This window comes from Argopecten irradians, chromosome 14, assembly GCF_041381155.1.
Source record: "Argopecten irradians isolate NY chromosome 14, Ai_NY, whole genome shotgun sequence".
Classification (NCBI taxonomy): Eukaryota; Metazoa; Mollusca; class Bivalvia; order Pectinida; family Pectinidae; genus Argopecten; species Argopecten irradians.
Window position 1 is genome coordinate 287,972 of NC_091147.1, and position 72,089 is coordinate 360,060.

The window sequence follows — 72,089 nt, forward strand, 5'->3', positions numbered from 1 at the left end:
CATGTTTTGGCGGTTATGTTTTTGATTCTCCCATGGGCACATCGCATGGTATTTGGTCCGAATCAGAAATGGAAAAGAGTTATACATGGCGGGAATTGGTCACAGTTGAACGGGTAATGTTATTGATGTTGCATTTATTTTGCAGCAAAAATATCACGTGGTAAACGGACAATCAGAATGTCGTATCTATTGTTAACAAGGGTAGTGTGATTTCTATTTTTGATACATGTGTACTAACCTTTATATCAATAGATATTCATTGGTTCCCTAGGATTATGCCAACGAAGAACAGGAAGGACCCTATTACCCAAGAACTGTTGGATTCAGTGTATTGTGCCAATTATAAGGATAACGACTTATTTTCACAGCGTACTATTTGTTTTTGTTTGTTAGTCTATGCTGGTTTTTTGTGCGTTTCGGAATTATTGTAATTACGTATGTGTGATCTTGATTTTCATGATGGATACTTGATAGTGTCAATTCGACAGAGTAAAACTGATATATATAGGCACTAAGGACGGGAATCATGTCGTTATAGTCAAGATGTACTCTAAATTATGTCCCGTGTGTAATTTGGAGAGGTACATATTTTTTGCGGGGTTAATTTCAGGCACTGATCAGTACATACTTCGATCCATTACGAAGACCCCAAGTAATGACGAAAAGCCATTGTCGTATACCCGCATGCGAATTATTTTTACAGGACTTTACTAATTTTGTACAAGATATTTCTAAGTAAGGGCTACACAAATTGCGGGCTGGCGGTGCGACAAGCACGGCAAATTTAAAAGTGTCGGACAGGATTTTTAAGTAACACGGGAGGTGGAAATCCGAAAACGCAAAGGATAGGTATGTTCCAAATTCGGTACAAGAAAGACTTTTGGTTTCTAGAAACCTCGGTATATCAAATGCGGACCCTTTCTTTGGGTTCAGTAAGTAAGTTAGTAAGGGTCCGTTTGGAATTGTAGGAGAACTCTTATTTCTTTCGTTTGACAACGGAATTAGAACGAAATTAAGTTCTCCTATCGTATGACGAGCCGCCAGGTGGCGTCGTGAGCATGGTCGGAAAGTGCAGGTGACCGACGTCTATCTGTGTACATCTATTTTGGTGGCGGTGAATTTTTAATTATAAAGTTTCTGTTGGTTCAATAAGCGATACAATCGTGGTAAACAATTACGTTATGCATACAATTACATTTTTAAAGAATTATTAATGCATTTGGAGATTTAGTTTAATCTAAGGTAACGCTGATCATAAATAGCCTTTTTTCGTTTTTGAATGACAGTGTATACATATGTTATACATGTACGAGATTTATACTGTGTCTCGATTAATTACTATTGTCAGCGATAAGAAGATGTTGGATATTCGACTACGTGAGTAAAACAATTTTTGAAAAATAAACATTATCCGTTGTCTATCATAGAAAACGGGTTTAAATGAGCAAAACAGAAAGGTCTAATTCTTGTAAATAATGATATATCTCACAACAGAGATGTTGACATTATACCTTTTGTGACTACATACAATTCAAATCATTGTAATATGTTTCCGGTTGTCAAACATTATGAAACTTATATGAATAACAGTGACAAGATGATAAATGTGTTTGAAAAATCCAAAATAATTAATTGTAAACGGCAACCAAAAAAACTTGAAACGCTTACAGTGCAAATCCAAATTTGACATGGAAACTGTAGAAGAAAATAAAGAAGTGACAAAAATGTAACAAACCGAGATTGTGGTACCTGTAATATTATAGTAGAATGTGATAAGTATAAGTTCGCTAATGGATCTCATATAGAAATAAGATCGAGTCTAACATGTAATTCCAAAAATGTTAATTATGCTTTGATTTGTCTAACTTGTAAAGAATTTTATATAGGACAGACAGGATGTGAATTAAGATCACGTATGACTGTCCACAGACAACAAATAAGTACAAATCATTTGCGTTTTCTTATGGTCAGTAAGCATATTCACCATTGTTCAAAAAATGAATTCCTGATCCTTCCTTTTTTATAAATTAAACACCGATGAAGTGATGGCCAGAGAACAGAAAGAAGATTTTTGTTAATAAAAGTACCAAAACCCAGTTTAAATGCACGAAGTATAACAGTATTTAATGTTCAATTCAAATCAAATCGGTTAAGATCGATTTTGAGTTAGAGATAATATGTAACTGTGTTGAGGTATTGTTCATGTCATATATTGTTATATACATATATATATACGGGACAAGGAAGTAATTCCAACCGTGTGGACAAAACAAAATTGTCAAATTTTCGAGGCGATCTGCCCCTTTATCAAGACATACAAAACGAACACGATTACATAATAGGATACGAACAGTAATGCGGGGCAAAGCAGACAGATATTATACAAATATTTCATCGGTTACTGTGCTCTAGTTCATAATATTTAACCCGAGGTGGTGGTTACCACCGAGGGGTAAATATTATGAACTAAAGCACAGTAACCCATGGAATATTTGTTTTATTACATAATCACCAGTTTTTTTTCAGTTGAATATTGTTATAAAACGAATACGACAATCACTTAACAAAATCATCAGCACCGTACCGTACGGAAAAGCTTCAAGTCATATTGAATATTGACGTATAACCACCGACGTCACGTTGTAACTCCCGTTTTAATGTCTTATTGTCTTCTTTAACATTATTATAACTGCATGCAGCCTTTTAATCTAATGCATTCGCCGTGTCCGTCCTATACTCGATACACGTCTACATGTCGTGCCTGATTCGAGATCTATAAAGATAGCGCGAAAAATTGAGCATGAACCTTTGTGACGTCATGATAACGTAACTCACTGTTTTCTACAAAACTAGACAACAACAGCGAGGTGTTCCTAAAGCCGTGTAATATAACATCGCGAACCGTGCAATATAACGTGTCCATGGAAGCGTGCAATATAACTTCGAACTGTGCAATATAACAAGGTTTTATTGAACAGTCGGGATAATAGTTGAAAATATTGTATTTCCTCATATATAGATTAGTGTAAACCAATTATGTAATAATAAAGTATATAGCACAATGGAGCGCAATTAACCCTTCGGCAAGTGGCAGCCAAAGCCGGATATATCTATATAAAAAAATATATAAGTAAAAAAGAACAATGTCCATGTGATGGTTTCCATATACTTAAAATGAAACACAACTATATAAAACAGTTTTTTCCTCCCTAGCGCTTTCTCGGCTCATGCCGGTCTTCAGGGGTGTGAATTCTTTTATTTGTACCATGTCATGACGTAATCTTACTATGACGTCATTGTACTATGACGTCATGTTTTACAAATAAAAGAATTCAAAGCCCTGAAGACAGGCATGAGCCGAGAAAGCGCTAGGAAGGAAAAAACTGTTTTATAGTTGTATTTTCTTTTTATGTAAATATATATATATATATATTGTGTGTGTAACGTATCGGAGTCCGATCTCAGTCTGTCACACTGTAGATCCCAACAGCTATAACAGTTCCCACCAACTAACACAAACTAACAAAGAGCCCGTTTGCCATTAGACCGTATTGCTGACATGCATGAAAACATACCTAGGTTTGAAGAACCGGTGTTGTCCCTCATGTCATCTGAAATTTAAAGCGATACATTACGTACTTATATATTACATAAAATTGTATTTGACATCCCTACTGCGTGATTTTTTTATTGTAATTAGTATTTGACGGTATTCTAACCGCCGTTTACATCGATTATTACGAGTTGTATCCTAGAAAGCTTTAAAATATGCTAAAAGAGTTTGAATATGTGATTTTCTCAACAAAGTATTGGAATTTTCAATATTCAACGACCGTCTTGGACGCCATCTTGAAAATATCAAAATGCTCATGGTGAAGTCCACATCTACCGGGATCTCATTATAAATAACATGAATATGTAATAATCACCTGGTTCCTTCAAATTTTCTTCGTCCGACGTGCCAACTGAAAACGAGTAAGTATTTTGTGTACATTAAGTCATGTTAGTGTATAATATGTTACGCCAGATCCAGTATGCTCGGCTTATGGTCAAATATTAGATGTTTGCTGTAATACTTCTAAATCAGTACTAAATTGTTCTGACTCCAACCACAGAAATACCGCTTTCTTAATACAATGATAACGGTATTAAAATATTTCCCTTGCTCAAATATATGCTTATTTTACCTCTATAGCTCATCTTTATCAAACCAATCATGTAGATTCATATTGTGAAGATATCCACAACAAGATGTAAGGAAACCTATACATGAACGGCGATTTGATAAACCCACCATCTGATAATGGTAGACTATAAACATATAGACTGGACGATTATTATCAAAAAGCCAATTAATTCGAAAATATGCTTACAATCGCAAATCCCCAACGGAACACTCATTAATCCATCTAACAATGACGTCAAAATAAGAACAGTAACATGTATATATTTTGTGATAGAGTAATTATGAATATAGATATCATTGGAAAGAAACCAACAAACCGCTTCATCAAACATAAATGTGTGTAGTTGTCTGCTTGTAATAAACAGCTATAACAGAATAGACTATAGAAGAATCCATTGGCATACTTCCGGAAAATACGGATTTTTTATTTCTTAACACTGGCAGTCTTACTTTATTCTGAAAAACAAATGTTTGTTTTCTTCAATAGATAGACAGATTCAAATTATGATATTTTTCATTATTCCTTTTCTCTCTCTTACCTTGCCATTTGAAAGCATACACCATTCGCTGGTGATCTCTTATCTGGCCTTTTGTAATTATTTGTGTGCTAGCGAAGTAGCTTAATCACTGTAATCATGATACCGGAAAGTTATGGTTATGTGTCAGCCAAGACAATTTTCATATTGGAAAGAGACTGACGCAACCTCAACGTGAGGACTGGCTAACGCACCAGGAACTTTATATACTATCCATCGGAGAGAAGATTGAGGCAACCCACGTCTGTGTACTACAACGAACTGGAAAAATGTGGAAGGTGCGTGTGAACAATATGACAGATCGACGAATCTGCTGACTACATATAATAATAATACTAAATATACCATAATGTCTATAATGTTTGTTATTACAATTCTATCCCTTGTGTCACAATTCGTGAGTATTATCAATCTCAATTTCTCTCGGTACATCGACTTTATTACACAGTTGTGCATGGTCAGAACTCTCTTGATTTGCCCATCATCAGCTGAAAGGGGTACATTTGAGACACGAATTCTGCTTGTGTACTCTGGATTATTATCGGCACGTCTGCGGTTGGTGGACAGTTATTGGACTAGCTTTTTGGAAATCATCAATTATTGTTATCAAAATCTCACAGACTAAATGACTGTAAATGTGAGTTCAGACATACGTATGCTACGTCTCCAGGGCAAATGTGTGGATGCGAGTTGTCAGCGACGTAATGTTCGGGTATTTAGACAAGTTCCTAGATAATATATAAGGTTATGTTGTACCGACATTTATGTCTATTCTGACAAACATGTGTACATAAGCACACAGTCATCAGGTATTTAATATTTATAAGGTCTAACAGAGATAGGCATGCAGTCTGCACCGCTCCCTCGTGGAGTGCGGTCCCACTTTGGGTCCATGATGCCAGGTACGTTATGATTCTACACATTGCATGCCGACTACAATATTGGAAGTCCAGTCATCATTCAAAAATACATCAACTCACTCATCAACGGACAACAATTTACCAACTCTACAGAGCTGTCAACTACGACATCAACCAACTATAAAATATCCAAGGAAAAAAGTTACTAGTTGGCTTCCAGACTATGATAGATGGTCTTGCGCCATTTTAGTCTACCATCTTGAATTGAGTATACATATATTAATAAATTCCATACTTATCATACTTAGACATTTTATTTTATATCAAAAGCGCATTTTTAAATTACCCCCTCCCCCTTTTTTAATCGATTTTATAATAATTGACGTTATTTTAACCGCCATCTTAGGTTTTATTTATTTTCACGAATCTTCCTATATTACCAGTTGTATTCTATAAAGCTTTAACATGAGATAAAAAAAAGTTTCAATGTTGCTTTCAAATGTTCTCCTACCTAGATCTTATTATGTCCTCTGTTTCATCTTTTGCTGCATAACATCTCTGACTTTCATTCCTTAGATATACCATAGGGTGCTGCCGATGCCATTCTAATTTCCTCCTCTTTGTTGCCGATTCAGAAACATTTTGTTTTATCACACGCCATTTTGTTTACTTTTAGTACGCAACAATGCGCATTCGCGAAACGTCGACAACCCTATCAATTACAGCTTTATTTGCATACCATCCAGTCAGTCTGACATCGTAATAAATCACAGATTTCTTTCAATTTTGTATCCAAGACACATTTGCTCGATCTCATACGCATAAGGATATTAAACTCAGGTATTTTTAAAATGTTTTTTTCATTTTTTTCTTCCGTGTATCGGGTTTTACAAAAAAAGTATTTTTAGGTGGGGCGAAACCTACCTTTAAGATTGAGTCTTCAAAATTTAAACTTTAAAACGTGTTTCCAAGATGGTGGCTGTTGAAATTATTTGTGATTTCAAAGCAACTAGACAAAAATACAACACTAACTGAGGAGTATATCAGGATATCATTACAGTCCGGTTTCAGCTAAATTGCACCGGCTTAGCTTGAAAAGAAGTTCAAAATATATTGGTTTTTAAAGATGGGGGCCGTGTTGCTCATCTTTGATTTGGAATCGACCCGAAAATAAACAATACTTCGCCTATGTCAGGATCGTTTCAGGCAAGTTTCAGCTAAATTTCAGTAGCGGAATTGACAGTGTTGGTCAATGTGGCCTCTGGGATTTAGTATCAAAATTAATATCAACTCGACAAAGAATAACAACACCTGATTGAGACAATGTCAGTATCATTTCAAGCAAAATCTGAATTTGTGTAACATGATAATAAGTTTCAAAATGTTCGGCGGACAGCGGATAACGAGGGATGATTAAATAAAAGACATAATGCACAAATCGTATACTTTTCCACTATCGAATGGCATGTGAATCGTAACGAGCTTAACATACCTTTGCTATTATTTACGAATTTAGGCGCAATTTTACTCAAACTGTTTTTACCTGAAAGAGAAAAAAAAAGAAAAATCATTGTTTGAATTAAAAATATGTCTTTCTTTCTTAAATGGTATACGTAAATGAATGGTGGTAACCGAGACATTGCTACACATGTGTTTTGACTTATTGCAGTCGTCTAAAATATGCTACATGGGAATATGTTGAGATTGTGTATGTAAGAATGACATGTTCATGTTCTGATTTCTTGTGATCTCTTTTACAAAGATAATACTGTTCTTTCAGAATTGCTTTATACCTCTAACCTGATTACATTACACTGACAACTCCTTTTTTAATGTGCTTGCGCGGAACCTTATACAATGTATAATGTGTATTATACTTATCTTACACTGGGGGATATTACAAAACGCGGACTGCCTTTGCAAAGTTGTATAAATCTTGCTATGAACACTAAAAAAATATGTTATTCATAAGGAGCTTAACATACCCTTTTCTTAAGATTTTAATGTCATAAGTCTCAACAATAAAACTATATTTCTTAAATAATAATAAAGTGAGGTAAATGGGATATTATTACATTTGTCTATTTTAAGAAACTATACTGGACTTAAGATTAAATGGATAAGTAAAGCTCTGAGGTCACAATATAATAAATGGATCAATCTGCTTGAAAAGCGATCATGTAATATTAGACATATTTATGATTTAAGGTCTGCTTTTTTAAATACAATAGAAACAAGATTTTTTAAAGCTTGGAATAAAGATACATTAGTAAATGAATCACAATTAATGTATGTAATATTAAAATGTCCTATATGTCATAATAGTTTGCTTCAAATAGTTAGTATAACAAAGTTCTGTACAGAATGGTATGTATGCAAAAGGGGTAAGAAATGTGTATGACCTTATGAAAGAAAATGGCACTTGGATTTCTCAGAATTTAAGAGCACTTCTCAGATAATTTCTTATTATTCAAGTGACTTTGTCGATCGATTCAACATTAAAATACGACTAAAAACCTTATATTTCTATCCTTCATATCCACATATGCCAGTTATATTATTCCGTAGTGGTTTTCAATACATCAGATATCATTTTGAGTTTATTTGATCTTGCAGATGTAGGACTCTTTCCAATCAACTTTATTGTATTTTATTCAAAATACTAAATATTTTTGATGTCACGAAACATAACTGTATTTAAAACATTTACATTAGAAATACACAAACTACTTTAAATATACAGGAACTTATTTTGACATGGCATGACTTCCAATAACGTTTAACGTTTAAAACCACCTATATTAAAGTTATATGTGTCGTAACTAGGCGAAATTTTTGACATTTTATGTTTTCTTCTTAAATCTATCAAAAACTTTAAGGTTTAATGGATGCAGATATGAAAATCATTCAAATCGACCGACAAACATGTATGATGGCTTATAAACATTAGTTGCAAAACAGACATTATGCACTGTAAAATTCTTGTTTTTTTTTTTTATTTCGTATATGTGTTTAGATGGAAACATACCTGTAGATTTCACTTTACGAATACTAATAACATTATCAAAATGTGAAATGAAATTATAGACTACAACGTAGTTATGCTCTGACTGTATGTACTCATTTTACTGCATTATACAGTTGTAAATGTGAATGTAAATGTAGTACTGCCAAAAATCATTTCCAGCTCTTATTTGTACTTATAAAATTAAAACATGTGCATCGAAAGTATTGTAATTCTCAAAATGTTAGTAACTTTTGATGATAAATAACATTTTAAAAGCTCTTTGTAACAAAATTGGTTGATAATTTGTATGTAACACTTAGTTATAATAAAAGTACACTTTATAGAGTTCATATAGGAAAGTAAAACCAGTGATAGATTGATAGGTATAAATCAGGGATTGTCAGTAGTAGGTGTAGGCTAGCGCGCTATCACGTAGGCTGTCATATTGAGAGACGATATCCAAGATATGCAGTGTGGATCCTAACTTGCAGTTTATCAAAGCGGTCAGTGGTAAGGCCATTGTGATAGGTCAGTAAAGCATAATGTTTTGGTTAGATGGGATTAGATATTTTAGGCAGCACGTGCCTTTTTAATATATGCACAAAGGAACGTGAGAGAAGTTGTTAGGTTATTAAATATACTGACTGAAGATTAAGGTCTTAGGAGGGAGAGTTTGGGGAGACGGTTTCCAGAATGTAGGGGATAAGACAACGTCACCGGGACGTGTGGTATTTATTTTGGTGCTGTGACCAGGATAAGAACGGGGTAGATAATTATGAAGATAAACTGTGAGCTAAAATTTATTTTGGATTTTTTGGAATTAACTTTTGGACTTTTGTAGTTCTTGGACTATACATGTATTTACTGGAAAGTGCGATATCGTTGCCCTGTATCTAGAAGGCTGTAAACACACTCGTAAAAATGACGTTATGTTCGACGTCATATTTTCACGACGGCTTCCAAAAGCTCATGACGTCATTTTTAAGTGTTGCGACGTCATTTTACAAGATATGACGTCAAAAAAGGTATCATTCTTTAGGGGACATATCACGCTACCGAATAGTAATGAATAAAATTACAAAATGCAATGTCGTTTTTTGAAGCACTGTCATCGGCTCAAACTCGGCTTTTTGGGCAATGAACGTAGATGTTCATTCGGCCCAATATCGGCTCTTTGGCACAGAAGTGGTTTTAGGGGGAGAGTTTGGGGAGACGGTCTCCAGAATTTAGGGGATAAGACAACGTCCTCGGAACGGGGAATTTCCCGAGGAAGCCAAAGAGAGAGAGAGAGTCTAGAAGATGTAAGGGACAAGGCAAGATCCCCGGAACGGGGTTTTCCCCGAGGGAGTCGGTAAACGAATGTAAACACAACGCGAAGTACAAAATAAACTATAACTAAATACCATGTGTATATGTTGATTCGTAAGTATAAAGGATACCGCACATATAAATTTACTATAAAGAAATATGTTTCTCCTCTACAATATATATAATTAATATGTATGTATATGAACCTGAACTCGGAATATAAGAAATATAAGCATACTAAACTAGATGAATAAGTGTTTTTATCTTGCAACTGCCGCGCATATTAACTGCAGACGGATAAACTTGGCGTGCTTTATCCGTCAATACGAAATGCTTTATCTGTCAATACCATCACATGAATTTGTTCCACATCCGACGAAACTTTTTTTAACCTTCCAGTGAATGAAACGTCATTCGTCCGCTAAAACGTTACGTCATATTCATTACATTACACTGACAACTCCTTTTTTAATGTGCTTGCGCGGAACCTTATACAATGTATAATGTGTATTATACTTATCTTACACTGGGGGATATTACAAAACGCGGACTGCCTTTGCAAAGTTGTATAAATCTTGCTATGAACACTAAAAAAAATATGTTATTCATAAGGAGCTTAACATACCCTTTTCTTAAGATTTTAATGTCATAAGTCTCAACAATAAAACTATATTTCTTAAATAATAATAAAGTGAGGTAAATGGGATATTATTACATTTGTCTATTTTAAGAACTATACTGGACTTAAGATTAAATGGATAAGTAAAGCTCTGAGGTCACAATATAATAAATGGATCAATCTGCTTGAAAAGCGATCATGTAATATTAGACATGTTTATGATTTAAGGTCTGCTTTTTTATATACAATAGAAACAAGATTTTTTAAAGCTTGGAATAAAGATACATTAGTAAATGAATCACAATTAATGTATGTAATATTAAAATGTCCTATATGTCATAATAGTTTGCTTCAAATAGTTAGTATAACAAAGTTCTGTACAGAATGGTATGTATGCAAAAGGGGTAAGAAATGTGTATGACCTTATGAAAGAAAATGGCACTTGGATTTCTCAGAATTTAAGAGCACTTCTCAGATAATTTCTTATTATTCAAGTGACTTTGTCGATCGATTCAACATTAAAATACGACTAAAAAACCTTATATTTCTATCCTTCATATCCACAAATGCCAGTTATATTATTCCGTAGTGGTTTTCAATACATCAGATATCATTTTGAGTTTATTTGATCTTGCAGATGTAGGACTCTTTCCAATCAACTTTATTGTATTTTATTCAAAATACTAAATATTTTTGATGTCACGAAACATAACTGTATTTAAAACATTTACATTAGAAATACACAAACTACTTTAAATATACAGGAACTTATTTTGACATGGCATGACTTCCAATAACGTTTAACGTTTAAAACCACCTATATTAAAGTTATATGTGTCGTAACTAGGCGAAATTTTTGACATTTTATGTTTTCTTCTTAAATCTATCAAAAACTTTAAGGTTTAATGGATGCAGATATGAAAATCATTCAAATCGACCGACAAACATGTATGATGGCTTATAAACATTAGTTGCAAAACAGACATTATGCACTGTAAAATTCTTGTTTTTTTTTTTTTTTTATTTCGTATATGTGTTTAGATGGAAACATACCTGTAGATTTCACTTTACGAATACTAATAACATTATCAAAATGTGAAATGAAATTATAGACTACAACGTAGTTATGCTCTGACTGTATGTACTCATTTTACTGCATTATACAGTTGTAAATGTGAATATAAATGTAGTACTGCCAAAAATCATTTCCAGCTCTTATTTGTACTTATAAAATTAAAACATGTGCATCGAAAGTATTGTAATTCTCAAAATGTTAGTAACTTTTGATGATAAATAACATTTTAAAAGCTCTTTGTAACAAAATTGGTTGATAATTTGTATGTAACACTTAGTTATAATAAAAGTACACTTCATATAGGAAAGTAAAACCAGTGATAGATTGATAGGTATAAATCAGGGATTGTCAGTAGTAGGTGTAGGCTAGCGCGCTATCACGTAGGCTGTCATATTGAGAGACGATATCCAAGATATGCAGTGTGGATCCTAACTTGCAGTTTATCAAAGCGGTCAGTGGTAAGGCCATTGTGATAGGTCAGTAAAGCATAATGTTTTGGTTAGATGGGATTAGATATTTTAGGCAGCACGTGCCTTTTTAATATATGCACAAAGGAACGTGAGAGAAGTTGTTAGGTTATTAAATATACTGACTGAAGATTAAGGTCTTAGGAGGGAGAGTTTGGGGAGACGGTTTCCAGAATGTAGGGGATAAGACAACGTCACCGGGACGTGTGGTATTTATTTTGGTGCTGTGACCAGGATAAGAACGGGGTAGATAATTATGAAGATAAACTGTGAGCTAAAATTTATTTTGGATTTTTTGGAATTAACTTTTGGACTTTTGTAGTTCTTGGACTATACATGTATTTACTGGAAAGTGCGATATCGTTGCCCTGTATCTAGAAGGCTGTAACACACTCGTAAGAATGACGTTATGTTCGACGTCATATTTTCACGACGGCTTCCAAAAGCTCATGACGTCATTTTTAAGTGTTGCGACGTCATTTTACAAGATATGACGTCAAAAAAGGTATCATTCTTTAGGGGACATATCACGCTACCGAATAGTAATGAATAAAATTACAAAATGCAATGTCGTTTTTTGAAGCACTGTCATCGGCTCAAACTCGGCTTTTTGGGCAATGAACGTAGATGTTCATTCGGCCCAATATCGGCTCTTTGGCACAGAAGTGGTTTTAGGGGGGAGAGTTTGGGGAGACGGTCTCCAGAATGTAGGGGATAAGACAACGTCCTCGGAACGGGGAATTTCCCGAGGAAGCCAGAGAGAGAGAGAGAGAGAGAGTCTAGAAGATGTAAGGGACAAGGCAAGATCCCCGGAACGGGGTTTTCCCCGAGGGAGTCGGTAAACGAATGTAAACACAACGCGAAGTACAAAATAAACTATAACTAAATACCATGTGTATATGTTGATTCGTAAGTATAAAGGATACCGCACATATAAATTTACTATAAAGAAATATGTTTCTCCTCTACAATATATATAATTAATATGTATGTATATGAACCTGAACTCGGAATATAAGAAATATAAGCATACTAAACTAGATGAATAAGTGTTTTTATCTTGCAACTGCCGCGCATATTAACTGCAGACGGATAAACTTGGCGTGCTTTATCCGTCAATACGAAATGCTTTATCTGTCAATACCATCACATGAATTTGTTCCACATCCGACGAAACTTTTTTTAACCTTCCAGTGAATGAAACGTCATTCGTCCGCTAAAACGTAACGTCATATTCACCGGAATGACGTCATACTGTCGTATGGCTGCGTCGTCTATTTTTTACTGGGGGCAAAGGTATGTATTTAAAATTAGATGGGCAATTAAATATTTTTTCTAGTATTTCAATATTGTTTCGATGATATTACACACTGATTAGAATTGTTTGTGAAGGTGTTTATATATTTTCAACGGTAGTAAAAGGAGTAAATTGAAACCAAGTAAATAACCGACAGTTTGCATCCGTTTTGAATGCAATCTATAAGGAAATGGTTAAAGGATAAACAAAATATATTGACTTATCTATTGTTCAGTCTACTTCCCAATTCAAAATACTTCTTTCTAAAACTAAAATCGATCTTGATGTATGAACATTGAATTCTGACTTTATTCGTGATCATTTTAGAGATTCTCCAGTGTGTCTTTGTAACCTAGATGATGAAACAGTTGAGCATTATTTATCCATGTATCCATTATTTACGAGCATCACTTAGAATCAAAGTGAGGGTTATTATTATTCCTCATTAACAGTTTCACATTAATACCTTATCCATGATTGTTCAGATTGTAGCAAAGAAACAAATCTACATAATAATAATATAAATGAAACTGATAGATGTGTCTAGATTTATTCTACTATGTTTGATGGGTTGGTCGATTCACTTTAAAATAAAATATAACTGTTAATATGGTTTCTTGAAAAATTGTACCATACATGTTGATCCATCCTATGTAATTAATGTTTTACTCACAACGGTATGATATTTTATCAATTTGTTATTAATATTCCAGGTCGCTTGCTGAATTTTCTTTTCGTTTCATTACAGTACAATTTTTTGTTTCTACTTTTTTACTCATTATTTTCAATACAAGTTTTGATATAATAAATTCATTCTTTTACATATTGTAAGATCATATTGACTTCACAGTAAAATTATTCTACCTTATAACTAAATACTTCAACATTTTAGATCAACTTTAAAAGTAAGTTGTGCAAATGTTTCATCAACCTTATTCCAAAATACTTCAATATTTACATTCAATAATATAATGAGTACAATGAAGTTTTAATATCATAAAACTTTTTCAATTTAAGTATTTATTATTATAACTTCTTAGAATTCGACTTTCAGTTCTATAGCATAAACAGTTCAGCTTCCATTTTGGTCTTATCAACTCTGGCCACTTTCACTGACCATTTACACAACTGAACAGACACCGCAATTACAATAGTCAATCATCCTTTTCTTTATATGCAAGTTTTGCAACGCGTATTACGGAGTATGGAGCATGAGTTTACAAGTTTTCGTTTTTTGGTTATTCAGATGAAAACTTATTATTTTGTAAATCCAACCATACATAAGAAAAGAAATGTTTTATTGTCTTCATTCTTTTTGCACAATTCTCATGTCAACAGTACATGTTCCATATAGTATTCAGACGGTTGTTTCTGAAAATTGATCAAGAGACAAGACGGATACAAATCTATTTAGACATTTCACTGTCGACAACTCGAATGGTACATGTAAATGGTTTAAATGTATATGTTACATGCAGCTACTGTGCTTGAGCATACTATACAGGTATTTGAAAAAGAATACTAATACTTATCTGTTAAAGAAAGTGAGACGCCTTACATCGATTAACCCCATTTCGAAAGCATTCCCATCGACTTGAAACAGTGGCAGGCTTCTATCACGTTGTTGTTTTGTGAATAGATTAGAATGCGTAAATTAGTTATGAAATGTTTGTCTATTTATACATTATTCTATAATCAGAATATAACCAAGGAATGGTGTTTGTACACTGGTATGATATTAGGGAATTGGCATTCACAAAGAAAATAAGGATAAATGTAAGTATATACAAGAAGAGTAAATCATGAAAACTTCTTTAAGATCCGATGAATTATTTCTTTTAAAGATGCTCCACCGCCGACAGGGCATAAATGATATTCATTACTTGAACAATAATTGGTGTATTATCGTGTATATATATGTCTAATTAACACAAGAAAATAATATAAGATACTTTATTTTGCCGTTGGTGCATGCCCAATCAGTACTTCATTCCATATAGGATATAGTGCAACTGAATTTTTTCGGGATGCAATTAATTATTTTTTATATTTTTAACTTGAAGTAAAATTAGAAGCTCAAACTTTTCAATGTTGGTAATGGTGTAAAGTAAGTAACTTTTGTAACTGAAGAAAAATACTAAAACGTCTGCTCCTGTTTTTGATAGTGAAAAAATACAATTTGTCGGCGGTGGAGCATCTTTAAAATGTGATAAAAGATATCCTCAATACATTTACTTAATAGCACTTACGTTCGTCTGGCTTAATTCCATCTTAACAAGTACGGAATATGTCCCTGTACTTTTTATATATTAAATTTGATCAAATTTCAGTTAAGGTAACACTGAGTAACCCTTTAGTGTCCGAATGGCTTGACCATTTATAATTACAATACGTATCGTGACAAAACCAACAACACGGAAGTAATTACAGAACATAACTGGATACTAATTGGTCATGCTATAGTAATGGAAGTATTACTATGAATTTGATATATAAATGAGCGTTTGTTGTGATAGAAGCACTTCCAGGTTCTACAATAATCGTCTCCTACAATTTTTCAAAGTAAGGACATGAGCATTTTAGGGAGCAAGAAAATATGATAAATGTAAGTTGTGATTTAAACAAGTAAATAAATAAGTAAACGATAACAGTAAAATATATAAAGCGTGCTGTTGTATGTAACGCTCTCAGACAGCAAAATTGAAAGAAAATCATACAATATATATAGCATTTGCTCTTAAGTTGACAGGCAGCTTTTATAGTCTGACTTACAGCCTGAAGAAAGCAGTTCTGAACACATGACGTACGTGAAATTTTACATTTTGCGTGCTGCAATTTGGAATTTGGAAATTCAATAACAATATTTTAACCAGTGAAGTATAGCATCGGCATAGCCACGTTTTCACCCATTAACAAATCATTTATCATTCTATTTACCTCATTCTGACTTGTCTCTGTGTTTTTACATGCCCCTGTGCTTTCTTGTTTCTGTTGCTCTTGTGTCGCCATTACAGTCTTGTCTTCTGCAGTTAAAACATACGTCATAAAGCTACAACGTCATTCGAATCCCTTCCTATCAGCGTACAACAACAACAAGTTAAACAACGATAAAGACATTTATAAAGTAGATCTAAATGCGATATTACAATATCTAATGTCGAACACGCAAGCTTGACCACTAATATGATAAAAATATGATAAACTAAACCGATTCCTATTCAACTGTGTCGAATGCCTTCCCAAAATCTAAAAATAACATTGTTCAAGTTTACTTTATTCGTTGTATAGGGCCTCCGGCCCAAAGTATATGTGCACAGTTTATGATATGATACTATTACATCATATATTATACATATGAGTTCACCAGTTACATTTGTAAATAATACAAAAGTGGAATGATGAACTTGATTCATCGGTTCGTCGGTTACATTTCTGAATAATAAACAAAAGAAAGTTGAACTTGGTTCATCAGTTTATATCATTTATAAATTAATTATTCTCATATTCAATTTTCCTCAAATACATACAGTGTATAACTATACAGAAAGAGAGTGAATTTTTAATTTGTCCTGGTGAATACAAAAATGTTTGTTCTCGAGATTAGTCACTTGAAAACATCACTTTAACCTGGGAGATCAGTTCGCAAATGTATAACTAATATAATATTGTACAACTAAGTTGTTTGTGTATTTGCAATGATATCTTGGATTTGTTTATTATTGTTTCCGATTTAAATATGTTTGATGAAACCATTTTAATAAGTGTTCATTTTTTCTGGAAGTATCTTTTATAATCTTTCAGCTAAGCATCGTGCTAAAATTATGTAATCAACATTCAGAAGTGTAATCGGACGCCAATTTTTAAATATAGTGCATCACCTTCCTTGTATATCAAGGAAAATTTACCTTCTCTTTTCAATCATATCATGGTTTATTTTGGAAGCTCTCATAGTAGCATTTCGGAAGCAGGTTTTGAAGTATTTCCAAAATTTCTCATAAAATGCTATAATAACCTCATCTGATCCTGGTGATTTATTTAATTTCATCGAATTGATGACCTCACTTATTCTTCTTTAGAAACATAACAATCACATAATACAATGTTTTCCTTACTTATTTTTTTTCATGAAATTGCTTAAAAATCGTTAGAACTATATAAATGTCCAAAAATTATTTACCAGTCAATAGTTTTACTGTTGACCGATGTAAAACGTTTGCAGGGCTTAATTATTGACGTCATGCTTAATTGATAATGTCATAAACACCGGTGCGCCGAACCCAAATATCGTTTCCACGAAAGTCTTTCTCGCCACAAACTGTGATCTGTTTTAGACTGTGGTTCATGTATCAAAACATGTGTTTCACGTCTAATATGGCAACAGTCAAAAATATTTCCCCTTGGTGTTGGTACCAACCCTAGAGACTGTTTTCCTCGTCCTCCGGCCTCGGGAAACAGTTCCTGGAATTGGTCCCATCACTTCAGGAAAAGAGTTTTGACTGTTGACTGGTACGGCATGAAGCAATTGTATATTGTGACTTCATATGTTTTTAACGATAATATCTGGATCCTGGTAAACGTTCTTTTAATTATCAGAATCAATCTATTATAACTCGTTTCTTACATTGGTTTTCGAGCAAACACTTCGTTCTGAAGCTTTCTGATTGTTAACTTTACGTCAACCTATGTAACGATATGCTAATCAGTAGTATATATTTGAAGACGTTAGCTGTCTTACCATGACAATCCCGATCCGTTGGACTTGGAACACTGGCAGGCTTCTATAACGTTGTCATTTTGTGAATAAATTAAAAAGCGTCAATTAGTTATGAAACGTTTGCATATATATATAACGTGTTTATCAATCATTTAGGGAATGATAAGTGTACCCTGATATGATTTTAGGGAATTAGCAGTAACAAGGATAAGGAAGAATGTAATTTCATACCATTAAAGTAGATCATAAAAACTTCCTTAAAATGTCCAACGATGGATTATTTCTGTTAACATATGATATAGGATACCGTCAATACATTTACGTAATAATACTTATGTTCGCGTGGCTTAATTCCACCTTAACCAGTACGGAATATGTCCCTGTACTTTTTATGCTTTGAAAATAAGCAGATTTCAGTTAAGGTAACGCTGGTTAACCCTTTAATGTCCGAATGGCTTGACCATTTGTAATTACAAATACGCATCATGACAAACCCGCCCACATGGAAGTAATTAGGGAACATAAATGACCATTTATTGGCCATGCTGTAGTAATGGAAGTATTACTAAGAATATAATATAAATGATAGAAGCAGGTCTAAGTTCTACAATAATCGTCTCCTACTATTTGTCAAAGAAAGGACATGAGCATTTTTGGGAGCAAGGAAATATGATAAATGTAAGTTGTGATTTAAACAAGTAAATAAAGAAGTAAACGATAACAGTAAAAGATATAAAGCGTGCTGTTGTATGTAACGCTCTCAGACAGCAAAATTGAAAGAAAATCATACAATATCTATATCATTTGCTCTCAAATTGACCGGCAGCTTTTATATTCTGACTTACAGCCTGAAGAAAGCAGTTCTGAACATATGACGTACGTGAAATTTTACATTTTGCGTGCTGCAATTTGGAATTTGGAAATTCAATAACAATATTTTAACCAGTGAAGTATAGCATCGGCATAGCCACGTTTTCACCCATTAACAAATCATTTATCATTCTATTTACCTCATTCTGACTTGTCTCTGTGTTTTTACATGCCCCTGTGCTTTCTTGTTTCTGTTGTTCTTGTGTCGCCATTACAGTCTTGTCTTCTGCAGTTAAAACATACGTCATAAAGCTACAACGTCATTCGAATCCCTTCCTATCAGCGTAAAACAACAACAAGTTAAACAACGATAAAGACATTTATAAAGTAGATCTAAATGCGATACTACAATATATAATGTCGAACACGCAAGCTTAACCACTAATATGATAAAAATATGATAAACTAAACCGACTCCTATTCAACTGTGTCGAATGCCTTCCCAAAATCTAAAAATAACATTGTTCAAGTTTACTTTATTCGTTGTATAGGGCCTCCGGCCCAAAGTATATGTGCACAGTTATGATATGATACTATTACATCATATATTATACATATAAGTTCACCAGTTACATTTGTAAATAATACAAAAAGTGGAATGATGAACTTGATTCATCGGTTCGTCGGTTACATTTCTGAATAATAAACAAAAGAAAGTTGAACTTGGTTCATCAGTTTATATCATTTATAAATTAATTATTCTCATAGTCAATTTTCCTCAAATACATACAGTGTATAACTATACAGAAAGAGAGTGAATTTTTAATTTGTCCTGGTGAATACAAAAATGTTTGTTCTCGAGATTAGTCACTTGAAAACATCACTTTAACCTGGGAGATCAGTTCGCAAATGTATAACTAATATAATATTGTACAACTAAGTTGTTTGTGTATTTGCAATGATATCTTGGATTTGTTTATTATTGTTTCCGATTTAAATATGTTTGATGAAACCATTTTAATAAGTGTTCATTTTTTCTGGAAGTATCTTTTATAATCTTTCAGCTAAGCATCGTGCTAAAATTATGTAATCAACATTCAGAAGTGTAATCGGACGCCAATTTTTTAATATAGTGCATCACCTTCCTTGTATATCAAGGAAAATTTACCTTCTCTTTTCAATCATATCATGGTTTATTTTGGAAGCTCTCATAGTAGCATTTCGGAAGCAGGTTTTGAAGTATTTCCAAAATTTCTCATAAAATGCTATAATAACCTCATCTGATCCTGGTGATTTATTTAATTTCATCGAATTGATGACCTCACTTATTCTTCTTTAGAAACATAACAATCACATAATACAATGTTTTCCTTACTTATTTTTTTTCATGAAATTGCTTAAAAATCGTTAGAACTATATAAATGTCCAAAAATTATTTACCAGTCAATAGTTTTACTGTTGACCGATGTAAAACGTTTGCAGGGCTTAATTATTGACGTCATGCTTAATTGATAACGTCACAAACACCGGTGCGCCGAACCCAAATATCGTTTCCACGAAAGTCTTTCTCGCCACAAACTGTGATCTGTTTTAGACTGTGGTTCATGTATCAAAACATGTGTTTCACGTCTAATATGGCAACAGTCAAAAATATTTCCCCTTGGTGTTGGTACCAACCCTAGAGACTGTTTTCCTCGTCCTCCGGCCTCGGGAAACAGTTCCTGGAATTGGTCCCATCACTTCAGGAAAAGAGTTTTGACTGTTGACTGGTACGGCATGAAGCAATTGTATATTGTGACTTCATATGTTTTTAACGATAATATCTGGATCCTGGTAAACGTTCTTTTAATTATCAGAATCAATCTATTATAACTGGTTTCTTACATTGGTTTTCGAGCAAACACTTCGTTCCGAAGCTTTCTGATTGTTAACTTTACGTCAACCTATGTAACGATATGCTAATCAGTAGTATATATTTGAAGACGTTAGCTGTCTTACCATGGCAATCCCGATCCGTTGGACTTGGAACACTGGCAGGCTTCTATAACGTTGTCATTTTGTGAATAAATTAAAAAGCGTCAATTAGTTATGAAACGTTTGCATATATATATAACGTGTTTATCAACCAGTTAGGGAATGATAAGTGTACCCTGATATGATTTTAGGGAATTAGCAGTAACAAGGATAAGGAAGAATGTAATTTAATACCATTAAAGTAGATCATAAAAACTTCCTTAAAATGTCCAACGATGGATTATTTCTTTTAACATATGATATAGGATACCGTCAATACATTTACGTAATAATACTTATGTTCGCGTGGCTTAATTCCACCTTAACCAGTACGGAATATGTCCCTGTACTTTTTATGCTTTGAAAATAAGCAGATTTCAGTTAAGGTAACGCTGGTTAACCCTTTAATGTCCGAATGGCTTGACTATTTGTAATTACAAATACGCATCGTGACAAACCCGCCCACGTGGAAGTAATTAGAGAACATAAATGGCCATTTATTGGCCATGCTGTAGTAATGGAAGTATTACTAAGAATATAATATAAATGATAGAAGCAGGTCTAGGTTCTACAATAATCGTCTCCTACTATTTGTCAAAGTAAGGACATGAGCATTTTAGGGAGCAAGGAAATATGATAAATGTAAGTTGTGATTTAAACAAGTAAATAAAAAGTAAACGATAACAGTAAAAGATATAAAGCGTGCTGTTGTATGTAACGCTCTCAGACAGCAAAATTGAAAGAAAATCATACAATATCTATATCATTTGCTCTCAAATTGACCGGCAGCTTTTATAGTCTGACTTACAGCCTGAAGAAAGCAGTTCTGAACATATGACGTACGTGAAATTTTACATTTTGCGTGCTGCAATTCGGAATTTGGAAATTCAATAACAATATTTTAACCAGTGAAGTATAGCATCGGCATAGCCACGTTTTCACCCATTAACAAATCATCCATCATTCTATTTACCTCATTCTGACTTGTCTCTGTGTTTTTACATGCCCCTGTGCTTTCTTGTTTCTGTTGCTCTTGTGTCGCCATTACAGTCTTGTCTTCTGCAGTTAAAACATACGTCATAAAGCTACAACGTCATTCGAATCCCTTCCTATCAGCGTACAACAACAACAAGTTAAACAACGATAAAGACATTTATAAAGTAGATCTAAATGCGATACTACAATATCTAATGTCGAACACGCAAACTTGACCACTAATATGACAAAAATATGATAAACTAAACCGATTCCTATTCAACTGTGTCGAATGCCTTCCCAAAATCTAAAAATAACATTGTTCAAGTTTACTTTATTCGTTGTATAGGGCCTCCGGCCCAAAGTATATGTGCACAGTTATGATATGATACTATTACACCATATATTATACATATAAGTTCACCAGTTACATTTGTAAATAATACAAAAGTGGAATGATGAACTTGATTCATCGGTTCGTCGGTTACATTTCTGAATAATAAACAAAAGAAAGTTGAACTTGGTTCATCAGTTTATATCATTTATAAATTAATTATTCTTATATTCAATTTTCCTCAAATACATACAGTGTATAACTATACAGAAAGAGAGTGAATTTTTAATTTGTCCTGGTGAATACAAAAATGTTTGTTCTCGAGATTAGTCACTTGAAAACATCACTTTTAACCTGGGAGATCAGTTCGCAAATGTATAACTAATATAATATTGTACAACTAAGTTGTTTGTGTATTTGCAATGATATCTTGGATTTGTTTATTATTGTTTCCGATTTAAATATGTTTGATGAAACCATTTTAATAAGTGTTCATTTTTTCTGGAAGTATCTTTTATAATCTTTCAGCTAAGCATCGTGCTAAAATTATGCAATCAACATTCAGAAGTGTAATCGGACGCCAATTTTTAATTATAGTGCATCACCTTCCTTGTATATCAAGGAAAATTTACCTTCTCTTTTCAATCATATCATGGTTTATTTTGGAAGCTCTCATAGTAGCATTTCGGAAGCAGGTTTTGAAGTATTTCCAAAATTTCTCATAAAATGCTATAATAACCTCATCTGATCCTGGTGATTTATTTAATTTCATCGAATTGATGACCTCACTTATTCTTCTTTAGAAACATAACACTCACATAATACAATGTTTTCCTTACTTATTTTTTTTTCATGAAATTGCTTAAAAATCGTAAGAACTATATAAATGTCCAAAAATTATTTACCAGTCAATAGTTTTACTGTTGACCGATGTAAAACGCTTGCAGGACTTAATTATTGACGTCATGCTTAATTGATAACGTCATAAACACCGGTGCGCCGAACCCAAATATCGTTTCCACGAAAGTCTTTCTCGCCACAAACTGTGATCTGTTTTAGACTGTGGTTCATGTATCAAAACATGTGTTTCACGTCTAATATGGCAACAGTCAAAAATATTTCCCCTCGGTGTTGGTACCAACCCTAGAGACTGTTTTTCCTCGTCCTCCGGCCTCGGGAAACAGTTCCTGGAATTGGTCCCATCACTTCAGGAAAAGAGTTTTGACTGTTGACTCGTACGGCATGAAGCAATTGTATATTGTGACTTCATATGTTTTTAACGATAATATCTGGATCCTGGTAAACGTTCTTTTAATTATCAGAATCAATCTATTATAACTCGTTTCTTACATTGGTTTTCGAGCAAACACTTCGTTCGGAAGCTTTCTGATTGTTAACTTTACGTCAACCTATGTAACGATATGCTAATCAGTAGTATATATTTGAAGACGTTAGCTGTCTTACCATGGCAATCCCGATCCGTTGGACTTGGAACACTGGCAGGCTTCTATAACGTTGTCATTTTGTGAATAAATTAAAAAGCGTCAATTAGTTATGAAACGTTTGCATATATATACAACGTATTTATCAACCAGTTAGGGAATGATAAGTGTACCCTGATATGATTTTAGGGAATTAGCAGTAACAAGGATAAGGAAGAATGTAATTTAATACCATTAAAGTAGATCATAAAAACTTCCTTAAAATGTCCAACGATGGATTATTTCTTTTAACATATGATATAGGATACCGTCAATACATTTACGTAATAATACTTATGTTCGCGTGGCTTAATTCCACCTTAACCAGTACGGAATATGTCCCTGTACTTTTTATGCTTTGAAAATAAGCAGATTTCAGTTAAGGTAACGCTGGTTAACCCTTTAATGTCCGAATGGCTTGACCATTTGTAATTACAAATACGCATCGTGACAAACCCGCCCACGTGGAAGTAATTAGAGAACATAAATGGCCATTTATTGGCCATGCTGTAGTAATGGAAGTATTACTAAGAATATAATATAAATGATAGAAGCAGGTCTAGGTTCTACAATAATCGTCTCCTACTATTTGTCAAAGTAAGGACATGAGCATTTTAGGGAGCAAGGAAATATGATAAATGTAAGTTGTGATTTAAACAAGTAAATAAAAAGTAAACGATAACAGTAAAAGATATAAAGCGTGCTGTTGTATGTAACGCTCTCAGACAGCAAAATTGAAAGAAAATCATACAATATCTATATCATTTGCTCTCAAATTGACCGGCAGCTTTTATAGTCTGACTTACAGCCTGAAGAAAGCAGTTCTGAACATATGACGTACGTGAAATTTTACATTTTGCGTGCTGCAATTCGGAATTTGGAAATTCAATAACAATATTTTAACCAGTGAAGTATAGCATCGGCATAGCCACGTTTTCACCCATTAACAAATCATCCATCATTCTATTTACCTCATTCTGACTTGTCTCTGTGTTTTTACATGCCCCTGTGCTTTCTTGTTTCTGTTGCTCTTGTGTCGCCATTACAGTCTTGTCTTCTGCAGTTAAAACATACGTCATAAAGCTACAACGTCATTCGAATCCCTTCCTATCAGCGTACAACAACAACAAGTTAAACAACGATAAAGACATTTATAAAGTAGATCTAAATGCGATACTACAATATCTAATGTCGAACACGCAAACTTGACCACTAATATGACAAAAATATGATAAACTAAACCGATTCCTATTCAACTGTGTCGAATGCCTTCCCAAAATCTAAAAATAACATTGTTCAAGTTTACTTTATTCGTTGTATAGGGCCTCCGGCCCAAAGTATATGTGCACAGTTATGATATGATACTATTACACCATATATTATACATATAAGTTCACCAGTTACATTTGTAAATAATACAAAAGTGGAATGATGAACTTGATTCATCGGTTCATCGGTTACATTTCTGAATAATAAACAAAAGAAAGTTGAACTTGGTTCATCAGTTTATATCATTTATAAATTAATTATTCTTATATTCAATTTTCCTCAAATACATACAGTGTATAACTATACAGAAAGAGAGTGAATTTTTAATTTGTCCTGGTGAATACAAAAATGTTTGTTCTCGAGATTAGTCACTTGAAAACATCACTTTAACCTGGGAGATCAGTTCGCAAATGTATAACTAATATAATATTGTACAACTAAGTTGTTTGTGTATTTGCAATGATATCTTGGATTTGTTTATTATTGTTTCCGATTTAAATATGTTTGATGAAACCATTTTAATAAGTGTTCATTTTTTCTGGAAGTATCTTTTATAATCTTTCAGCTAAGCATCGTGCTAAAATTATGCAATCAACATTCAGAAGTGTAATCGGACGCCAATTTTTAATTATAGTGCATCACCTTCCTTGTATATCAAGGAAAATTTACCTTCTCTTTTCAATCATATCATGGTTTATTTTGGAAGCTCTCATAGTAGCATTTCGGAAGCAGGTTTTGAAGTATTTCCAAAATTTCTCATAAAATGCTATAATAACCTCATCTGATCCTGGTGATTTATTTAATTTCATCGAATTGATGACCTCACTTATTCTTCTTTAGAAACATAACACTCACATAATACAATGTTTTCCTTACTTATTTTTTTTCATGAAATTGCTTAAAAATCGTAAGAACTATATAAATGTCCAAAAATTATTTACCAGTCAATAGTTTTACTGTTGACCGATGTAAAACGCTTGCAGGACTTAATTATTGACGCCATGCTTAATTGATAACGTCATAAACACCGGTGCGCCGAACCCAAATATCGTTTCCACGAAAGTCTTTCTCGCCACAAACTGTGATCTGTTTTAGACTGTGGTTCATGTATCAAAACATGTGTTTCACGTCTAATATGGCAACAGTCAAAAATATTTCCCCTCGGTGTTGGTACCAACCCTAGAGACTGTTTTCCTCGTCCTCCGGCCTCGGGAAACAGTTCCTGGAATTGGTCCCATCACTTCAGGAAAAGAGTTTTGACTGTTGACTCGTACGGCATGAAGCAATTGTATATTGTGACTTCATATGTTTTTTAACGATAATATCTGGATCCTGGTAAACGTTCTTTTAATTATCAGAATCAATCTATTATAACTCGTTTCTTACATTGGTTTTCGAGCAAACACTTCGTTCGGAAGCTTTCTGATTGTTAACTTTACGTCAACCTATGTAACGATATGCTAATCAGTAGTATATATTTGAAGACGTTAGCTGTCTTACCATGGCAATCCCGATCCGTTGGACTTGGAACACTGGCAGGCTTCTATAACGTTGTCATTTTGTGAATAAATTAAAAAGCGTCAATTAGTTATGAAACGTTTTGCATATATATATAACGTGTTTATCAACCAGTTAGGGAATGATAAGTGTACCCTGATATGATTTTAGGGAATTAGCAGTAACAAGGATAAGGAAGAATGTAATTTCATACCATTAAAGTAGATCATAAAAACTTCCTTAAAATGTCCAACGATGGATTATTTCTTTTAACATATGATATAGGATACCGTCAATACATTTACGTAATAATACTTATGTTCGCGTGGCTTAATTCCACCTTAACCAGTACGGAATATGTCCCTATACTTTTTATGCTTTGAAAATAAGCAGATTTCAGTTAAGGTAACGCTGGTTAACCCTTTAATGTCCGAATGGCTTGACCATTTGTAATTACAAATACGCATCGTGACAAACCCACCCACATGGAAGTAATTAGAGAACATAAATGGCCATTTATTGGCCATGCTGTAGTAATGGAAGTATTACTAAGAATATAATATAAATGATAGAAGCAGGTCTAGGTTCTACAATAATCGTCTCCTACTATTTGTCAAAGTAAGGACATGAGCATTTTAGGGAGCAAGGAAATATGATAAATGTAAGTTGTGATTTAAACAAGTAAATAAAGAAGTAAACGATAACAGTAAAAGATATAAAGCGTGCTGTTGTATGTAACGCTCTCAGACAGCAAAATTGAAAGAAAATCATACAATATCTATATCATTTGCTCTCAAATTGACCGGCAGCTTTTATAGTCTGACTTACAGCCTGAAGAAAGCAGTTCTGAACATATGACGTACGTGAAATTTTACATTTTGCGTGCTGCAATTCGGAATTTGGAAATTCAATAACAATATTTTAACCAGTGAAGTATAGCATCGGCATAGCCACGTTTTCACCCATTAACAAATCATTCATCATTCTATTTACCTCATTCTGACTTGTCTCTGTGTTTTTACATGCCCCTGTGCTTTCTTGTTTCTGTTGCTCTTGTGTCGCCATTACAGTCTTGTCTTCTGCAGTTAAAACATACGTCATAAAGCTACAACGTCATTCGAATCCCTTCCTATCAGCGTACAACAACAACAAGTTAAACAACGATAAAGACATTTATAAAGTAGATCTAAATGCGATACTACAATATCTAATGTCGAACACGCAAACTTGACCACTAATATGACAAAAATATGATAAACTAAACCGATTCCTATTCAACTGTGTCGAATGCCTTCCCAAAATCTAAAAATAACATTGTTCAAGTTTACTTTATTCGTTGTATAGGGCCTCCGGCCCAAAGTATATGTGCACAGTTATGATATGATACTATTACACCATATATTATACATATAAGTTCACCAGTTACATTTGTAAATAATACAAAAGTGGAATGATGAACTTGATTCATCGGTTCATCGGTTACATTTCTGAATAATAAACAAAAGAAAGTTGAACTTGGTTCATCAGTTTATATCATTTATAAATTAATTATTCTATATTCAATTTTCCTCAAATACATACAGTGTATAACTATACAGAAAGAGAGTGAATTTTTAATTTGTCCTGGTGAATACAAAAATGTTTGTTCTCGAGATTAGTCACTTGAAAACATCACTTTAACCTGGGAGATCAGTTCGCAAATGTATAACTAATATAATATTGTACAACTAAGTTGTTTGTGTATTTGCAATGATATCTTGGATTTGTTTATTATTGTTTCCGATTTAAATATGTTTGATGAAACCATTTTAATAAGTGTTCATTTTTTCTGGAAGTATCTTTTATAATAATTTTCAGCTAAGCATCGTGCTAAAATTATGCAATCAACATTCAGAAGTGTAATCGGACGCCAATTTTTTAATTATAGTGCATCACCTTCCTTGTATATCAAGGAAAATTTACCTTCTCTTTTCAATCATATCATGGTTTATTTTGGAAGCTCTCATAGTAGCATTTCGGAAGCAGGTTTTGAAGTATTTCCAAAATTTTCTCATAAAATGCTATAATAACCTCATCTGATCCTGGTGATTTATTTAATTTCATCGAATTGATGACCTCACTTATTCTTCTTTAGAAACATAACACTCACATAATACAATGTTTTCCTTACTTATTTTTTTTTCATGAAATTGCTTAAAAATCGTAAGAACTATATAAATGTCCAAAAATTATTTACCAGTCAATAGTTTTACTGTTGACCGATGTAAAACGCTTGCAGGACTTAATTATTGACGCCATGCTTAATTGATAACGTCATAAACACCGGTGCGCCGAACCCAAATATCGTTTCCACGAAAGTCTTTCTCGCCACAAACTGTGATCTGTTTTAGACTGTGGTTCATGTATCAAAACATGTGTTTCACGTCTAATATGGCAACAGTCAAAAATATTTCCCCTCGGTGTTGGTACCAACCCTAGAGACTGTTTTCCTCGTCCTCCGGCCTCGGGAAACAGTTCCTGGAATTGGTCCCATCACTTCAGGAAAAGAGTTTTGACTGTTGACTCGTACGGCATGAAGCAATTGTATATTGTGACTTCATATGTTTTTAACGATAATATCTGGATCCTGGTAAACGTTCTTTTAATTATCAGAATCAATCTATTATAACTCGTTTCTTACATTGGTTTTCGAGCAAACACTTCGTTCGGAAGCTTTCTGATTGTTAACTTTACGTCAACCTATGTAACGATATGCTAATCAGTAGTATATATTTGAAGACGTTAGCTGTCTTACCATGGCAATCCCGATCCGTTGGACTTGGAACACTGGCAGGCTTCTATAACGTTGTCATTTTGTGAATAAATTAAAAAGCGTCAATTAGTTATGAAACGTTTGCATATATATATAACGTGTTTATCAACCAGTTAGGGAATGATAAGTGTACCCTGATATGATTTTAGGGAATTAGCAGTAACAAGGATAAGGAAGAATGTAATTTCATACCATTAAAGTAGATCATAAAAACTTCCTTAAAATGTCCAACGATGGATTATTTCTTTTAACATATGATATAGGATACCGTCAATACATTTACGTAATAATACTTATGTTCGCGTGGCTTAATTCCACCTTAACCAGTACGGAATATGTCCCTATACTTTTTATGCTTTGAAAATAAGCAGATTTCAGTTAAGGTAACGCTGGTTAACCCTTTAATGTCCGAATGGCTTGACCATTTGTAATTACAAATACGCATCGTGACAAACCCACCCACATGGAAGTAATTAGAGAACATAAATGGCCATTTATTGGCCATGCTGTAGTAATGGAAGTATTACTAAGAATATAATATAAATGATAGAAGCAGGTCTAGGTTCTACAATAATCGTCTCCTACTATTTGTCAAAGTAAGGACATGAGCATTTTAGGGAGCAAGGAAATATGATAAATGTAAGTTGTGATTTAAACAAGTAAATAAAAGAAGTAAACGATAACAGTAAAAGATATAAAGCGTGCTGTTGTATGTAACGCTCTCAGACAGCAAAATTGAAAGAAAATCATACAATATCTATATCATTTGCTCTCAAATTGACCGGCAGCTTTTATAGTCTGACTTACAGCCTGAAGAAAGCAGTTCTGAACATATGACGTACGTGAAATTTTACATTTTGCGTGCTGCAATTCGGAATTTGGAAATTCAATAACAATATTTTAACCAGTGAAGTATAGCATCGGCATAGCCACGTTTTCACCCATTAACAAATCATTCATCATTCTATTTACCTCATTCTGACTTGTCTCTGTGTTTTTACATGCCCCTGTGCTTTCTTGTTTCTGTTGCTCTTGTGTCGCCATTACAGTCTTGTCTTCTGCAGTTAAAACATACGTCATAAAGCTACAACGTCATTCGAATCCCTTCCTATCAGCGTACAACAACAACAAGTTAAACAACGATAAAGACATTTATAAAGTAGATCTAAATGCGATACTACAATATCTAATGTCGAACACGCAAACTTGACCACTAATATGACAAAAATATGATAAACTAAACCGATTCCTATTCAACTGTGTCGAATGCCTTCCCAAAATCTAAAAATAACATTGTTCAAGTTTACTTTATTCGTTGTATAGGGCTTCCGGCCCAAAGTATATGTGCACAGTTATGATATGATACTATTACACCATATATTATACATATAAGTTCACCAGTTACATTTGTAAATAATACAAAAGTGGAATGATGAACTTGATTCATCGGTTCATCGGTTACATTTCTGAATAATAAACAAAAGAAAGTTGAACTTGGTTCATCAGTTTTTATATCATTTATTATCAATTAATTACATTCAGTGTATAACTATACATATTTTTAATTTTCCTCAAATACGAGATTACACTTGTATAACTATACAGAAGTTGTTTGTGTAGCAAGATATCTTGGAATATTGTTTCCGATTTAAATATTTAATTTTTAAGTGTCCTGGTGAATACAAAAATGGAAGTATCTTTTATAATCTTTCAGCTAAGCATCGTGCTAAAATTATGCAATCAACATTCAGAAGTGTAATCGGACGCCAATTTTTAATTATAGTGCATCACCTTCCTTGTATATCAAGGAAAATTTACCTTCTCTTTTCAATCATATCATGGTTTATTTTGGAAGCTCTCATAGTAGCATTTCGGAAGCAGGTTTTGAAGTATTTCCAAAATTTCTCATAAAATGCTATAATAACCTCATCTGATCCTGGTGATTTATTTAATTTCATCGAATTGATGACCTCACTTATTCTTCTTTAGAAACATAACACTCACATAATACAATGTTTTCCTTACTTATTTTTTTTCATGAAAGTTGCTTAAAAATCGTTAGAACTATATAAATGTCCAAAAATTATTTACCAGTCAATAGTTTTTTACTGTTGACCGATGTAAAACGCTTGCAGGACTTAATTATTGACGCCATGCTTAATTGATAACGTCATAAACACCGATGCGCCGAACCCAAATATCGTTTCCACGAAAGTCTTTCTCGCCACAAACTGTGATCTGTTTTAGACTGTGGTTCATGTATCAAAACATGTGTTTCACGTCTAATATGGCAACAGTCAAAAATATTTCCCCTCGGTGTTGGTACCAACCCTAGAGACTGTTTTCCTCGTCCTCCGGCCTCGGGAAACAGTTCCTGGAATTGGTCCCATCACTTCAGGAAAAGAGTTTTGACTGTTGACTCGTACGGCATGAAGCAATTGTATATTGTGACTTCATATGTTTTAACGATAATATCTGGATCCTGGTAAACGTTCTTTTAATTATCAGAATCAATCTATTATAACTCGTTTCTTACATTGGTTTTCGAGCAAACACTTCGTTCTGAAGCTTTCTGATTGTTAACTTTACGTCAACCTATGTAACGATATGCTAATCAGTAGTATATATTTGAAGACGTTAGCTGTCTTACCATGACAATCCCGATCCGTTGGACTTGGAACACTGGCAGGCTTCTATAACGTTGTCATTTTGTGAATAAATTAAAAAGCGTCAATTAGTTATGAAACGTTTGCATATATATACAACGTATTTATCAATCAGTTAGGGAATGATAAGTGTACCCTGATATGATTTTAGGGAATTAGCAGTAACAAGGATAAGGAAGAATGTAATTTCATACCATTAAAGTAGATCATAAAAACTTCCTTAAAATGTCCAACGATGGATTATTTCTTTTAACATATGATATAGGATACCGTCAATACATTTACGTAATAATACTTATGTTCGCGTGGCTTAATTCCACCTTAACCAGTACGGAATATGTCCCTGTACTTTTTATGCTTTGAAAATAAGCAGATTTCAGTTAAGGTAACGCTGGTTAACCCTTTAATGTCCGAATGGCTTGACCATTTGTAATTACAAATACGCATCGTGACAAACCCACCCACATGGAAGTAATTAGAGAACATAAATGGCCATTTATTGGCCATGCTGTAGTAATGGAAGTATTACAAAGAATATAATATAAATGATAGAAGCAGGTCTAGGTTCTACAATAATCGTCTCCTACTATTTGTCAAAGTAAGGACATGAGCATTTTAGGGAGCAAGGAAATATGATAAATGTAAGTTGTGATTTAAACAAGTAAATAAAGAAGTAAACGATAACAGTAAAAGATATAAAGCGTGCTGTTGTATGTAACGCTCTCAGACAGCAAAATTGAAAGAAAATCATACAATATCTATATCATTTGCTCTCAAATTGACCGGCAGCTTTTATAGTCTGAGTTACAGCCTGAAGAAAGCAGTTCTGAACATATGACGTACGTGAAATTTTACATTTTGCGTGCTGCAATTCGGAATTTGGAAATTCAATAACAATATTTTCACCAGTGAAGTATAGCATCGGCATAGCCACGTTTTCACCCATTAACAAATCATTTATCATTCTATTTACCTCATTCTGACTTGTCTCTGTGTTTTTACATGCCCCTGTGCTTTCTTGTTTCTGTTGCTCTTGTGTCGCCATTACAGTCTTGTCTTCTGCAGTTAAAACATATCGTCATAAAGCTACAACGTCATTCGAATCCCTTCCTATCAGCGTACAACAAGTTAAACAACGATAAAGACATTTATAAAGTAGATCTAAATGCGATACTACAATATCTAATGTCGAACACGCAAACTTGACCACTAATATGACAAAAATATGATAAACTAAACCGATTCCTATTCAACTGTGTCGAATGCCTTCCCAAATTCTAAAAATAACATTGTTCAAGTTTACTTTATTCGTTGTATAGGCCTCCGGCCCAAAGTATATGTGCACAGTTATGATATGATACTATTACACCATATTATTATACATATAAGTTCACCAGTTACATTTGTAAATAATACAAAAGTGGAATGATGAACTTGATTCATCGGTTCATCGTTACATTTCTGAATAATAAACAAAAGAAAGTTGAACTTGGTTCATCAGTTTATATCATTTATAAATTAATTATTCTCATATTCAATTTTTCCTCAAATACATACAGTGTATAACTATACAGAAAGAGAGTGAATTTTTAATTTGTCCTGGTGAATACAAAAATGTTTGTTCTCGAGATTAGTCACTTGAAAACATCACTTTAACCTGGGAGATCAGTTCGCAAATGTATAACTAATATAATATTGTACAACTTGTTACATTAACGAATAACAGAAAGGAGAAACCAGCAGCTAAATTCAAAACACATTTTAATTATATATACAATATTATACAGAGATGGTTTACAAATATCTAAAGTAATTGGTGGTGGTACAAGAGTAATACGATGATTTAAAGTGTAACTTATCTGTATGCGAATGTCCTGGTATAATCCTTGATCCTTCCAGGTTTCAAATTCACAATAATCACAAATCCACAAGATAATTGAATGTCCACCGATGATTTGTAAAGTTCCAGGCAATATGAATAAATCCACACAAAGTGTTGTAATAATCCACAGATAAAGTCACAATAGCTCTCCCAATAGAATCTTATATGGCGCTGTACAATTCTTGGTATGTCTTATTACAGGTCTCATTACAGTTCTGATTAGCCTTGGGCAGCTGGAGTTATATATAGCTAAACCGTAATTCAAGAATATTGGAGAACCTTCTACTTCTAGAAATATCTAACTAAAAACAGTAAACAAGTAAACACACATAACTTTCTGGAAATAGATCATTCTAGGTCTCTACTTAAAATCAACATGTTTACAAACATATTTGTTTATACATGATTAAATTCTAGAAAGTTCTATTAACCTTAAATCAATGATATGACCTTCATTAGGATGTATTGATAAAAAAAGCTATAGGTGTTATCTCCCTTATCTCATAACTACATGTATTTAGTGTCATACATAACACACCCCCTCCTTAAAGAAAAGAAAGTTTTCTTGAAAAGGAAACTTTCTTGACATATCAAGTAATATTTAAATCCTTGATAAAGCATCAGCTAGAGAATATTGTCTTTCCCTTTTGATATGTTTGATGTCAAGATTTGTACTCTTGCAAAGTCAAACTCCACCTGAGAATTCTATGATTTTTTGTTTTTCATTTTCCCAATGAATGTCAAAGGGTTGTGGTCGGTGAAGACCAACACAGGCACAACTGTAAGTGCATAGATACACATCAAATTGGTTTAAGGCCAATAATCAATGCTAAACATTCTTTCTCAATGGTGGAATAATTTCTCTGGTGTTTGTCAAACTTTTTCCGAGAAATAACATATTGGAAAAGTGGATGGTCAATTTGTTCACAGCTACCTTCTCTGCATCAAATAACATGCATCCTTCAACCTACAATCGCTGGCGTCAACAAACAGTATTAAACTGTTTATTAAAATTCTGGAGCAGTCGAGAACTGGTGCGAGTTTTTGATCTCAGTAATGGCCTTATCCAATTTCTCATAGGTCTAGACTTACATTCGTGCATGACCACCAAGACAAATTTTGACATTTTTCTTTTTAACAAAGCAGTAAGGGAGCACTGTAAGTGGTGCCTGCTAAAAAAAATATATAACAGAGAAATTTTGGACAAAAATTTTACTGTAGTAATCCAGCCATACCAAAGAAACCTCAACAGATCTCTCTTGCCCTCCAGGAGCGTGGAAAATCTATCTAATTGATTCTACTAATGGCTTCCTGTGATGAACAGGTTTAAAAAAACCTGCCACCCCTGTCCTACAACATGGCCTAAAAATTCAACAGTTGCATACAAAAATTCACATTTTCAAATAAGTTTTACAAGTCGCATTTTCATGGTAGTGAGTCTTTCGAAAGAATTCACGAATCCCCGCGTAGATTGGTCATTCCCACGTGTCGTGGAGTAGTTTGATGACGTCATCAATGTATCCTTCACAGCCTTCCAGGTCTGATATCACCCGCTGTTAAGAAGACGTTTGAAACGTTGCCGGGGTCTAATTCTTCATACCAAATGGCATAACTTTGTACTGGTGTACAAACCTTGCCCAGACAGGTTACAAATGCCGACACTTCTTTAGCTCTTTCTGTTTAATGGCACCTGCCAATATACCCTTTAAACATGTCAAACTTGCTTACGTACTTGGCTTTGCCAACTTTGTCAATACATGCGTCAAATCCTTGGGAATTGGATAAGAGTCTGTTTTACTGACAGAGTTTACTTTTCTGAAGTGCAGTACAGAACCGGTATGTCTTGTCTGGCTTTGGCACCCAGAACACATGGAGAGCTCCATTCACTTTTGCTTGGTTCAATAATATCATTGTCCAACATGTATTGAATTTCTTTCTTTAAGTGTTTTCTTCTTTCAAAGGATTGACACGGTAAGGATGTTGCTTGACAGGTGGCGCATCGCCTACATCCACGTCATGATAGATAGCATCTGTTTTGCCTGGTGTATCCGGAAACAAATGTTTTAAACTCAAGTATCAAAATCTTTCAGTTCATTGCGTTCCTTTTCTGATAGATGACACAGTTTCTTGTACAAGTTCGCGAGCACATCTGAGTTGAGTTCCGTAAACTTAACACCACAGTCTAAACCTACATCTTGTACACCACCATCTAATGGTCTAATTTACAAATATCAGCTGTACTTTCACTTTGTGATGGTACAGAGGCCAAAGTTTGCAAAAGCTGGTTGAGAGGTCTTGCTCTCTTCTCTATCTACATATTTCTTTAAGCATATTAACAATGACATAAATTGAGTTTTCTTGCGCCTCCCTGGAGTTTGTACCTATGTAGTTTAACATCATCGACCTTTTTCTCAACAACATAAGGTCCTAAATATCTAGCATTGCAAAGGCTGAACCCGGTATTGGTAATAGAGCCAAAATTTTGTCACTCTGGATCATAAACTTCTTGCATCGGGCCATCTTTATCATACCATGCTTTTCATTTTGGTTTGATAACCGGCCAAATTTTCCTTTTGCCAGTTCACATGCCCTTGTCAACTTCTTTGGCTTAAAGTTAGACACATACTACTAAGAGATTCACTTTTAGAAATCTCTCGTCCAAAAATTTTGTCTCTTTCAAAATTTTCAAAGGACCACGTACAGTATGTCCAAACACAAGTTCAAAGGGGACTGAAGCCAAGAGATTCTTGTACAGATTCTCTAACGCCAAACAACAACATGTGTATTTACCTTCGTCCCAATCTCTTTTGTTTTCAAACAATAAGATCTCATCATATTCTTCAATGTCTGATGAAAACGTTCTAAAGCACCCTGAGACTCTGGATGATAAGCACTAACTTATACTGCTTGATCTGGAGCTGGTACATGACTTGTTGAAAAATACCAGACATGAAATTCGAACCTTGGTCCGATTGGACAGCTTTTGGAAGACCAACCAATGTAAAGAATTTAACCAAAGCCTTGACTATGTTAGGGGGCTTTAATATTCCTGAGTGAAATGGCGTCAGGAAAGCGTGTGGTAAGCACCAATCATAATAGTTATAATGAATAACATCATTCCCAGAATTAGTTTTGGGAAAGTGGACATACACGGTCTAATACGGACTCTACTAAAATGGTTCCCTAAAATGCTGGTATGGGGTGGCGCAAAGGGTGCAATCAAAGGTTTTTACTGCATTAGGTTTTCCACTATCTACCTGTAAAGTAAGGTAAGACACTACAAAAATAAGCCACATCCCGTTTCAACTAATGGGCACAAAAGAATGTGATCTAAGATTCCAGTTATAAGTCCTTGGTCACAAATAGTCTGCCACTGCCCATAGGTACATCATGAGACTAACTCATAATTATCTGCAATATACATCGGTGGGACAAACTATTTGTTGATTTGAACAACCTATACTGTCTTTCTCGGGAGACACATCAGGGGGGGCGCCACTTGCGCATTAAACACACCTCCTGACTTACGGAAGTAACAAAAACCGGGACTTTCTCAGCCTCTTCCTCACTCAAAGCCCGATTACACAATAAGGATGATTTCAGGATCTTTCTCCTGTTCTACTATAAGCTCCTCTCTAGACAAAGATGATTTACTCATCATGTCAGACAAAGAAGTACCACTTGTTAGGAACAACTCTATCTACTATCAAAGTCTACAGGATTGCTCAAAAAGATCACACTTGCTCCCGACATCCTCTATATCATGAGCCAAGAAAGTGTCACCTAACCCTGGACTATAATGATCCTCAACTACTGCAACATCAGAAACCTTCTTACTCATTGAAACGAGTTTACAGCACAAGAAGGGAAAATACCAGAAATTTCCTGTTGAATAGATCTCGAATGCATCATCTGTTTTTTATCAGGGATACTGGACACTAAGGGATCTACCCTAACTTTCTCTCCAGCCAAGTCATTGCCTAAAATGAGCGACACGCCCTCTATGGGAAGTTCGCGTCTAACACCAATGGTGACAGGCCCAGTAACCAAGTCTGACTTTAAATAAACAGAATGGAGAGGCACATTAACAAAACCTAACTCTACACCTTGAAGCAAAACACTACTACCACATGAGGTCTCCTCAGACAAAGGCACTACGCCATCTAATATCAAAGAATGAGAAGCCCCAGTATTCTCGCAAAATCTTCACAGGTTTCAAGTTGGTAAATATCACTAGTAAGTGAAACAAAACCTTCAGAAATGAAGGGAGAGTACTTCTCCAAGACACTATCAGACTCTGAGCTCTTAATCTCAACAGACACTTTAGAATCTTCCACAATATCACTAAGTTTCTGACTAGGCTTTGACATAGCTAACACAGAAGGAACTGACTGTTTACGCCTTTGCTCCTTACGCTGGAGAGAATAACATTCAGACATAGTATGCCCTACTTTCTTGCAGTAATTACAAACAGGACCAGAAGGAGACCCCACAACCTACCCTATCATCTGTTTTAGAAGCAGACTTAGTTTTATCACCTAATTTAGGTTTGTCGTAGGAAGGGCCACTAAAGGTTGGGTTCCTAGGCTGACCAAATTTACTAGTACCTGTGGTACTGTAGTTTTTGTCTTGAGAACTGTTTTTAACAAATGAGCCTTTGTGGGTGAGGAGCGTAATCATCAGCCATTGTAGCTTGCTTCACTAAGGGGTTTCAACTTTTCTCTCGATCTAAATGAGTTTTTATGTTTGTGTGGACACAACGTTTTAAACTCCTCTATCAACAATAAATTGCCTCAATTTACCGAAATCCTCATCAATTTCTTTAGAATCACACCACCTATTAAATAATTGTTCATTTTTTTCTCTGGCAAATTTCTACATGAGTTTGTTCATCTCTCTTTCTCGAGTTTCGAAATTTCTGGCGGTAAGCCTCAGGAACTAACTCATAAGCTTTCAAAATAGCTTTCTTGACTACTTGGTAATTTGAAATCTCATCTACAGATAAAGAAGAATAAATGTCTCTAGCTTTACCAATCAAGACACTTTGAAGAAGCATTGTAAGCTTATCTTCAGGCCATTTCATACTATCAGCTATTTTCTCAAAATGCAGAAATACTTGTCAACTTTCTTTCTCTTGAAAAGGAGGAACTAACCTAATGTTTCTACTGACATCAAAACCTCTGTTTCCTTGTAAACCCCTAAAAGTTAGATTCTTGAACTGTCTTGAGAAGCTAGCTCTAATTCTTTCATTCTAAGTTCTGTTTCAGCTTGAATTTTCTGCTTCTCTAGCTCTAACATCTGATCTCTCTCAATCTCTTTTTCTTTTAATTCTCTTTCAATTTCTTTTTCTCTTAACTCTTTTTCTATTTCCATTTGTCTTAGTTTCATTTCATGTTCAAGTTCCATTTGTCTAATTTGAATTTCTGAGCTGACTGTTTCCTCTATACTATCTAATGCACTAGAGTCAAATTTGTCATATGTCAACAAAATATCTTATAATTACATTCCTAATTTCAGCTTTCCTCAAATTAGTTTTGATAGTAAGGCCTAAATGTTTACCCAATAACAGTAAATCCTTCTTACTAACTTGCAAAAGAACTTCCAGGGATGGCGCTTTAACAAACTGTTCTACCTGCATAGTAGTCATATTTATCTAGCTGTTGGTTTCAAATGTAAACTCAAAGTTTGTACACAAATTTTTGAAAATTTCTTAATTAATTTTTCAAAGTTAGAATTTCACAAATTGAATATCGATCCCGGACGAGCCCCCCAATTCTGTTACATTAACGAATAACAGAAAGGAGAAACCAGCAGCTAAATTCAAAACACATTTTAATTATATATACAATATTATACAGAGATGTTTACCATATCTAAAGTAATTGGTGGTGGTACAAGAGTAATACGATGATTTAAAGTGTAAACTTATCTGTATGCGAATGTCCTGGTATATAATCCTTGATCCTTCCAGGTTTCTAAATTCACAATAATCACAAATCCACAAGATAATTGAATGTCCACCGATGATTTGTAAAGTTCCAGGCAATATGAATAAATCCACACAAAGTGTTGTAATAATCCACAGATAAAGTCACAATAGCTCTCCCAATAGAATCTTATATGGCGCTGTACAATTCTTGGTATGTCTTATTACAGGTCTCATTACAGTTCTGATTAGCCTTGGGCAGCTGGCTGGAGTATATATAGCTAAACCGTAATTCAAGAATATTGGAGAACCTTCTACTTCTAGAAATATCTAACTAAAAACAGTAAACAAGTAAACACACATAACTTTCTGGAAATAGATCATTCTAGATCTCTACTTAAAATCAACATGTTTACAAACATATTTGTTTATACATGATTAAATTCTAGAAAACTAAGTTGTTTATTGTGTATTTGCAATGATATCTTGGATTTGTTTATTATTGTTTCCGATTTAAATATGTTTGATGAAACCATTTTAATAAGTGTTCATTTTTTCTGGAAGTATATTTTATAATCTTTCAGCTAAGCATCGTGCTAAAATTATGTAATCAACATTCAGAAGTGTAATCGGACGCCAATTTTTAAATATAGTGCATCACCTTCCTTGTATATCAAGGAAAAATTTACCTTCTCTTTTCAATCATATCATGGTTTATTTTGGAAGCTCTCATAGCAGCATTTCGGAAGCAGGTTTTGAAGTATTTCCAAAATTTCTCATAAAATGGCTATAATAACCTCATCTGATCCTGGTGATTTATTTAATTTCATCGAATTGATGACCTCACTTATTCTTCTTTAGAAACATAACAATCACATAATACAATGTTTTCCTTACTTATTTTTTTTCATGAAATTGCTTAAAAATCGTTAGAACTATATAAATGTCCAAAAATTATTTACCAGTAAATAGTTTTACTGTTGACCGATGTAAAACGTTTGCAGGACTTAATTATTGACGCCATGCTTAATTGATAACGTCATAAACACCGGTGCGCCGAACCCAAATATCGTTTCCACGAAAGTCTTTCTCGCCACAAACTGTGATCTGTTTCTGTTTTAGACTTTTGTTCAGTCAAAAATATTTCCCCTCGGTGTTGGTACCAACCCTAGAGACTGTTTTCCTCGTCCTCCGGCCTCGAGAAACAGTTCCTGGAATTGGTCCCATCACTTCAGGAAAAGAGTTTTGACTGTTGACTCGTACGGCATGAAGCAATTGTATATTGTGACTTCATATGTTTTTAACGATAATATCTGGATCCTGGTAAACGTTCTTTTAATTATCAGAATCAATCTATTATAACTCGTTTCTTACATTGGTTTTCGAGCAAACACTTCGTTCGGAAGCTTTCTGATTGTTAACTTTACGTCAACCTATGTAACGATATGTTAATCAGTAGTATATATTTGAAGACGTAAGCTGTCTTACCAGGGCAATCCCGATCCGATTTCCATTGGGCCGATTCTCATTGGGAGTGGAATATATGTAAGGACATGTTATGTAAACAATGGACTGGACAGGACCTTCGTTGAAGCAACCCCTCCCATAATACCTCTGATATTTTTCTTTTGTTTAATTGATTTTCTTTAGCTTTATTAATACGAATATATTTAAAGCAATATATTTAAAATTGATGAAAATTACTTGTATTCAAAAATAAAAAAATTACAGATGAAGACAAGTGTCAAAGCATATTTAAAGTTAAAACCAGGCTATGATGTCAACTTTTGTTGTCACCCGTGCTTTAGTTGAAATATTGTTCAAGTACTTTTTCTGTCTGTAGATAAGTACACCTTTACTGTACGTCAGTTTACCTGTAGCTGTAGATTAGTTTCAACTAATCTACGGGTCCAGGTAAACTAATGTACAGTGAAAGGTAGAGAACAAAACTACATACAGCATTGTGAAAAGACAGATAAATAACAAATAAATCAAATTAAATTCAATATAAATGTAATAAAAAACTTCAATAATACATATTATTACATATTTTCTGTTTCATATATTGATTCCTGGACATCGGCATAAATCCAATCATATCAAACACTACCTAAAAATACTCCTTGTGTTGAAAATCCAAACTCTTTAGTACATGTATTTTGACAGCACAGACATTCCTAAAATGATGTTTTGATTTTTAGTAGAAACATGCACTTTCTTTCTTTGAAAATTGAATGCTTTCATTAAATTTCTTGTCCCAATAACTTCACTGTTTTTAAATTACTTCATTTCTTGAATACATACACATAACACATAAATCCACGTTTCCCGAATTGAATACTTTCGGTGATTGATTGTGTGATTTCTTATCCAAGAATCACACAAAGCCTACTGAACAAATTTGAAAAAATTAAGCTTTGGTTTCTTTTTATCACTTTGCCTTATTCACTTTACTCCAATGCAGTGTCCTGTAGAATTCACTCAATCTTGATATTGTGGTTTTCAACAGGAACAATCATATTATTTAACTGTTGTTATTGCTTCATTTCATAACGTAGAGCGGTATATTCAAAATTGATGTTTCCATGGTAATCCTCCATACCTTGTGAATATCCGACAAGTTATATCCAAGTGAATTGTCTGCTTCTGACATAAACAGCAGTTAAATTAACATATCACAAAATATACTCGCTTAATGGAAATTTGATAATCATTTTAGATAGTTTGACTTCATAAAGATCTGATCTGCACTGTCTGCCATGTTGCCTCTTGTACTGCTCCACTAAGAATGAGGGGGATTCAAACTCACAAAAAAATCTCTGGTAAAAACATTGGTATGGAATTTCATGACAATTTCATGCAATGCACGCATGACCAGAGTAGACATTACGCAATTGTTTTAAAATGTAGTTACCACTGTACACCAGAGTGCCATGTTTTAAGTAAGAGAAACACCTCAAACTGTAGATTGGTCAAGATAATGAACAATGCTCTGCCCTTCGGGCCTCGCTTTGTCCAATATCTTGACTAATCTACAATTTTCGGTGTTTCTCCTATACGTACATTCCTTAACAAAAACAGCATTTACTTTTTAAAATGTAACTGTATAATGCGATTGACGATATTGTAGATTCCCAAAACTTCAGAGCCCATGTCAGTAACCATTTAGCTATGTCTACATAAAATATGGAGAGTGTAAAAAATAGATTTCTTTGATATTTGGGTTTATGGAATCATAAGTGAATAGCTTCCCAAAAAAGAAATTTTCAAACAATTCATAAAAAACCATAATATCAAAAAAATCAACTTTGATGGAAGGGGGATAACTTGTGTGAGGGAATCAGTGGTGATTTATATCTAGAGCGAAGTATGACTTAAACTAACCATTGGCAAATAAAGTAGTCCGCGTCGTAGTTATCACCTTTACGCCGTAGCTACCTGAAGTAACCGTATTTAGATACATCACCAGGGAGATGATCTGAGGTAACCTGATATAGTTAGGCCACCAGGAAGATGACGACCTGAAATAACCATATGTAAGTAGAACTCAGAGGGGATGCCTGAGGTATCTATATATAGAAAAGTAAACAGAGACATGAACTCAAGTAACCATATATTCATGAGGTTACTGTATATGTAGACATCTTAGAGAAGGGATGACCTGCAGTAACCATACATAGATAGATCTAAAGAGATGTCCTGAGGTAATCATATATACATGTAGATAGGGCACAAAGAAGATGGCATGAAGAAACTACAGGGTGACTAATTAATTATGTTACACTTTCAAAGCTCAATATGTTCTTTAATACAGTACGTCAAGCACAAGGATTTCATCTCCAAAAAGCCTGCAATCATACATTTCATATTTTGATTAAAAAACAGCTTAACAAACAAATCTAGGTAATATTAGAAACGATTTTCACAAAAGACACATTTTTGAAATATGATGTTAAATCGACGTTATCCTTGATATTTGAGTAACCTTTGAACAGTAGCATTGAAGATTTGTTCTTGTTTTATAATGCCTAATTATAAGCAGAGCGTTTACTTGAGGTCATCGGTTACTTTAGGTCGCACTTCGCGCTTGTAAGTCCTCTGCGCACTGATTGGTGCATCAAATTTCCTCCCTTTGCGGAACTATAAAAGTAAACCAGACAGAAAGTTTGAAGTTACAGCAGGTGTAAACATCTAAGCAATCATAAACGGGATTAATTTTGAGCAGCAACAAAGGAATTGACTTGCACAACTGATTGAAAGTGATGTAAAATTCTTATTAGGGCTTTTCACCTTCACCCTATTAGGGTTTTTCACCTTCGGATGAAAAGAGCTATTGTTTTTGATATTTTTTATTATAAGGGCTTTTCACCTTTGGGGAAAAGACCTATTGTTTTTGTTCTTTTTTATTAATACTACAAGCTAACCGATATTAACATAATATATAATTCATTTTTCGATTATGTGAACAGGACGTACAAGCAACTATTTCACATAATGAATAACTTGAGTACCCCTGTGCTTGGGCTGAGGTGACCAATATTACATTTTACGGTACCGGAATATCAGTTGAGATGGACTGTTTTTTATCTTGTACACACGTTCCTTTCACATATTCATAAAAAATGTAACTGCCGAAGACAGATAAATCTGGGTCAAATAATCGATGAAATGATAAAAAAGACCACGACCAAGTGCATCGTGGGTCGCGATAGGCCTAGGACGTCTCCTTGCAGGCGCTGTATAAAATTTGCTAATTATTATTTGTCTAGATGAAATAAATGTTGTTTTGCCGAGTCATCGCGTCTTGATGTGTGTACCAAAATATAACTGGTATTGTTAGATACTGACCGTGCATCCAATGTAAATCCTAAAGATATAAAATTATACATTTTGTAGTAATAGCTACATGTTCATGTAGCCCTCACCAGATTTGTGAATAGTTTGAATATGCATGATATATTTAATAAAATAAATATTAAAAGAAAGAAAAAAAATCTTTATTTTTCTCGTCAATAGGGCCCCAGGGGTTGGGTCCCCCGAGGTTCCTCACAAAACAAACAAAACTATTTGAAGAAGCATTCGCACTAATAAGGCAATACATAATCTTAGGACTCACAACTTCGTACATGTTTTTTACAAAAAATGATTTGAATATCACAGTCATCTATAACTATAATATCATTTGAAGAGATGAAATACTTTATGAAAAAGCTCTTTTATGCGTACTTATAAAACAATTGAAAATATAGCAAACAAAACAAAACGTTTGAATGTGAATTTGAAAAAAAAAATTAATAATATATCCACATTTCCTTCATTGCACATGATTATATTTCTTCTTACAAAATTATCATTAGAGTAATAGGAGTCGCAGTGGCAAAATGTAAATATTTTGTCATAAACTTTATTGAGAATATTTGTGAGGACTTAATCAGGAAAACTTTGGATTGTTTTACATACTCAGTGATTATACATTTTCCTGGGATATCTGGATTATATTCATTGACTAATTCAACAATATTGGAAGTAAACTTGGAAGTACCTCGTAATTAAACTCTTTCACATAGACAAGACCCGCTTGAATAAGCACATTACTTTTCAGTTATTTTCCCCAATATTGAAGCAGCGGGTTAAAAATAGAGGCTGGCTATACATATAATCACTTTTTTCTTCAAAAAGAAAATTAAATATATCCACTCAAGCAAGTAACATTTCTTATAAAATATCGGTATATTATTTAACTGCAAACGCTTGAAAGTGCAGTTAAAACAAGTTAAATCTAATTCGGAATCCATTTTATAACTAAAGATAGGAAATATTTCCCAGTACCTTTCCATAATAATATTGTAATTGTTTGGCATGTTATCAATTTTGTCCACACTTTTAAATCATTTAAAAAACATGCCATATGTATAATCTTATAGCAGATACTTTTGCAAAAAAAACTGAAATCCGGGAAAATTGCATCTCAAAGGCTGAAATGTAGCCAGAGAGGATTTTCCAAAAAAAAGCAAATTTGTTTTTGGTGACTGTAAATTCAAAATTGACCATAGTTACCATAATAAAACAACAATTAGAGATATAATTTTGTAAATTAACATACATTCTATAAAATTAGTGCATTTTTATTCCTGCATTTTCCCCAACAGTACACAAACGCCTAACAACTATATGTTCTTGGGTGAAACAAATGGTACCTTTTTCAATATCAGAAATAAAAAAACAATTACAAAAAAATACGTTTTCTTTAAAAACTCAAACTCAAATTACTAATTAAGATTATCCTCCCATCTTAAGTAGATAAAAACTATTTGAGATTAAATTTATGAAGATTCAAGAGCAAAACAGAATTATACTTGATTTTCAAATAAAACATGTTTAAACTAAATTCCAACACCACAAAGGCTGCAATCATAATTTTGACCAATCAGGGCCCTTTATTTTGTTACCTTGACAACAAAATATATAAAATATATATAAAATAGTATATATACTGTTACTATTGTCTTTAGCATACCTCATTACCCATATGTACCAATTTTCACTTATATCTAAAAAATATCTACATTTTAACAAATTAGAGTCGCTCATTTTGTTATCATGGAAATCAGGCATTTCAAAAGTGTTCCTATGTTATTCAGCATACTTCATAACCACTATATACTATTTTTCACTTAAATCAGACAATATCCAAATTTCAAGCAATCAGGGGCCTCCATTGTCTTACCATGGCAACCAATATTTTTGAAAGTGAAACTGTGATATTCGGCATACCTCATAACCCCTTTGTAACAATTTTCACTTCAATCTGACATTATCTAAATTTTAGAAAATCACAGGCCTCCATTTTGTTACCATGGCAACCAATATTTTCGAAACTGTTACCATTATATTTAATATCCAATATTATTACGATGCACTGATTTTCTCTTAAATCGGACTCTGAAATCTTAATGTTTAGCTAGGTATATTAACAAAACAGAGTTCTGTTGCTACCTGCACTCGGTTAAAAAACTGTTTTCCCGGATTTAAATTTTGAAACTAATTTACATATCGACAGATAATGTCCAGAGTATGGTTTTAATACCGGGCAAAATTATTTTTGTATTTTTTTAAGATATTTTACATTGGTACAAAGAGCATTGACATATGAAATTCATATTTATTTTTTTTTAATCTAAATCGTCATATACATATATTTAAAACATGGCTGTGATTTCATCTTATGTTATAGCTTGAGGTATAATTAGAGCAAGGTCTACTATTATCACCTACTACTGTGGAATAGTTACCTTTTGTTGTGGAATAGTTTGTGAACTGTTCCACAGGAAAAGGTACCTATCCCACAGTTGAAGGTGAATGTAGTGACTTGTGAAGATAGCTTAGTATTGTAGTCAGAAATACATCCTCATTCATTAAATCCTCGGGGAAATGGATTGAAGATTAACCAAGGTACTTGTCAATGTTGTTGTGATGTATTTGTAAACTTATTTTCACAATACTGATATACATATATATATATATGCATACAATTTTCATCACTTCATTTCAAAATAAATTTCATCAGTTCTTTCACAGCCATTGTATCCATAACCCAGAAAAGAATTCACTTGAACAAATCCAGAAGAGAGAAGATTAAATCCCATGAGACAAATGCTGAATTATTTGCCAAAATGAAATTACAGACGCTTGACATGCTTTTTTTCCATATTTTGTATATGTATATCCAAATCACTTCATATTCCATAAAAAATTCATCAATCAAACAAATTTACATCCCAACGCGTTTAAAGAAGATAATAATTCCAAAGGAATACTTTCAAAAAACACACTCTGTTGCTACATGATTTCACTATTTTGTGTATATATCCAAAACATTGGGGAAGATTTTGTTGGGTTTTTTTTCCTCTAAGGCCTGTGCTGCATGGGAAAAGATTTTTGGCCAAGTTACCTCAAATCTATATCCAAAATCTTCACTTTTGCATATACAGAGCTACATATTTATGGTCCTCCATGTTGAACAGTGAAAACTAAACTAAGTAAATGAATCAGTGTGAGTACCATATAGTACCTGTGCATGGATATTTAAAAAAAATCATGCAAATCATGATTCTTGTTCGCAGACTGAGGTAAATAAAAGAATCACAAATAGGTCTCAAGGTTTAAATATGTAGTAAGGGTTTACCTGGAGCTGTGAAATAGTTAAACAATACCCAGTGTAATAGTTAAGAGTGACAGTGACGTTCAGTGCCATGTTTTAAGTATGAGAAACACCTCAGTTTTCGGTGTTTCTCCTATACATACTTTTCTCTAATACTGTAAACCAAATTATGTACACGGGCTGTTATTATAGATATAATGCACTCTCGAGGTGTTCCGTGAAAAAGGCAAAGTTCCATCTCTATGCACATATATGCATTGTATATAATAATGAGTTATTAAGTGTGTCGCGTTTTCTTTATTTTATATATAAACAGTGTACACATATACATAATCACTCGACTGAGTTATATCATATCTGAAAAGGAGCCAGGAATAAAAACCAAAAGAGTAGTTGCCTAGTAAACAGAGTGTTTTACAGTACCAGGTATTCCCTATTCAATATGATAGTAATTTTCTTGAGTTTTATTTTAAATATTAAAGACATTAATTTGCAAGGTGCACCCTTTTAGATAAGCAAAAGAAGAGATTAAGTAAAAAGGAAGAATATTTGAAAGAACTGAGAGAAAGAAGAAGTGGCAATGGACTGACAAGGCTCATCATTCTCAATGAGATTCGTAAAAGCATATGTAAAATAATTAGATACCACACAAAGATCATGACTATTTCCAAATCTAAATATTAAATTGGGACTTTACACAGTGATAAGTGATGAGCAGACAGTTACATCATATTAAGATAAAACGTTTAAAAAGTGACAAAAGTATCATTATTCTAAAATCTTTCCCATTTTCTCCATTCATTGACAACTTTCATATATGTTTTTCACCCTTGGTGGTTGCAATGTATTTTTGAGTCCTGTAAATACCCTTCAAAAGATTTTTAAACGCATTCATTGATAAACCAATTTGGAGACAACTAGCACTATAAATATATTGCTTAAGCACTAAAATGACATCATTATCTGTATATTTTTTTCAGTTAGAAAGTCCAAAAATGAAAGATTCCATATTAAACGCAAATGGGACAAAAAAAGCATCTCTAATATGGATTCAAAATTTGATAGAAATACCTGAACTATAGTTTCAATTTCAGTTTTACACTGATGACAGTAAGGAGTTTCTACAAGACCTATTTTAAACAGATATGAATTTGTGGTTAAAACATATTGATTAATTCTAAACTGAAGCGACTGCAATTTCGTGTCTCTGGTACTGATAAAAGGAATAATGTATTTTTGTCTCCATTTATGATTGTCAAAACCAGAAAGTTTATTGGAAATTTCATCTGATGAGAAAGTGTTTTAATGGCATTGATTACACCTTGATATAAGAAAATCTGTACGCATATTAAATTTCTGATTAAACTCATATCAACTGTAAAACACTATTCTCACTATTTTTTTATCATATCATTCAGGATTAAAACACCCGTCTGCAACCATTTTTTTATATAAAAAAAAAAACCTTCTATTGCATAAATTGTATTGATTTATTATGCCAAGTAGGAACTTTAAGAACGTTATCATTTTTCTTTTAAAAGTTTTCAGACTTTAAAGTAAGTTTACACCAACGTTTGAAAACTTTCCGAATCTCTCCAAAACATGTTTTTTACAGTTTTGTTGACATTTTGAAATACAATCACTACCACAATGAGCCAATATGTTTTCATTACCAAACCTTTTGAAATACAAGCTCCTTTCTCCCTTAATGTGTACAACCTACGTATCCATGTTAATTTCAGGGAGTCATTAAATGATTCTAAATGAATCATTTTAAGTCAACCCTTATGAAAACTTTTAGTAGTTATATCACTTCTCAGATTTACCATTCTATAAAAAAAGTTATAGAGTTCTCTATTCATTTTTAACTAGTTTAAAGCGAATAGTCGGGCAAGTGACTGTAAAATCGGTAAAAATGGTATTAATATATCCGGTATAATTTCTTATGAATTAGAAAAATAAAACTTTCCGTCAAAATCGCTGTACATGCGAAGAAAATAATAATATCTATGGGAATCCTAAAAGTCCTCCCGGACGGCTAAGAGTGCAGTTCAATCTTAACGCATGCGCAACACCCACCACTCTCCGTAGTAAACAAAACATGGCTACCGTAGTTTTGAACCAAAATGTTTCCGCCAAAACAACCAACTAACTCACCTAAAATGCGAAAGGAAAGGCAATGGAGCAGCGACAATCCCAACAACTGACTCGGTAAACATTACGACGCATGGAGAGTGTTAATACAACTTGTTATAGTGAAGAGAACAGTTCAAACGAGCACGCGGCTCCGGACCGCTACTGTAACAGTTACGTTAGGCCTACTACGTACCCGGTACTCCCTGCTCAGCTGATTGTGAGTGAGTCTTCGTATTTTGATCATTATGTAAATAGTCCCTAGCAGTATTTTTTCATAAATGAGTGGTCACATATGGTCACATGTTTCATACCTGTTCCCCAATCGCGTAAAACGTAACCCTGGGGTAAATAGCGGTTCTTTAGTGGGGCCTCTTTAGGGGTAATGAATGCCCTGTATGCTACCGGTCAATTCATACAGTTCTGATGTATATATTTATAGATTTTTAATTTGTAAATTTTTGTTCTGTACATGTTCTGGTAGTGTTATACACATACATTTTATATAGGATTTACATTGTAGGTTAATTGGTAAAATTGTATTGTATATGTTCTGATATACACATATACATATGTACATGTAGGTTTTAGCTTGTTCTTTAGATATATTTGGAGGACACATACAATATTATTTCTGGTCATAATAATAAATAGTGTTTGTATATTTATTACAACTGTACCTGGTTCATGTGTATATGACAAACTTTACAGAGTTGAAATGTACTGCAGCCATGTATCATTTATAATTATTCTGAATTTTTGTTGGAACAATAGATAATGAATTTTGTATCTTTTTTGAAACAATATTTGATTCTATCAAATGCATCAGTGACACATTCACAACTTATAAAATGTTTTCTCTAAAATAAAAAAAACCTGTAGAATGAACCTACATTTATTCATTTATATATATTTGAAATTGATCATTTCAATTTTTGTCATATTCAACAGATATAAAAAATTGCTGGTTCTTTTTTTCAGGCACCATGCATGCATAGTGACATGAATACAGAAAGTTCATCCCTTGGACCTGTATACAAGTGTATGTATATATACATATACATACAATTAGCATCATATGAAGACTGAAGAATGTTGATTTGAGTGCTCTTGAAAGTAAACTTTTCCAATATGGACCTAGAAGATCATGAACAGAACATTTAAACAGTATTAATTTATTGAATGTTCCTTTCAACTGTAATCATTAAATAAAATTATGATGCAATACTTTTTCATTGTTTAACTTTGTAGAAATATTTGTTTATATTAGTCCTCTAGATCCAGTGATTATAATTCTTGCATCCATATGCCTGCCCATTTGTTTGTCAGGGCTTGTGAGATAGCTTTTCAATTACTTTTAAAATATAAGGATTTTTTTTACATATAGCAATATAGATAACATTGTCTTAGGATTTCTAAATTCTACTTTACAAGAGAGTAGACTCAACATATAAATAAAACCATAAAACTAGCAAGTTATCTGAAATGTTAAAAATCTTTTTGTCTGAACCAAATTTCACATTTATTGTCTATGTGTAACTTGTACATAGACCATTTATGTATTAATACTGTAGTAACAGTGATGACAAACACATAGACTAAAATGTAGTATGTAGTACTATGTACATCTGTCTTTGATTTGAGTTCTAAACAAAAAAGTGGTACCTAATGGGAAGTTGTGACTTGGGCGGAGGGTGAAATACAGAAGAAATAGCTACACATGGAAAAAAGAAAGATATACAGTACCATATGGATTCAAAGTTGCTCCAAAATCAATGAGACTAAATAACCAAAAAAAAAGCCATGTAAACCCCAAATATGCAATGATTAGATCAATGATAAAGCACCCTTCCACTTCCAGTTATCTGTAGCTATTTCTTCTATATTTCAACCCCCCACTCAAGTTACAACTTCCCAACCTCATGATTCTTCTGTCTTTTAGCCCCCCCACCGATCTTGTTTTTAGCCCCCCCCCCCACCCCCCACACCAACACACACATACCTGATTGATTGTCATGTTATTTCAGGTTCCTATTCAGGTATTATTCCTAAAAACCTAAAAGGGTATACACACTGTGTACTCTCAAAGGAGGGGAACCACTTCATTCAAAAATGGAATTTACAATTTCATCTTAATTTTGAAATTTTCAATTTAATTATTAATTACTGGACTATTAAAACAGTATAGAACCCCTCGGCTACAGACAAAGTACTGTGGTACACATTTCTCTTAATTAATTACTTTTCTTCAACTCAATCATCTTTTTCTCCAGAGCACAAAAAAGAACAAGAAACAACAGAAAAGGAAAGTAACATACATGTAGGCCTATATGTTTTCTGGAAATATATATGATGTGTTAATTCTCACAGCATAGGCCTACATGAATGTGAAGAATTAAATATTATCAATGTTTGAGAGAATTTCCTAGTTGTAATTCTATAGCAGCTACATGGAATGTACGTTTACATATATACATTGTACGATACATATACATCATAAAAGTTTCTTTCCTTCCAGCTGGACATTCATGTCATCTCTCTCCAGAACTCAAATATTGTTTACAAAAAAAACAACCAACGAAAGACATAGATAATTTAATTAAATCTCTGCAAAAAAACTACACGAATAATTGAACACATATATTGTACTTGTAAAATATCTATGTATGAGCTAATTTATTTTCACATCTTTGACAGCTACATGCATGGACGTTCTATGGAACGTTTTCGTGTGGTTTTAAATGGGAAATTATGTTACGATTATTTGTATTTAACCTTCATGATTCGGTTGATGTAAAATACGACGAATGCTATGCTGCAATAATTGCCCCTTGCCGGGGCCCCATCTCTGCATCGGCCGAATATTTGTGTCGATTTCCATGTACAAGATACTTTTATCGAAAAATGATTACAAAGCATTGTCATTAATGTAAGAATACTTCATTTGCATCAAATCTATCATCTCAAAACAACAATTTGCATACCGCATTAGTGGTTTATCACACGAAACGAAACCGACACGACTGAGAAACACATGTCCATGTTGACATTTCCACGCAGCCTCGTTTTCAAAGAGTTTGGAGAATTTATATTTAGAACTGTGCTAAATTTTACATGGGGCTTCCCCAAAATTTCAATGGTCAAAACTGGACACCGTAAGCAGAACTTGACCATCATTATGGTATACAATGACTTTTGGAAGGCCAAAGAACGCATTTAGACGGTTTCCTTTGCCCGACTATTCACTTTAACTAGTCCATTTATCAATAGTTTATATCTGGATATTCTAAGCTAAATCAACGTCTAAAGGTCAATACCTAAAACTGGAAAAATTGTTGTTGATCTCCCATTGCAAATTCCAAACAGTGGAAATGAATATCATCACTGATAATTTTTACTAACAATCATCCAAACCACATGTTTTTTGCTTTATGAGTTAATTTTTTCAAAACCCGAGAGTTATGCCAAGAGTTTATACAACATCATTCATAAGATTAATTCAAAGATATTTTTTCCCTACCTTCCTAGAAATAAGGGAACGTAATCGTCATCATATTTGTGCAAAGAACTATTGGAATACTGCTCTATATTTTATAACTTTTTATATTCTTATTCATTTCAAATTCTAAATTGCTAGTATTTCTGACACAAAAGAATAAACATAAATTGATCAATAGAGTTCATCCCTGACGACAGCCTCTTTTCATATTAAAGAAGTTTGAAAGATTCCCACCTTCATATATATAGGAAAATGAATTAGAGTGCAAAACTTTTATCCGTTTACAAATATTAGGACCAAAATTAAAAAGAGAGAGAGAAAGAACCTTGTTAATGAATTTCCAAATAACAGAATCAAAAGCCTTTTCAAAATCTATAATTAAAAGCAACCAGGTATATTAATATCTTCTGCAAATTCCATAATGTCATTAATCAATCTAGTATTTTCACCTATATACCTACCTGCAATGAAACCTGTCTGATCTCTACTAATCAATTTGTCTAGAAAAAATCTCAACCTACACGCAATTGAGCCAGATGTAATTTTATACACAATATTAAGCAATGAGATTGGTCTCCAGTTTTTTCTTTAAAAAACTGTCTAGATTTTATCCCACTTTGGTATACATGTTACAATTCCCTGCCTTTGAGTTATAGATAATCCCCCTTTTATAAAACCATAATTAATAGACCTAACAATGAAGTGTCCTAACTTTTATTTTTAAGTATTAACAGCTTCCTTAATAGAAATGATTCCCTCTAACAACATAGATTCTGTCTGATTTAGTTTTGGAATATTATTATCATCATTTATAAAAGTATCCAGATTAATATCTTCAACATCATTACTGTTACTGGAATATAAATTCTCATCAAATAATCTTACTTCATCTAGAATGTCTTCTTGTTTTGAAATGATTTCTCTACAATTGGAATTATCTTTTAACTATAGTTACGATTTTTCTATACAAAATTGTGGACACCTCCTTTAATAGGATGAAATGAGATGGCAAAGAGTAATATTTCGTTTTCCGTTTATATCCCGAAAATGTTCATCTTTTGTTAAAATAATTATTTAAATCAAAATTTTCCATTCAAAATATGAAAAAAATACTCAGATATAAAGTATACGATCTACTCAAATGATATATGAATAAAAAAATGTAGAAATATTTAACCAATAATGGTTTTTGGCATATTTGTGAAGGTAGTTTTATTGAAAAGGAACAAGAATGTTTCAGGCCTTTTGGGCCTTTTAAAATCACAAAAGGAAAACATAGTCTTATTTTAAAGGGGCAACCTGTATTACTATTGATATGCAATGTTTAAAGAAAATTGGGTCGTGGGCAGTTTCAATGGGATACTTAATATTAGCTTGATCACCATATTTAATTCTAATAGATTAAATTTTCAAATCAATGTCGGGAAACTACAAATAACCTTTTTTTTAAATTTCAGGCCGATGATTAATTTATACGAAACAAAATGTTAACCATTGTTCCAGATAAATTTCAAGCACATTTCTTTTATCTGAACTTTGTGTAACTCGGATATAGTAGCAGATAAAAGAAATGTGCTTGAAATTTATCTGGAACAAAATCCTGAACAAAACAATACTTATACTTGGTGGATAAGTATTGTTTTGTTCAGGATTTTGACTTGGAAACTTTTGGCCTCTTCTGCCGATAAAATGCTACACCCAATACACATCATCTATGACTTTTCAATATAACTTTGGCCCCTGAAACTTTACCATATTTTTCTAATACAACAAATACCCCATTAATAGAAGATTTATTTGATAGAGTTAACTTTGTATCATCCGCATGCTGAAAAACCTTAGTTTTCTCTGCCATTACTTATGGTATTAATAATTCCTTCAATATCATACCTTGTCAAAATCATTAGGTCCTAAAGGTTTCAGCTGTCAAAACGAACAGCATCGCAGAGATTGGGCAATCCCTGCCTTACTGAAATTCAGAAAAAATAGGTAAAGTAATGTAGTTTTATACAAAACTACATACATTATCACGACCTACTATGAGTCCATTGGAAAAAAAAATCCCACTTGATAAAACGCACTTCCAAATCCAAACTTGAAATAAAGTTATTAAAAAAAAGTTTTAAGAATTTAAGATAGAAATGGCTTCCTCCTTATCAAAAGCCTATTTCCTGATCAATTTTTAGTAATATTACCCTCCAATTTATCCACATTCTGCAAGATCGATCACATCACGTATACAAGAACATGTTATTCAGCTACATCCAGCCCAACAAATACAACATGCCTTTGTAAGGGGATTAATGCTTAGTAAACCAATTTTCAACCTATTCGACATAAGTAGTCAACATTGAGAAGACTTATAAGTCTCCAATTTTTAAGCTTATTTCGATTCCCTATATATTTTTAAAAACCAGACCAATAACTCCAATTTTCAAAGGATTCGAAAGTTCCTGTAACGTTGAGCCGTCAGATTGCCAATACATGTACAGTATTTGCGATCATCGGTGTACATTATACGTACATGTCTGTCAAACATCATATATACGTCATTGATACCCATTTTTTTTCATTTAATTGTTCAAGTAAAAATTTAATTTTAGTCACAACAAATTTTCATTAAATAGCAAATATACAGACACGGGAAAATGTAATTATATTATGTATTGCTGGACTCCTCGAGCATAAAGATTTCTATGAAAATGAAATATCAACTTTTCCTGTAACCTGTCGAATATAAGGTGATATCAACATCAGTTATAGTACAGCGATAGTAAGGTCATACTGTTATGCCGTCCACTTTTCGGTTTAAGGCCAAAAACATATGCATAAGACGTGGCAGGTCAGACAGTTTGACATCGATAGTTGCAGCTTACAGATTTATTCCGGTCGCCGCGCGATATGGGATAGTTTTTCATACAACGTGCGCGATTAAAGCCCGATATCCCAGCATTAAACTTAAATTAAACATATTTTAACTGCACCAAGTCCTATAATATGATTGAGCCACTATTACATAAACAATGTATAATTCTTTGAGGTGTTGTATTGTTCCAATGTCAGATGTACCATTAAAGCCCATGGGGCCTCTAGTTTAGAAATTTTTTTTTATAATTGTTCGATTTAATAACCGTAGTTTAACATCTTTTTTGATAAAGGAATTGAGACGACCTGTTTGCCCGTTTGTGTGACGTTTCTACTTGGGTTTGTCACTTATCGTGAAATATCTTGGTTAAGGGACTAGTCATTCAGATGCGCATATATACAGATATATAACTACTATTTGGTAGAGTAAAGCATTACATGAATTCCGAGCGATTAAAAATTGATATAAATTTCTATATACAGTGGTCTGCATGACCATCGACACCTGCTTTAAGAATTGGGTATATAACAAACAAATATTATGTTGCAACCAAACAATCTATGTTGCCGACTATCCTGTAGTCATTGACCACCCCGTGGTTACTGATCGTTTCACTGACTACCGTGTAGTCGTTAACTACCCTGTGGTTACTGGCCTAGTCGTCGACTTTACCGATCGGTGACTCTAAGACAACTGCATTGTTTGCAGACGACTATCCTTTACCGTGTAGTCTGCCTAACCACCTTTGATGGTTACTGGCCTACTAGACACCTGTCCTAGTGACTCCCTACAACATGTGTTGTCGCTGACTACCTATGTAGTCGGTATACACACACCTTGGCTACTTAGCCTTGGCACTAACTTAGCCTTACAACCTTGTGAATGTAGCTAACCTACCACAGGGTCACGAGCCGCTTCCAAACACATCTAAGTATAAACTAAGGTTAATATAATCGTATCTACTCCTCCGTATCCTTCACATGTTGTGAGTGTTGGATAAACCAGGACTGAAATTTGTCGAATTGAAGAATTTTATATTACGTGCCGCCCACGTGATCGTTTCTGGGCAAGCGTGAAATTTAGCATTCAGCGTCAGACATATTTTTTTTTTTTTTTTTTCTACACTCGGATTTTGTCAATACGGGTCTTACAACCGCTTTACTCGCTAGCGTAAACTTGATTAGCCAAGCGTGCAATATACTGAGACTAAAAACAGGAAACCCGGATACACACAATGTTGTAAACAAATTTGCAGCGATCAGTATGGTGTTTATTATTATTCATTACAGTTGTCAGTATAATGTGATGGGGTGAGTTGTACTTTTTGGTATCACCTGCAAATCTAAAATCGGAAAATTTAAATGCATTTACCATATTGAAAGTACATATCTCTCTAGGTCAATACAAAATATACACAAGGCATTATATTACATCTGTTAAATGGATGTGGATATCAATGTACTCTTAATTAACATTAATCTAAATAATTGTCTGAAAATGAATAAGCTACGAACAGTTAATTTAGGTATGATGTTAATAAACAAGATAGTTTTTTTACGTATTTCTGTTATTCGATATTAAACAACATTTGATTGTACTACCAACATTGTATGAACTGTGTTTTTTTAAACAAAGGATTTGATTTTACAAAATATCTGTACAGTATAGTAAATCCATAAATGCCGTCATCAACGACTTTTATTGTTTTGACATTTTAATCATATTATAACAAGCTGCAAACGTAAATGAAGTTCACTTGACAGTTTGGAAATAAAATTAAAAAAACAACATGTTTCATATTGTAATAGATATTTTTATATTAATTTAAATTTCTAGCTGAAAAAGAAACCCTAGCTATTCTATTAGGGCAACGAAATATTGAATGTGGTGCCTCCCCTTCGTGTTAACCTTTGTTTGTATCGATCGGAAATCTGTAAAAAAAAGCTGTAATCCCGGCCGACGCATCTTTGTGTTTTCCCCTGCAGGTAGGACGTAAGAATTGTACCTTCTTAAAATGCGACCAAAATTTGGATATTGACTTTTTTTATCTCGCCTCGCTTGCAATCGCCTCACTTTGGCCTTCAGTTGAGCACTCGCCCCTGTGGGGAAGGCTCTGGCTTATCTTCCCTCGCCGAGGAGTATCCTAAATTAAGTCGCCTTTTACGGTTGCAGACGGTAGAATTTTAACTTTAATTTTACATTTTAACTGTAATTACATTGGTTGGCACCTTGACTTCATCACACATTTTACAATAACTTTGATTTGATTTTTATAACAACAATACCAAGAACGCCTGTGTTATTTAATCCAAACCAATTTTGTGAGAGCAGATATGATATGAGTATTTAATTGTATCTGGTTGCAATGACACACGCGTTTACCGTACATTTTCATGATGTATACATATTTAAATCATGTGAGATATATATATAGAATGGAAACCTACTGAGATATCTATGAAAAATCAGGTATATTGAAAAATATCACTTCTAAACACAAGGGGTATATGGAATCAGATAATTCAGAAACGTTGATTGGTAATCCACGTAAATCAATTTTACCTTAATAATATTGTAACGGTCGCGTGACCGACTATGCCTGTTGCTACTCTGTACTGCAACTACAACTGTAATACGGTCCGTTACCAAGTTCTATCTTGGACCCAGGCACTGTTAAACACAACAAACTAAATACTGCCTACAATATATACAAATAAATGGCTAGTCTACTTGACTCATAATCACATGTTAACAACTATATTCTGATTGCTTTACACCTAGGTAAATACAACAACTGAATCACCTTGAGCACCCTGTTATCTTCAATACCACAGGTCTAAGTAAAGAGGCTGCTTCACTATGACAGTCAGTTCCTCGTATACAAAGTACACATTATCACGACACCTATACCGAGACACCTGTAACTACAATACCGAGTCACCCTTTTTACCCCGGCACCGAGTGCTTTGGCAAACCTTGTCTCATTGTTCAAGTAACACGTCGCCCTGTGTTACTGAACACCGGGTATCAAACTGACACCCCGTTACCCTCTTTACATCATGCTCCCCATTGACAATCATTCTGAACTACTTAACTTAGAATCAGTAAATTATTCGTGGTATACAGAATTTCAATAATTAAATACTTATTTATTTCAACTGTAATCAACTTTTCATTTGCTAATATATCTTTCCTACATGTAACTGTAAAATTAGAAACTATTTACAATATTCCAGACCTGCACATTGATTAGTCATTAATCAATTAAAGAATCATTATGAACTTCCGGAAATCAAGGGGAATAACTCTAATCAAAATATCTTACATTACAATCATTCGCTTCACTATATTAACCTGATTTAATGCACCTTAAAATAAGATCAGGTAAAAATATCGATAACTTCCAACTGCTAAAGTGATATGTCAATCAACACAACTGACTTGCTGGTTTCAATCCCCTCTCACAATTCCACAATTTTTTCGTTGCAGCCAGATACATTGTTATTGTTTGGAGTTTCTTTGTTTGTATATGAAACGTATAATTACTGTAAGCATGTGCCCTTACTCATCATTGATTTTCGAAGTATTAGTAGGATTACTTACTCTGATAGGAATCCTCTTGATCAGCAAATTGTTGCGACTTGCTTCTGCTTCGATTTCAAAACAAAACTCTTACAACAGATCCGTACGAGTGCTGTATACTCGTGTTAAGTTTTATAAGGTAATGTCATGCTCCTGTACGGTACGCTTGAATCAACTATTTGATTTGTATCTGGTATACCTAGATAACAATCGACAGTCATCGTGGTCGCACACACATTGTATTCTTAACTATATGTAGTGATCACTTTACAATGGCGTAAGATACCATTGTCAAAAATTGTATAGACCAGAACATTGACGTCAGTTTGTTTTGTAATCAATATACATACTTTACTGTTTTTGGAAGCATTATACCTAATACGAAGACTGAATCAGAACTGAGAAGCCTGGACTTCTAACGATACATATTAGTTCTACAGATATAAGGCGATTCGAAAAAGGACATTCCAAGAAGTAAGTTTGTAGAGTATTTAGTTTTTGATATTTGCTCTATATTAATTTTATTCATTCTTTTCAGAATATCCTTCGTTAGAGAATTATTTTTTTATAAACTAAGTAGTATTGTAATTAAAACTTTGATCTATCATTTTGGAACACGATTTCGTCCTTCATCTTGGAACTGTCATTCCTGTTCAGAAATAGACATTTGTTTTTCATATATTTCAACTTTTCTCTTTTTCAATTTTATAGTTTATGTTTAATAAGAAGTGCAATATTTCCAATAGTTGATCTACTATTTTTTTCACATATTGTGTTTATTTAGAATTGTTAGATGTTTCATATTTGTATATTGATGAAATGAAACTATTTGGTTTAATCAATCATACAGTTCCGTTTATCATAACAGCTGTAATTTTGTATTTGTTATGAAAATCTAAAAGAGGCTGTATAATAACATTGATGTCGGATGAGGAGAACATTGTTTCATCTTTTGCATTTGTTTGTGCAAACCCTATTGTTTAATTAGTCTCCCACTCCCTCTCTTGTTTCTCGTTATTTAATGCTATTTCAATTTCGTTATTTCGTGTATCATATCCAGAGTCCGAGAACATCAAAATGACTTTCTTTCCCTCCTTGCTCTTTCGTTAAATATTTGACAGTTCCGAATTACGTTAACTTCATTTTTTAATTGAAACAACTAATTATAACTAATTTATATATAAACTGAAACTAAAAATTTGCCTTTTGAACTTTCAACAAAGGTGGTAATAAAACTAATGTTTAAAAAAATGCCATTTAGTATACCGGTTAAGTGACATTTTACTTCAAGCCATGATATAAATGTCCCCTTTGGAATGAAAGTACCTTAGTACATAAGAAACAAAACAAAAGACACCCGCAAGATCTCATTGTTTACCAAAATTGTTTTCAAAATGGCAGCCAATAATATACGAAAATTGTCATATCTCTCTTTATAATAAAGCTGTATTGACGATATTCATGTCAAATAGAGCGTTTCCGCAGTCAAAGGGGGATATTTAATTGGTATATATATTGAAAAGTAATCATTTAAATAGTATTGTTTTTATCAATTAGATCCTTGGGAAGATTATTTTATGATACTGCAATTTTTTGGATTTTGGACATCAATGTATATTGTATCAAGGGCGATCTTACTTTCCACTATTTCTCTTATGTATTCTATAATCAATCGAGAAAAACCTTACCTTCATTTAATATTTCTCATTTGGACTTAACACGATCAATATGATGTCCTTGTTGATCTTTAAATCTAAAGATAGAGTGCATGACAAGGAAGCCGGGGAGGCAAAACATTAAACACACATATAGGAAGGAAATCTGTAAAGTTATTGTAAGTGTAGCAAGTGGATATTGGTTTTACAAAGCAAAGTATGATTTTGGTTCATTTATTTTCAGTTTTCCTTAGTTAAATACCTTTTATTACATAGTAAAATTGTGCATTGTACCCATAAAATATTGAATGACCTCCATAGGGTTAGGGTTAAAAGTCGAAAATAACTAAACAAGGATGGGAAAAACCATCCAAGGGAAAATGCAATGTTTGATAGCTATATATACTACTAATTTATAGGTATAAAACAAAACAGAATATCTTTGGAGACTGAAGCTATTAATCTACGGTTAGATAAACACCAGGTTAAAATAGGCTTTTACATCACCTTGTGGCATAAGATATGACCAATTGACAGAAAACCGGTAAGATAAAGCGTCAACCCCATTATATTATATATGACTCGAATCTGAATCACATATAAAGTAGTAATGTTACTAGACCTTTAACTCTGCAAAAACTCGTAGCGTGGGCTACCCCAAATTTCTATAGGTTCAAAGAAATTTTGGCTTCTAAGTCGTCAATATAACAGGGTGGAATAATTGTACACATTGTATAAGACATTACACCCAAACGTCTCAATATAATTCATTTACTTCTCTATAATTCAACTGGGATTAAAAATTACTTCGGATAATTTACATTCATGCTAATGGTTATAAACCACTGCAAGACATACGAAAACAATATTAACACTTATTCAATCATAATCAATAATATTTGTATTGTTGTTAATACGGTACATACGTTATTTTCAAATCCAATGAGCTTTAATGATCTTTGATTTGTTTCGAAATCAATTTGACACCTCTAAGTCTAACATTTCTCTCATTCTTACGAATGAAATACTGGCTGGTCGAGGGCAATACAATCGTGTCCCCTGAGGCATGGCTACCCATGCAGTACGTAACAAAAATACTATTTTCTCGTTAAAAATTTGAACTTATTTTCAGAAATTGGACTGGTTTTACTATAATAGATGCAATCAACGGTATTTGCGTTGACAATATCACGGGATTTTCATGTAAGGAGATTTGACTTGCAGTCGCGATTTTCTTTCGAATTTAATTCAATATAGCGTGATATCATAGTTGTAGAATTCCAATAAAACGTCGAGGTATGAGTGAAAAATACTCCGTCATACGTGGATATGAAGGATCGAGATATTCTACCCTCGGGATCACAAAACATTTTGTGACCCTCTGTAGAATATCACTATCTTTCATATCCACATATGAAAAAAAATTTATAATATTGCACAACTATGTGTTGCATATTTTAAAATAGCGTGATGACAAAGCACTCCAATGGCCAGAGTGCACATGTTCATGGAATGATCTACTTTCAGGTTAACATGATTTGCAAAATTGCCCTCTACTGTGAGAGATAAAATAGTATTTCTGACTTATAGGCTAATGTTATATTCTTTTATAACTTCACCTCTAATATTTATGCCAACGAAATTAATATTGTATTTTAACAAAAAATAGTGATTATTTTAACAGGAAATTCGAGTATCGTCCATCGGCTATTCAGACGAAATGGGTGGAGGCGGTGAGTATATACCGATAAGGACGTCCCATGTTTTGCATACTAAAGTGATTTATAAGGGCTTTTCACACCTGGATTTTTGTCATTGTCTTTAAGTTTCTTATTCATTTTTTTTTATTCTTCCGTTTTCATGAAGTCTCTGCCAGTTAATTAGTAAAAGTAATCAGAGTAAGTTGTAGGAAAGGGTCTGAAGGTGTCACATGAACAAATTAAAGTAGGTCATTAATCCAATATCGCCGGCCACTTCCGGTTTTAAAACTTATGTCAATATTGTAACGTAGAATAAGCGTCCAAGTTAGTTATTTAAGCATTGATGTCACTATTTTTAACTTCATCCGTCTCTATTGTAACGTCATGATAACTTCGGGTTTTCGTGCCATTCTCGGATTTGTTCTTCATAGTATATGAAGAAAAAGAATCTGCCAATCAGAAAGTCGGACTTTGTATGAAAACAAATAAAAATTAATTATTTGGGAATGAATACGAAAACCAGATAATTTTTACAAGAGTAAACAATTTATTATCTACGAACAATAGCAACTATATATAGACAACTATTAAAAACCAACCACAATCAACTCTTGCACTCATTGACATACATTCATAAAGTTTATCGGTTTCAAATGTCACGGCTCAGCTGCTCCAACGCAAATGTCACTTCCTTCAGCACAACGGTGACGTCGGCAAACACACACTAGATTTCCGTACCGCAGCACAGATATCGCGGTAACTCCCGCGCTACACCTGGGTATAGGTATCTACATCCAACCAGCACTATCAGTTCCAATCACACAGATTCTGGAACATTGGCACTAACGCGTGCCATCACCTCCTATGAGAACATAGGTATATGTCGTTGTTGTTGCCTCGTTGACCTGTCTGGTGTCCTCTTCCTCGCTGAGGCTCTGATGCTACCTCTTGCCTGAGTTCTGAGTTTAGGTCCTGCTGGCCACGTCACTTCTGGCATCAATCCCGGCATAGGAAGCTTAAAACACAGAACACGGCCGTGATGAATTACAGAAAGTTAATATGAATTACAGAATGTTAATTATAATTCATCTCCTAGCACACACTTACGTCCATTTGATATTCTAACATTTACTTTATCCCTATTTGTATTTACAATATAAGAATCCAATAAAAATCAACATTATCTAACCTTTCAGTATATATCTAATACTAATAACTATAATAAACAACTATTCAATAGGTAATATATATTTCATGGCCGCCTTACTCACTCGCGTATAAGTATACGTTACAGAGGTATTCTATTGTTACCACATATGGCCTTACAGGGCTTCCATATTTTTTACACCCCATTCAATAACCTGTTACCAATATGCACTATTAAACATGATAATAAACTATATTATTATATATAAATACATGAATAAATACATCAATAACGTTACTAAAGTTGTAGACTATTACTTCAATATATCGTAAACAACGTACACACACATGCATACACCCCAATCGAACACATGACCGGACCGTAATGTAATAATAATATACAAAAACGCATTTACCGGCTATAAAAACACCACAAAATATAGGTTAATGAAATAACAGGTAAAGTAAGATTAGTGACTTACCACGGTCTGCTTTCCGTGCCTGATTCCCAGTAATATAGCCATATCCGACTACAGATGGCCAAACACCCCTATCATGTCGGCGTACTCTACCTGTAGTGTCCAACTCGCTCATTTGACGTGACAGTACATACCTTATCTGTAGTGCAGAACGAGGCTCCGTTCCCGCGTAAATATGAACTACCGGATCACACGTCATATATACACTATACAATATACAATAACACAACCAAGGTTAAAGGGACAACTCACTCAGGCTAATTCTTTTACATAACCAAGAAGCAAAATATGGCATAAGTGTATTGTTCTACATTTCTTATGAAACATATAACATATTGACAAATTCCACGTCATTGTTTACTATTTTAATCTATACCGTTGTAATTATAAATCGTTGATCAATACGATTCAGCAGGTAAATTATGTACGCTGTATCTATACCCGAGCCAACGTCACGCACGTTAAACAAATGAACTGCATAACCAATAAGGAGGTGATAAAATGATTTTTAGACGAGTCAATTAACCTAATAAGGTAAACATATTACTGTCAGAGCGATTTGAGCACTTCTAGACAAAAGTAGCATTACTCTTCGAGCAAGGGACGGGGTTCGGCATACAAGTTCGACCACAATGTGTAATGGCGGACAGCGAGCGAGTTTGAACACTCCACACGCATTTCGCCACCATGGGCTTTTTTGGCATATCACAGTAAAACCGACCGATCTAATTTCCATTAAAACTGGGTTTTTTTCCGACATATGTACAAATTTTAATGTTCTATTAGCCTGAATTGTCCCTTTAATATACTAAATAATACCCACACAATGCGGACGTGACAAATATCTCTTTAACGGCTTGTCGGATTTCTTTCTTTTTTGGATATGGTATGTATAATAACACATTGCACACACAACTGTATTACTAGAAGGCCCAGAAACATAATATTAAGCCGGTAGCATCCTGACATAAATGACTACCAAGTTTGTTAATATTCAAGGCCCTATGAGCCAAAAATCCTATAATATTTAAATTACTTCCAAGAAGTTTTAGAAGGCCTAGATACCTATTATTATGTCCATAACATGCTGACATCAATGGCTACCAAGTTTGTTATATGAGTATACAAGTTTATGATTAACCTTGACCTATATCCAAGGTCACCGGGGCAAAAATCCTGAACTCTTTGAACAACCTCTTGTCAAGTTCTGAAAGCCTAGAGACATGAAATTACACATGTAGCATGTTAAGATAAAGGCCTTAACGTTTGTTGATATGAATCACCTTGGCCGTTATTCCATGCTGGTGAAAGGCAGTCACATTGCCCACTGACAATGTTTAGTACATGTATTATGTATTTATATAGGACTCAAAATTATAAATATACAGATATACAGAGTAAATACATTAAACATGAAAAGTAACCAGAGATCCCAGAGGGTTCTTAGCGCCCACCAAAAATAGATTTTTTACTGACAATTGAAAGAGGGATATTTTCTCTCCTTTTCAAACTTCAACTATCAAACTCTATAATGGCGGCCAGGACCTGGCTATATCAATAATACGACTGATCTTTTTAAAATGTCTCTGTGATGATTCGAAACGACTTAAAATACATTTTCACCATTCCAGAATCTAAACCTGCTCCTCGTGCACCTTCTCCTCCACGACGTCCTCCGTCACCTCCACGTCCAAAATGTATCCCCGTCAATAAATCTGTCGAGGCAGATTCGGGATCCAAGGTTACATTAAAATGCAAGTTAGAGAACTGCGAAGGAACACAAGTTATCTGGAAAACTGAAAGCGGCTTGGAGATTCAGGGGAAAGAGGGCGATAAAAAGAATAGTGTAAGAACGGCTGGAGGAACCTCATCACTTACAATACATAATGTTACACGCAATGACGAAGGATTCTATTACTGTACCACTACAGAGTCAAAAGAAAAGGCTGGTATCTGTGTCAGTGAGTAAATCTATTTTGTTACTTAAAGTTATATGTGCCATAATTTTTAATATGTTATTCATCACCTATTTCTATAAAACATTTAAGAATTACAAATTGTGCTCTTCAATTTCATTTAACATTTATTTGTATAGTGATATTAGTAATTATTATTAATCATAAAGTCCTTACATGACCCTGGCTATTAATAGGATGTTAAACTAATTAAACCAACCAAGTAATAATGCAGATAATTTATTTTATTTAAAAAATCACACATTATCGTGGGCAGATTTCCACCCTTTATGCAAAACCCCTCCTTTATATTATGTAGTTGTTATTCATGTATGGGACAAAGTAAATCTTCATACACCTTATTTTATCAGGCCGATTGATAGGATATAAAAAATGTAAAACCCAAGTCTACCTATATTATTTATGTAAATGTTTATATACAGGGTCGATATTAGGACAAGTGCTTAAAACAGATGCGATATTAATATTGCCATAACCTGTTTTATGCATATATTGGAAAACCTTTATAAAATTAATAATAACAAATTTTGGCAGAGCGGGCTAATTTCATAACATTTTGGTCACTTACAACAAACAAAAATAAATAACTTGACGAGAAAATAAACTCTACGTTCCTGTGCCTCTTGACGTTGTGAGAAGCATGGCATTGATTTTATTTGTAACCATAATATATCTAGTTCCATTTTGCTTTTATACATATCAATGGCGATGTTTTTTGGTGATGAGGACAAAACTAGTATTGACATGATACTACCTGTAAGACAGTCTCCAGTAAAATCATCAGCAACACGCTTTTTCTTATTTCTGTGAACTATCGAATTGATTTATATAAGCTATTTTGAAATTAAAAGTTTTATCCACTATCCACCTCATCGTCGGCACTGGAAAACAAATCGAATCGAACACCAAAATCCGGAGTTAAAAACCCGAATGGCGTGATATCAGCCTGCGCGGATAACTCATATCAGCCCGGACTGACATCAAATTATGTCATAACTTGATATCAGCCATGGCGCTTATATGATGTCGCAGACATCGCTAGTTTCAAAACATTTATGATCAAAGACAAAAGTGTGATAATGAAAATACATCTGTTTTTTTTTCCTTTTTTCAAGAGGTTCGCCCGTCTGTCACCAGCAAGGTCAAACTTATAACAGCTGTTAAAAACTCTCCTGTGATTATCAGCTGTGAGATAAGGGATGCTGACGAATGCAAATGGCTTTTTCAAGGAAAGGTAAATACACGACACACGTGTTTTCATTTTTAAAAGGTTAGATAATTTAAACGTTTCTAAAGTTCTTTATTTGTTAACGGCATTTTTCATAATTTAGTTTGATAATATGATTCCTAAGCTGTCTAACACTCGGCAAAGCATCGTATTTAACAATTTAATAATCTTACCCCTCAGGTAAATCTCACGTGATACCCGGTGCTAGATTTTTCTATCTCGTCCGATCTGTCTGGTACCTGTACGTGATTTTTGGCGGAATTTTACTCCATTCATTTTAACAGTCCATGCATATGACGTCATACTCTCAAATCGGTGACGTCACACGCTCCCGATAACCAGTGTTATCAGAAATATGTGCATTTACCATACATTGTTTGGTTGTTCCGGTGTTGTTTTTCATTATAAAAACAGTATGTACCGTTTGATCATTGTTTTTCTGTGATACCGAACTATACTTTACGCGGAATGACTCAATTCGAAGAGCAGATGAAATGGTTAACCGGCTTTGAACCAGGAGGCCCAAGACGGGATAATATTACGCTCTGAACGGGTATACATGGGTTTAGTTATATCTTAAGAGGCTCGAGAAAAAAAAATAGTACCTGTGAGTGATCGGGTATCCCAGTCTCGAGCTAAGATCTTGTAACATACCAACCTCGGCTAACGCCTCGGTTGGGATTGTGTAACAAAATCTTAGCCCTCGACTGAAATAACCCGATTCTCGGGTTACTACCGAAGAGTCAGTAAGGTAACATGTACCTGCTTGTAATGGTTGACAAGTTGGGTGAAAATGGCTGTGATTCCCGACCTGTGCGTACAAAAGGCTACATGGAAGTTTATTGTACACACTGTAGCCGCGGTTGTTTGACAACTTTGACACTAATTTGTTCTAAGTGTTTAATGACACTCCACAAGTAACTAAAATTACACTCTTCTTCAAATGGAAAACAATGTGTTCAATGTTAAGCTTGTTGACTGCATATGTGCTAGGATACACCCGTCTCCCTACCAATCTTCCTGTAGTTACAATTTTCACATTTTGTGTGACCATTGTGACTTGCATTTCAGAGGTGTTCGGTACGGGATTGTCTTCGTATAACTGCTATGACGTAGCTCTGAATAACGGACGGAAGATTTCTGACAGACGGTCGTCGTCAGAGCTACGATTTCGTAGAGATGAACATGTTACATTTCTCGTGTGTCATGTAAATTGGTAGTTAAATTGAACAATATCAAACATTTTAACATAAATGATCATTTATTTACCCACCTTCATATCTAAATTATGTTTGAAAGCACATATTTCAATGGCTCACATCTCTGACACGACTCACTTGGCCGCCATGATGCTTCTCGTCAGAAAGTCTCAGGCTCCAAATATGGCAACTAGTGCCATACATGGAATGACCTACAAATTTTTACTACGAAAGAAATATAATGTCACAGAGTTTTTAACATGGAATCTTTTTTGTTAAATTCCAAATAATACTTATATTTGTAAGTTTCACAATGTTGATTCCTTTTTTAAACGTCAAAACATTTTACATGTTGATTGTTTCATTTCGTCACAGTTTCCGATAAATCAAATATGGCGTGATGTTCCGCCTCACACACAACTAACATCTGCCTAAAGTCACCGCCACCGCCAGGGCTACTTGATAGAGAGCGAGAGAGATCTTTTGTCTACCACTACAACTTGAATAAATTGGCCGTCAACAAACTTCGAACCCAACTTCTTGTCGTATTTTCAACCGACACAGCCTTCAATAGGACGACACAATTCGTTATTTTCATATCAGTTGAATGCTTTTACCTTGAATTAATTGTCCTATATATAAAACGATAGCCTAGCAAACGGCAGGATATGTTGCATATGCAAATTGAAAAATCCATAACGTTTTTCATGTCAAAATTACATAAGAACTAGCATATTTATCTCATTTTTGCATATGTGTTTTTATAGATGCAAACTAACTTGACAAAATAAAAGTATTATTTGAAACGATTAACGATCATTTTCATATCCTACCTACATTGTAATACTGCCGGGATTATAACATATTTCTTATTTATTCTTGTATGTTTTTTTAGAAAGTTACAGTGGAATACAATTACAAATGTAGTTGTTTTATCATACAAACACGTGTAGTTGACAGCACGGTCAGTGTTTCCCTATAAACTGAAGTCGTCACAACGTTGTTAGAGCGTAACTACAGTTACCTACGTCCAGCTAGTTACAGTTAATGGTGTGTTATCAAATATTTTACGTTGTGATTTGTCCCTGATATGCTGGTAGGACGTTAGAGTTGTACCTGCTAACCCTATTGCATCATCGTAAAAGGCGAAATTTAGAATTTTATCTTTTTATTCCTAACTGACTTTAGTCTTCGTAACGTTTCCCTTGAGACCACCTCACATTTCGCCTTCTGTTGAACGTGTGCCCCTGTGGAGTAGGCTCTGAGTTCTGTTACCTGGCCGAGACACACCAAAGTGCTCAGCATACCGGGTGTGGACGACTGGTTCACAGTCCATAAGTGATGCTAGGAGCTCGCTAGAGTTGAACCCTCTATTCCTCCTTTTACATAACAAGTGGCCCAGAGGGCATGTAACGCCCACCTGGTTTATGTAGTAATTATCAATATACGAAATAGCAGATTTACCCAGTGATGTGATTTGTTAAATTTTGTATTCTCACCATATAAATAACGCTATCAATCTCATATAACTATGAGACAGTGTTATTCGATGCTAAGTTTCAGAACAGATGTTTATTTAGCGGATTGATCCCCACCTTCAGGCCCGCGGAGGTCAGCCAAATCATTTGTTCTATTTCGGATCCCAACTCCATAAGGATGCTACCAATGAAATATTTGTGTTACCCAATGATATCCAAAGAAAAATCGTTAATATGGAAATAGCCAAATAGACCCTTTTGGCCCCACCCGAAATGTGTACAATTGCAAATTTCCACCCCATAAGGATGATAATATTGCAATACGATTGATATCCATTGCTTAGTTTCAGAGAAGAAGACGTTTATATTGTGCATCTCCATCCCATAAGGATGATAATAAAGAATGGGCGTTTAACATTCTTAGTTTCAGAGAAGTCGTTTATATCGAATTAGGCAAATTGACAATTTTTTGGTCCCTTCCCCCATCCCGGGGGGGAGGCTAAAGTGCCCCCACACCCACCCCACCCACACACACCCATACGTTTCCTCAAATTCCGATCAGCGGTTATGAAGAAGTCGATTCATGACCAGGGGCGTAGGAAGCGAGGGGCGGGGGGGGGGGGGCAACGGTCCCCTAACACCACGCAAATTCATCAAAATGCATTGTAGAACTCATTTAAGCCATTCTAAATCGTAATTTTTTTTCTGCGGGAGACCCCCGGACCCCCCAAACACCAAAATCTCGCGCTTTCGGGCGCTTGCAAAATTACCATAATTACAATATATTTTCCCGGGGGTCACCCTCAGACCCCTAAAACATCAAAAATCGCGCCTTTGGTGCTCACACGCTAATTTGGCCAATTTGCGTATTGGTTAATTACCTTTTTAGCGACCCCAGGTGCGGCGGGGGGGAGGGGTGTTACAAAATATTGAGGATCTTTGCCCACCCCCCCCCCCCCCCCCCCATTACGTTTCATCTTCCTACGCCACTGATGACGGCCAAACTCCTGCTTTAACTGTACATGTTTTTTACGGAGATCACCTGCTTTGAGTTAAAATATTAAAAAAAAACAATTTCTCTTTAATCATATTCATTTAATGTCTAAACAGGTCAATGATGGTAAGGAAATCACTATCAAAGTCCCTTCGAGAAAATACTCGATCAACGACGATTTCAGCTTGACAATAAATAACACGAGTGAGGAAGACGTAGGGGATTACACTTGTGTTGTAACTAACACACACAACGATCT

General features: G+C 33.9%; 2 protein-coding genes and 1 long non-coding RNA gene across 4 annotated transcripts; 1 reads left to right on the plus strand and 2 right to left on the minus strand.

Annotated features, from left to right (window-relative positions):
- Positions 1-3,825: 3,825 nt before the first annotated feature.
- On the minus strand, positions 3,826-19,160 carry LOC138308065 (uncharacterized). Its single transcript, XM_069249014.1, has 6 exons — positions 19,080-19,160; positions 18,091-18,133; positions 16,293-16,378; positions 14,914-14,968; positions 7,075-7,125; positions 3,826-3,848 (listed from the first exon to the last, which is right to left on the minus strand). Exons 1-6 carry the CDS (start codon positions 19,149-19,151, stop codon positions 3,826-3,828), a joined length of 330 nt encoding a protein of 109 aa, XP_069105115.1. The 5' UTR covers positions 19,152-19,160.
- Positions 19,161-21,793: 2,633 nt separating this feature from the next.
- Positions 21,794-60,135, minus strand: LOC138308066 (uncharacterized). The gene is made up of 10 exons (XM_069249016.1): positions 59,997-60,135; positions 32,900-32,985; positions 31,911-31,953; positions 30,233-30,318; positions 29,243-29,285; positions 27,442-27,527; positions 26,452-26,494; positions 24,654-24,739; positions 23,666-23,708; positions 21,794-21,951 (listed from the first exon to the last, which is right to left on the minus strand). Exons 2-10 carry the CDS (start codon positions 32,969-32,971, stop codon positions 21,794-21,796), a joined length of 660 nt encoding a protein of 219 aa, XP_069105117.1. The 5' UTR covers positions 32,972-32,985; positions 59,997-60,135.
- Positions 49,773-51,258, plus strand: LOC138307811 (uncharacterized). Of its 2 annotated transcripts, none has more exons than XR_011206044.1 (2): positions 49,773-50,252; positions 51,010-51,258. It is a non-coding gene; the product is annotated as an uncharacterized lncRNA (long non-coding RNA). The 2 variants fall into 2 exon arrangements; XR_011206045.1 differs by having other exon boundaries at positions 49,773-50,248.
- Positions 60,136-72,089: the final 11,954 nt, after the last annotated feature.

Excerpts from the sequence above, each read along its gene's own strand:
- LOC138308065 (XM_069249014.1), bottom strand. The coding sequence starts at position 19,151 with ATGGCGACACAAGAACAACAGAAACAAGAAAGCACAGGGGCATGTAAA. Across the intron at positions 18,134-19,079 it reads CAGAGACAAGTCAGAATGAG|AAGCCTGCCAGTGTTCCAAG; the intron begins GTAAATAGAATG and ends ACAACGTTATAG. Across the intron at positions 3,849-7,074 it reads ATTCGTAAATAATAGCAAAG|ATGGCGTCCAAGACGGTCGT; the intron begins GTATGTTAAGCT and ends GATATTTTCAAG.
- LOC138308066 (XM_069249016.1), bottom strand. The coding sequence starts at position 32,971 with ATGGCGACACAAGAGCAACAGAAACAAGAAAGCACAGGGGCATGTAAA. Across the intron at positions 29,286-30,232 it reads CAGAGACAAGTCAGAATGAG|AAGCCTGCCAGTGTTCCAAG; the intron begins GTAAATAGAATG and ends ACAACGTTATAG. Across the intron at positions 21,952-23,665 it reads AACGGATCGGGATTGCCATG|AAGACAAGACTGTAATGGCG; the intron begins GTAAGACAGCTA and ends TTTTAACTGCAG.